This window comes from Anser cygnoides, chromosome 38 (assembly GCF_040182565.1).
Source record: "Anser cygnoides isolate HZ-2024a breed goose chromosome 38, Taihu_goose_T2T_genome, whole genome shotgun sequence".
NCBI classification, from domain to species: Eukaryota; Metazoa; Chordata; class Aves; order Anseriformes; family Anatidae; genus Anser; species Anser cygnoides.
Window position 1 is genome coordinate 699,696 of NC_089910.1, and position 69,265 is coordinate 768,960.

Here is a 69,265-nt window from a genome sequence, read left to right on the forward strand (position 1 = left end):
TTGGCAGTAAGGAACAACAGCCGCACCCTGGGCTGCATTGACAAGAACAGCTGGAAAGTCAAGAGGCATGAGTCTACTCCCGTGTTTGGCACTTGTGAGACCATATTTGATTGGAGGGGGACGCAGACAAGACCATTCTAATTGTCCAGACCATCTGACTCTGTTTCAGTATCCATATCCTCCTGCATTAGCTTTACACAACTATCCCAGTTCCAGCAGTATCTCTTTCATGTCCCAGTACAGCGGCTGAGGGGATCCCCAACCTTAGCAGTTCTTCCATGAGTGCCACTGCCACATGTTCCATTGACACTGGGTACATTGGGCTGTACAGAAGGTGGGAGATATTATCTGTAATTGGACACTGCAAAAAATGTTCAGTATGTTAACTATCCTTTAAAGGAATCTAAACCAAACAAAACAAACACAAACCAAAAAAAGAAAATAGAATCGTAGAACGGTTTGGGTTGAAAGGGACCTTAAAGATCATCTAATTCCAACCCCTTGCCATGGGCAGGGACACCTCCCAGTAGATCAGGTTGCTCAAAGCTCCATCTAACCTGGCCTTGAATGCTTCCAGGGAGAGGGCATCCATGACTTCTCTGGGCAACCTCATCAACTCCTTCAGCCTGTCTTCTTAGGAGAGGTGCTCTAGCCCCATGAACGTCTTTGTGGCCCTCCTCTGGACTTGTTCTAATAGGTCAATGTCTTTCTTCTGCAGGGGGCCCCAAAGCTGAACACAGGGCTCCAGGTGGGGTCTCATGAGGGCAGAGTAGAGGGGGGGAATCACCTCCCTCGCCCTACTGGTGAGACTTCTTTTGATGCAGCCCAGGGTATAGTTGGCTTTTGGGGCTGCAAGCACACTGTGCTGGCTCATGTTGAGCTTCTCGTCAACCGGCACCCCCAGGTCCTTCTCATCAGGGCTGCAAAGCAAATCAAAGCAAAGCAAAACAGACAAACAAACAAACAAAAGTATTACTTTGAATAGCATACTACTGAAGTACTACTTTGAATAGCACACTAATGGTAAAATTAAACAACTCTGCTAGGAAGGACACTGCCTGCGTCTTTTCAGCTCTAACTCATGATCTATTTCTGGACAATTCTGAGCACAGGTGTAATTTTCTAAGATGTTTTCCATATATTCCTATAGCCGTACGTGGACCACTCTTCCTGGGCTGACAGCTCTCCATCCATAGGTAAGTCTTGGCTTTCCAAGGGAAGAAAACTGTTCTTTGACAGTCATCCAGTAACACAAGGAAGGCTCACTACAATGAAAAAATTGTACCCCACAGGGAAGAGGGGATACAGAAACAGAACTGGGTTTTTACAGAGATTATGGTTTTTCCAGTACCTGAATCCTGAAAAGCCTTCTGCACCATGAGCCATCTTTTGCCCTGTCTTAGGGCTCCAGTCTCATTTTGTGCTGTGCCTGTGTGTGGCTCTCCTCCAGCTCACCCTGGGCACTCATATGACCATATTGTGAAGAAATGAACAGATCCCACCTACCTTGGCACCAGAGTTGTCTACCTGAAAAAGTACCACGTTTATGTGAGCAGGATGACCAAGTGAGCAGGATGAGCAAGTCTGTACAGGGCTCCCTTGCTACTGCTGCTCACCAGCATGGCATCTCTCCTTGCCAGCCTGCACAGTGCAGATAGTCAAACCGATCAAGGGAGAAGCAACAGACCATGGCCATCTCACACATATGCCCTGGGGAAAAGTAGCATTGCAGCTTAACCCCTATCAAAATCAAAATATTAATTCACAAAGGCCCAAGATCTGCAGACATGCACCAAATGCAGAACCCTATGTTTGCTTCTTTGTCGTAGAATCATAGAATCATTAAGGTTGGAAGAGACCTTCAAGATCATCTGGTCCAGTCCAACCATCACCCTACTACTAAAGTCACCCACTAAACCATGTCCCTAAGCACCAGGTCCAAAGGTGAGGATTCTCTCCAAATCCAAGTCAACCCTTCCAAGTTTTCAGATCAAGGACTACAGGGAAGGGGGTAATGACAAGAATAGGTTTGTATTTTCAGGAAGTACAAACGAAAGGGCTTTCAAAAATATCTTCTGCAATAGAATTTATGCCTCTCTCTACTAGACAGAGGTATAAACTATCTCTGCATCTCCTGCAGACAAACAGTACTCTGTCTTTGCACAAAAGGGTTTGTAGAGGCAGTGGAAGGCTACATAGCTCTGTAGCTCCCATATGAGACCTCACACAGCAGGTCTCACCTCCATCTTTGTGGTCACCATTAAACTGCTCCTATCTCAGACACACAAGTTTTCTTCAATCTTACATTTTCTCCCCACTGCCCCATCTTGCTGAGGAGGGGCTGTGGGGTGCTTCACTGCCTCCAGGGTTAAACCCGCTGATGACGCTGATGGAGCAGCAGGTGGGAGAGCAGTCAGGTGCCAAACCTGCACTTCTTCCAGCATAGCCAGTCCCTGCCTCCCCTCCCTGCACACGCATTTTGCTTGTGACCAACAGGGCTGGAAGCAGCCTGCAGACCTGGGCCTGGGTCTAGTGCAGCCTTCTGCTCCATCTCTGCTGCTCCAGCAGCCAGAGACCTTCACAAAAGCCATCCCTTCTTCTGCGCTCCTGCAAGCTCACCGGGCAGCCCCAGCCCGGCCCTGGCACTTGTCTCCCACCCACAGCAAAGGGCTGCTGTTCCCCTGGGCCACCCAGCGCAAGCAGGATGATCTCCAGCCACAGCAGAGCCTCCTTGCAGCCGTGGGACCTCCCAGTCTGCACACAGGCCAGCACCTCCAGACCCACCAGGACAGCAACCCTGAGGCAGTGCAGAGCAGCGAGGGGACACAAAGGGGAGGAGTGGGGCAAGGCTGGCTTCAGCCCGCTTGGGCACCATGGACAGTGTGGCGCAGTGAGGGAGCTGCAGGTGGAGGTGCCTGTGCTGGTACAGTGTTTGTGACAGAAGGCGTTTGTGTCCCTGTAACAGCATCCCAGCCCGACTCTGAAAATCTTCTTCCTTTCCAAAGACAGCACACAAATTTCCCCCAAATACTTATAGAATAAAAGAAAAGACTTACACAATAAAAGAGTTAACCTTGGTTGAGGTTCATCGGGTGAGGGACTGCTTGAGCAAACAGGATAGACTTAAGTCCATGATGGGCTCTGGTGGGACCCACAAGTGCTGAGGGCAGCCGGCAGGTTGGGGTGCAGAAGCACATTCCTAGAGAGACACATCAGGGTTATTGGGGAGGCACCCAAGGGCCCACACAATGGACAGTGGCATATGCTAACAACTAGGTTGAGGCGTATCAGGGAGTCTGAGGAGGAGATTGACTGGTGGAATTGTACTCTACCATCCTTGGGACAAAGGCATCGACCAGTCGTAACATATGATTCTAAAGATTCCCTACCCTCTCACTACTGGGCATAAGGGGTTGACTGCGGAATAAGGGGGAACGGAAGAAATTTTCTCGTCAGGGCAGCAAGCAAATCCCCTCCCTCCCTACCTCGCCTGCCCAGGTGCCCTTATACAATAGGTATGAAGACTGGGAACTTGAAGGTCACACAGATTATCAAGGGATGTCTCTAGATCAGCTAACCTGGTCCTTATGGGTGACTTCAACTTCACAGACATTAACTGGGAATACCAACTGTCCATACAAACAGGTCCAGGAAATCCCTAACACACACTGAAGATAACTTCTTGGCACAGGTGCTACGGGGAAAGGTGCCTCCTCGATTTGTTGTTTGTAAACAGAGAGGGTCTCTTGTGTAAAGTGGCGATTGGTGGCTGTCTTGGCCAAAGTGACCATGAAGTAGTTGAGTTTAAAATCTTTGGCAATAGGAGAAAAACTCCCCTCAAAACTTCATCCTTGGATATGAGGAGAACAGACGTCAGGCTATTAACCACTTCATAAGGTCCCCTGGGAACCTCTTTCTGAAGGTGTCAGGGTCCATCAGTGCTGGTTACTTTTTAAGAGCCGTCGCTTGAGAGCACAGGAGCAGGTGATTCCAAAGCGTTGGGTGTTAAACAAGCGGGGCAGAATGCTGGCTTGGCTGAGCAGGGATCTTCTTCTATAGCTTAGGCGGGAAAGGAAAGTCTATGGACACTGGAAGCAAGTTCAGGTGACAAGGGAGGACTACAGAAATGCTGTGTGCCATGGGAAGGAGAAAAGCTGTGCGGCCAAAACTCAGTTAGAGATGAAGCTGGCCAGTACTGTGGGGGGCAACAAAAAGGGCTTTTTAAAGTATGTCAACACCAAAAGGAGGACTAGAGGTAACATTGGTCTATTACTCGATGAGATGAGGCACCTCACAAATAGGGTCACAGACAAGGCAGACATTTAATGTCTTCTTTGCCTCTGTTTTCAACACCGAATACGGGCCTTGGGACACCTGGGGCCCTGTGTTGAAGGACCGTGATGGTGGGAGCAAGAAACTCCCAGCCAACCCTCAACTTGTGAGGGATTTGTTGCTCCAGCTGGATGCACAAAAGTCTATGGGGCCTGAGGGGATTCATCCCAGGGTGCTCTGGTACAGCTGGCCGATGTCATTGCAACCCCTCTCACAATGTGTCCAAAGGAAAGCAACAAAGATGGTGAAGGGTCTAGAGGGGAAGACGTGCGAGGAGCAGCTGAGCTCATTTGGTTTTGTCTACAGCTTCCTCACAAGGCGTAGTGGAGGGGCAGGCGCTCATCTCTTCTCTCTGGTGACAGTGACAGGGCCTGAGGGAGCGGCGTGGAGCTGTCAGGGCAGGTTCAGGTTGGGTGTTAGGGAAAGATTCTTCATGGAGAGGGTGGGCAGGCACTGGAACAGGCTCCCCAGGGGAAGTGGTCACGGCACCAAGCCTGCCAGAGTTCAAGAAGGATTTGGACAATACTCACACACATATGGTTTGATTTTTGGGTGGTCCTGTGTGGAGTCAAGAGTTGCGTTTGATGATCGTCGTGGAGCCCTTTCAACCTGGGATATGCTACAGTTCCTTGATTCTAAGTGGAACATGTGCAGCAGCACAAGCTCATCGTGAGCACCAGATTCATGTTTAGTTGTTTTGACAGGGTTGTGCACAGGGCATAAGAAAAGGCATAAAAGAAGGACCCATGTGCTCTTGCTGAGGACTCAGACTCGCCATCAGCTGCCCGCACACCAGCAGTCCACCCATCAACGGGGAGGCCCCTGATGCCAACTGCCAGGGAAGATGAGATTTGACCTGGTGCAGTTCAAGCACGGTAGGGGCATTTGGTGGAAACCCTTACTGGAGGGATATTTCCAACTTTTTTTTTTTTTTAAATCCCTTCACGTTTTTACTTGATTTATGTTTCAATCAGTGATTGCTTGATTAGACTCAGAATCTGGAAGAAACCCTGGGCACCCCTCTACTGGTGCATCACAGTGCCCAAGGGCAGGGGGAAGGTCCAGCCCCACGTGGGGCTTTGAATGCTCCAGCAGTCCCAAGACTCCGGGGAAAGAAATCATGGGCCTCCCCAGAGCTTGGCAGATGATGGAGGTCTCTGAACCAGTGTCTCTCATGTCCTGTCTTCATCCCAAACTGTGCTCTTTTTGCACGGTGCTCACTAAAGCCCGTGTAATAACCATTTCCTACACCGTCTCTTTCAAATACCCAGTGCCCAAAGGGCTGGCACCACTTGTTCTTCATGTCTCCCAGTCTCACTGGGAGATCATACAATCCTAAGATCACAGAATGGTTTCAGTTGGAAGGAACCTTACAGATTACCCAGTTCCAACTCCCTCGTCATGGACAGGGACACCTCCCGCTAGATCAGGTTGCTCACAGCCCTGGCCTTGAACACTTGAACACCTGTTTGCGGGGTGGAGGGCACGAACCACTTCTCTGGACAACCCGCTCCAGGGCCTCGTCACCCTCAGTGTAAGAACTTCTTCCTAAGAGCTAATCCAAACCTACCCTTTTAACTGAAATCCATTGCTCCTTTTCCTGTCACTACACTCCCTGAGACTCCCTTTCCAGCTTCCTTGTGGCCCCCCCATTAGGTACTAGAAGGCTGCTGTAGGGTCTCCCCAGACCCTTCTCTTTTCCAGGCTCAACAGCCCCAGCTCTCTCAGTCTGTCTTTATCAGAGAGATGCTCCAGCCCTATGATCATCCTCGTGGCCCTCCTCTGGACTTGCTCCAACAGGTCCATGTTGTTAAGCCCCTGCACGTTCTGCTTTCAGGTGATTCTTCATGACGTGCAGTTATGGCTATAAAAACCTCAGAGACAAACCACGCAAGTTTTATTTCCAGAAAAACAATCACAAGAATTCCAAAATTTTGAGGGCTGAGGGTCGTGCGTGTCTTCCCCCCCACTCTCCCCCCGCTCCCCTCTCTTCTTCCCGTCTTGTAAAACATCACAACAAAACCAAGCATCTTCGGGAACTTTGAAGAAAACTGGGAAATTTTCCCATCCATTTCCCATCCATGTTAAACCAAAACTTGGATTCACTGGAGCAAATCCTGACATTTTGCTCAGTCGTCCAGCTGCTCCAGCTCATCCATGTCATCTGGGTCAAGCCTCTTGATCTCGGTCTCTGAAGAAAGAAAATACATGTCAGTGCCTGCCAAGTATGGCTGCCCAGGAGTTGGCAAAGGCAAAGCACTGCTGCTCTGGGGCTGCTGGCAGCGGCAAACCCTGGGAGCAATGCCCAGGGCTCTCGGCTCTGCCTTCCACAGATGAGGTAAAACAAGCTGTGAGCTCTTCAGCACGTGTCCAGAGGTGGCAGGTTAGAAACCTGCCCGGCTGTTTGCATCAAACCCAGCACAGACACACGTGGGCCCCAGAGCAACAGCGACTACACTACCACACTACCACAGGCCTGCTCCTGCCTGTGCCTTTCGCAGCAGGACACGCTGGATTAGAGCTGACACACATTCCAGCCATCTCAGGCCACCTCTGGGATACCGCTTCCTGGCTGAGGGCACGTGCTAACCTCGCTCTGGGCTGAAAAGCTACCCAAACTGCTCAGCATGGCATTTCCACTCTGTGGAGTTCAAGCGATAATCAGACTGAGAGAGAGCACAACAGACACAAACCTGACCGACACATGATAAGGGACGTAGCGATGGGAACCCAAACTGGTCAGTCACACTGACTGACAGAGCTCAGAACGTTTATTCCAGAGAGGTTATCCGACCAAGGACCTCGGCAACCGCGAAACATGGCAAAAGGGGAAAACCAGAAACAAAACACGCGGAGACACAGACCTGACAAAACAAATGAGACAATGACAAGAAACGAACCTCACCACTCACACTAATTGGTGGGCTATCGAGAAACTACAGGTGCCGCTTCCCAGAACAACCTGCACTTTATAACTCGTAACGCTGTGAGCCAGGGGGACCTGGACTGGAAGGGCTGTGGGAACTGGCAGGGCTGTACAAACTCGTGAAGGGGCGTGCGGCAGGAAAGGGAGATGGGAGGAGCAAAGAGGGGGTAAGCAGGAAAGGGTATAGAAGCGGCCAGTTGCACGTGAAATGGGCCAGTCGGTGTGCTTATTTGGTTTGGCCCCGAGACTGATCGCCACGGTCTGTCTTGTAGTCTTACACCTGCTTAAATCTTTTCCCACTTCTGTCTCTCTGTGCTCTCACACTCAGTCCCCGGTGTGCGTGTGTGTGTGTGTGCACTTAAATCTTTTCCCACTTCTGTCTCTCTGTGCTCTCACACTCAAGCCCCGGTGTGCGTGTGTGTGTGTGTGTGTGTGCACGTGCATGCATACAGCAAGGAAGACAGCTGCTGGCGAGACCTGCGTGTGAATGAAAAGTGGTGCCAACTCCTGCAGTCAGACAGGGACAAGGCTGCCGCTGGCCTCTGCTGCCACCTACTGCAGCCAGTGCAGGGGTCTCACTGCACATACTGGAGCAAGCGTGGTTCTTCAACTCCCAGCCACTGGGCCGGGGATGGCGTGCATCCAAAAAATCATCTGCTGGGGGGGAACCGGCGTGACTGTGAGTGTGTGTGCGTGTACATGAACTCCAAGTGACAGCTGCTGGGGCAGAGGGGAGCATCGGTACCTTCTACAGACTGTGCGGGCATGGCGTGTGTGTGTGTATTCAGCTGCAAACTTCAGCCTGGGCCAGCTAGTGACTGTGGGGTCCCTCAGGTCCAGGCCAGGGCACCAGGTGCATGTGTGGGGTCCGTGCGAGTATCAGGCTGGACCAGCCAGCGAGCAGGGGAGCTGTCAGAGGGCAGGGGTCTGGTCAGGGACACTAGGGGAGCAGAGGGGCTCTGATGGTGCTTGCGGACCCACAAACACGTGTGTGCCTTTGGACCCTGGAAGTGCATGTGTGTGCTTGCACTAGTGACCATCCCTCTCTGCCAGCCGACGAGGAGAAGGGGATTTGTGTGCGCTTCTGTGTCTGTGTGTCTGTGTCTGCATCTTTGCGTGTGTCTGTGCGTGTTTGTCTCAGGGACACGCGTTCAGTGACACTGCTGACTGAGCCTGAAGTGGGTAAAGTGGCAGATGCATCCCTCAGCCTGGCCAGAGACCCCAGGTGCCCGGGCACCAGGCGGGGCTCCAGCAGCCCGCAAGGACCGTACTGGTCTGTACTGGCCTGTGCTGTGCTTCAGCAGCCAGGCATGGGGGTCCCGGGCCAGAGCGGCTGCAAGAGGGGGCCACACTCCTGACATCCCTTAACGCTTCCCAGTGCACTTCTCATCCACGTGTCCCTTAGCTCTTTGCAGCACCACAGAGCTGGCACAAGGATACTCACGGAAATGCTCCTCTATACTGTGCACGAGGTACGTGCTCTGCCTTTCCACCATGTTGAAGGCAATGCCCTTCTTCCCAAAGCGGCCCGTTCGCCCAATGCGGTGCAGGTAGGTCTCAAAATCCAGCTCTTTTTGCTGATTAACAGGGAGGCTGAAGTTCACCACTATGGTGACTTGTGCCACATCAATCCCTGAAAGACAGAGAGGTTTCTCGCAACCAGGCTCCTACAGCTCTGAAAGCAATCCCCTGCCCCCAGATCGGGGCCAGTCCATTGCCTGAGCACTTGCAGGATAAAGCAGTCAGCCCTGGCTCTGCAGCGCACACAGCAATGACGTGTCAAGGCAACCAAAGACCTAGAGGCCACGGAGCACGGTTCGTGTCACCAGAAACGAAGCAGCATCGTGTGTCCCCTGCCAGCTGATGGGCCATGGGGCAAAGCAAGGGGATTCCCACGCTGCAGACGCTGCGAGGGTGTTGCTTTTCAGGATACGGTACCTCTAGCACAGACGTTCGTGGTGATGAGGACCTTCTCCTTCCCATCGCGGAACCTCTGAATCACATTGGCCCTCTGCACTATGGTCAACTCTGCCGTCAGCATGGCGACCTTGTGCCCGTCCTTGCTCATCTCCACCAACAGCCAGTCCGCACTCCTGCGAGTCTACATGTGTGGGAGAGGCAGGAGGAGCTTTTGCAGCAGCTCTGCTGCTGCTCCTCTCAGTCGCTGCCAATGGTATGCTTCACTGGTATGCTTCCCCTAAATCCCCTGCTCCTTTCAGTTGAGACCCTGCTGCTTTTTAACAGGCAGAGCCTCAAAAGAAGACCAAAGGGACGCAGACGAGCAGGAAGCCCTTGTCAGGACACAAAGCGCAAACGGCAAGGAAACACAGTATGTTTTCTACGCAACGCTCCCTGTGGAAGCCAGGCAAACGCGATCCCAACCGTCACGAGAGAGGCTGTTAAAACACCTCTTTTAAAGGCTGCACTCGCTGCAAGTCAGAGTGCCCGCGCTTTCACGCTCAGCTCCAGCCAATCTAACGGCAGGCTGTGCCAGAAGGGCCGTCCTTTAAATGCTGTCCACGTGCTTCCCATCCCTCCCTTCCATCTGCTCCCTCCTTTTGATGGTCTCGGCACAAGTACTGAGGCCACGCTGTAAGATGGATCGTTTACATACCACTGACTGCAAGGACACCACCACTCTCCCCCGGCAAGCTAGCTGCTTTACCTGGCAGAATATCATAGCCTGGCCAACGGTGATGCTGCCGTAGATGTTGCACAGGGCCTCGTACTTCTCCTCTCTGTTCCTGCACACAAAGTAGTACTGCCTGATGTTGCTCAGGGTGAGCTCTTCCTGACGGAGCTTTATTATGATGGGGTTGGAGACAATTTGCATTGCAAAATTCCACACCGTTTCCTTGAAGGTTGCGGAGAAAAGCAGCATTTGGCAGCCCCTAGGTAAAGCCCTAGAGCAGAAGAAGGACTTGTTAGCCCTGAGGCATGCTGCAAGGACCCCTGGATCAACAGGCTCTGGAAACAAGGGGATTCCTCCATCCGGAGAGGGCCATTCCTCAGGAGAGGGCCATTCCTCACGCACCACAGCACAGCGCAGCACTCCAACACGAGTCAGCTCTATGGAAGAGGCCTGTCGAAATAAGCTGTTCTGCATTTGCAGTATTATTATTCCAAAAGGCTAGCTACAAACGGAGGAAAAAACACCCAGTTAACGCTTGGCCTCCTTCTTTGGACCTGCAGACACCGCTCACACACAGCACTTGCACGTGCCAAGGACAGTTCCCCGTATCCCCTGATTCTCTAGCTACGTTTCAAGCCCTGTCATTCACTCTGTAAAGACCTTCATGGCCCGCAGAGTTTTTTAGCCACAATTCAAAGCCATCCATCACCTACGAAAGCGGACGGACAAAGACTTTGAAAAACCTTACATTTCAATAATGGATAAAGCGAGTCTTTTGTGAATGTGCTTTTATCCAGGCCAGCTTTGGTTGTATTCAAAGGAACACCAAATAAAACACGGCTGCTAAAGAGCCATCTCCATCTGAGCTTCAGAGACATTAAGCCCCGTTACGGAGCAAGAACCTGAAGAGTTCCAGCCTGAGGTTTGACTTGCAGTGGCTTGTAACAGGATCTGAGTTACCAACTTCCTGTTTCCTCGGACTGCTGACAATACTTTGAATGCATCCAGTTTGAAAGAACAGCAGCAGAAAGCCTTTGAAACTGGTAAACCCACTCCCTACATCATGCCAAAGAGAGCCCAAGGAAGAACCTTTAGCATGCCTTTAGCAGAGCTCAGCTGTATGGGACACTCCTCTAAGGAGAACTTTTTCCACCTGCATTTCAGCCAGAAGGGATAAACCCAGACCATCTAAAAACAGTTTTCCTTTAAAAAGGAGTAGCTAGCTGCTAGCCACAAGGTGCTTTTCTCCAGCACCGCAAACATATCCAGCTCAGCTGAGCACACGGAGGAGCTGGGAAGGGCTGGGTGTGACACTCATCTCTCTCACTGCCTCTGTCACCAGGGAACTGCAGCTCCCGTCAGCCTGGGCAGTGGGACGCTGAGGGTCAACCACTGACCCTGCCTGGCAGAGCAGCCTGCTGCCCAGAAGTCCTCATTAACCTGCACCACGCCCTGAAGAAAGGCTATTTCAAGCTATTTCGTTTGTGCCGCCTTCAACGCAACGCACCGTATCACAGAATATCCTGAGTTCAAAACGACCCACCAGGATCATCGAGTCCAACTCCTAGCTCCACACAGGTCCACCCAAACACCAGACCACGTTCCTGAGAGCGTTGTGTACTACTTCCTTAGGATAGCTTCTAGTCCTGCACCCAAGTCATTTATGAAAGCATTAAAGAGCACTCGGAAACATGAAAGAGAACTGGAATCCCAAACCCAGTGATGTATCAGCTCAAAGGAAGTTAAAGTGACCTGAAAATCTTCCTATTCATCTAACGGCTACAGTTTTGAAGAAAGCCACATCCCAGGACTAAGCAGACCAGAGCCTGCCCACGTGCAAGAAAGAGCTCATTCTCACATCAGCAAAAGCCTTCTGCATCAAAGGGATGCTCTTTCCCTGTTTATTCGGCTGGTTTGGTGGCTCATTTGCTCAAAGCTGAGCAAACACGAAAAAGCGGGTAAGGAGGATTTACTTGTCTACGTTCTGATCAGGAGCAAAGCACGGACTGGCCAAGGACATCCAAGGGATGCTGTAGTCAGAGACAATTCCTTTGGCTCCCTGGTTTCGTAGCTTCTTGCATACAAAGTGGTTTTCTTTCTCTCTCTCTCTCTCCCTCTGTCTCTGTCTTTTCCTGTCTCTCTTGCTCTCTTTCCTTCTCTACCCAATGTATCTAAGGGCATCTAGAAACACGGCATTTGACTATGTCTGCTTGTGTCAGGACACAAGCCAACACTGGTATTCACCTCTGAATGCGAATGCTTTGGTACGAGAAGCCCTGATGGTCGATCATTACGTCCGCTTCATCCAGCACAAACAGGCTGATTCTCTTCACATTCACCACTCTCCGTTTGAAACACCAGTCCAGCATCGTCCCAGGAGTCCCGATGACAATCTGCTCCTCCAGCACGGCGCCTGGCAGAACTGCAGGAGGAGAAATCGTATCAGAATACCTCCGTACAAGGAGCAGTACGTTCCTCGGCCACACGCGCCTGGCTGGGAATGAGCAGGGTACTTTCCAGTGAGATACGGACTCAAACTCTGCTATGTTCTGGCTGCTTGAGCATGGTTCCCACCCTGTTGCTTCAGCTTCTGACTGCCTAGCGATGCCTTTGAGGGGGTCATCGCAAAGCGGACCTCGGGAGCTTAAAACTGCAGGTAGCCATCAAGCAGGGCTGACGCTTCCCTGCGGCCTTGTGGGGTGGAAACCAGCAAAAGGGGTGCCCCACCTCTGAAAGGAGATGGTGCTCACGAGAATGACTCCTTAGAAGGCACGGGAATTCACACACTGTTTCATGTGCCTTCAGAGCTCCGCACAGCTCCTGGGAGTTCACAGCTCTCACAGCATCCCGCTAGTTCCTTACAGGACTGTTACACCGCCCGCAACTCTGCTCAGCACGGCTGGACTCACCTCTGTTTCCCTGGACAGCGTACGTAACCCTGATGTCGGCACAAAACTGCCCCATCTTCTCGATCACATGTCCAATCTGCAGGGCCAGCTCGTAGGTTGGAGCCAAGCAGAGGCACTTAGAGAGGTAAGAGAGCTGTCAGACAAGAGCCACATCTTTTAAAAGTAGACAGCGCCCCTGGCATGCCATGCCCCGTGCAAATGAGAAGGAACGGAACGCTCAGCATGCTAAAATCTCACCGCTAAACTCTTTCAAATCTGCAGAGGGATCAGCAACGGCAGTCACATTTGCAGGTTTGGAAGATGGGAATACAGCTGAAGGCAGCTAGGCAGAAAGGACTCGAGGTAACTACCAGGAGAGGTCCTTTCTCTACGGTGAGGGTGACAGAGCACTAGAACGGGCTGCCCAGAGAGGGTGTGGAGTCTCCTTCTTTGGAGACTTCAAAACCCGCCTGGATGCCGTCCTGCGCAGTGTGCTCTAGGTGACCCTGCTCAGCAGGAGGGTTCGGACTAGATGATCTTCAGAGGGCCCTGCCAACCTCGCCCATTCTGGGATCCCGTGATTTTTGCTAGGGAAATTTGTTTCCTGAGGCACAGTGCCGCTTGTTTCTGTGTCCAGCTTTCAACTGAGAGTTTAAATTACACAGAATGCTTGAGATTCGAGACTTTTAAGTGCAGTAACCAGCTTGCGTAGGTGATTCTGAACCCAGAGAGGGGACTTGCCTTCACGGGAGCTTTTACGACACCAGAAACTAGCGCAAGTCACAGGAAACAGCTGGAGTCTCCGCACGCGCTTGTCAAAGTTGGCTGGATGCTCCTCAAAATATAAATTCAGGCTATCTACGGCCTGGCTAAATCCACTGCTACCAAGAAAAAGTACCTTCCTTTAGCTGGCAGATCCATCCACTCCTGAGCTTTCTCTCCGACCTGCCTGCCGCAGGGACGCTACCTGGCTGTTTACCATCCCACTACAGCGGCCACAGCCGACAGAAAACCGTAGAGACGGGGACAAAACCAGAGCTCTGTCCACAGACAGCAGCTTGAGGGTGCAGGCAAACCCCTGCCGTATGGGCTTTCCCCTTCCTACATTACCTGCGGGTACCTCTCAGCACCATTAACTCTGCTCAACATCGCCAACACAAAAGCTGCCGTTTTCCCTGTCCCTGACTGGCTCTGTGCAATCAGATTTTGGGGCCTGCAAGGCAAAGGCTGCTTAGTTGGGCGCAAAGGTTTGGCACCCCTGCACCGGCACCCCGACGCCGCGATGCCTCAAGGGAGCCAAGACGGTGGTAGCGCTTCGCTCAGCCGTGCGGCCTTGGTACTCACGGATGTGCCAGCATCATCGGCAGAGCCGTCTCCTGGATTTTGGACGGCCTGTTGAAGCCCATGGTGTAAACCCCCTGCAAGAGCTCCTGCTTCCTGTCCAAAAGCATCAAAAGGCACCATTTCACAGAGAACGGGGAACGGCGCCCACAGGCAACTCCAACGCCCGCCTGCGTCGGGGGCTGCCGCCTACTCACAGGCGCAGCTCTTCAAAGGTTTTCACGGAGTAGAGAGGCGAGTTGGGGTCCTGCTGCAGGATCTCCACGTGATGGCTGGACTCCACGAGGGACGTGTGGATCAGCTTGTTCAGCAAGGAGCTTTCTGCCAAGTCCACTGGAAAAGGGGTGAGCTCGTGACAACCCCAGGTGGTTAGGAAAAGCCTCCCCTCGGGCCCCCCTTCCCACAAACACGGGCTCCTCCAGCCAGACGCCCCCTACCGACCCCGGCACCCCGACACCGGCGGCTCTTCGCCTAACTCCCGCGTACTCGCCACAACCCACCTCAGTCCCGAGGAACCCGGCCGGAGTTCACGGCAGCCCGGCACCCTGCCCTGGCCCGGGCCCCCGTCTCCCTCACCTGCTGCCGAGGCTCCGGGAGGCGCCGCTCACCCAGCCCGGCCCCGGGGGCGCTGGCCCTGCGGCCTGCGCACAGGCCCCGGGGGACAAGGACCAGCGCTGCCTCGCGGGGCCGGCGGGACCCACCTCTCTCTTCCTCCTCGCTCTCCTCGTCCTCGCTCGCGCAGGCGGGCTCTGCCACGGGAGAAGGAACACGGATGCTCACCTCCACCCCGCAGCTCCGCTCGGGCTGGCCCCGGCGCCCGGGGCCCGGGGCCCGGGGCCCGGCCCCGCGAGGGGGCCAGGGCCGTCCCTCACCCCGCTGCCGACACGGACGCAGCTCCCGGCGCGGGCCCGCGGACCGCTGCCGGCGGCCAGGCGAGCCGCACGGCCCGCGGCGCCGAGGGCGGAGGTGGCCCCGGCCGGGGGACCGCGGGCGGGGGGGGCTGCCCGGGGACGGGCTGCCCGGGGACGGGCTGCCCGACAGGAGGCTGCCCGGGCCCCGCGCCCGCTCCCGCCGCCGGCCCCCGCCGGCCCCCGCCGAGGCCATCGCGCCCCCGCCGCCGCAGCCCGCGAACCTTCCCGAGGCGCCGCCGAGGGCCGGCTCCCCCCGGGCGCCGAGCCGCCGCCGGCGGGGGCCGCTCTCCCCCGGCGGCCGGCAGGGCGCAAGGCGGCTGCCGGCAGGCCCCGGCCGCGGGGGGCGCGGAGGCGCTCGGGGAACGGCGGCACCGGCACCGACGCGCGGGCGGGGCCGGGCCGGGCCGGGCCCGGGGAGCCGCGCGGGGGGCGGGAGGGGCAGGGCCGCCGCACGCGGCCGCCCGAGCCGGTGGACGGGGCGGGGGGCGGCGGGGAGCCCTCCTAGCCCGCGGCGGAGCGGCTAGCGACCCGCTGAGCCGCTCAGACGCACGCGAGTGCGTGGGGCCGGCTGGGACCCACCCGAGGGTCCTGAGGGCGCTGGCGGAGGTGCTCGCCGAGCCGCTTTCCGTCACTGACCCGCAGTCCTGGCTGTCCGGGAGCAGGCTGCACTGACCCGCAGTCCTGGCTATCCGGGAGCAGGCTGCACTGACCCGCAGTCCTGGCTATCCGGGAGCAGGCTGCACTGACCCGCAGTCCTGGCTATCCGGGAGCAGGCTGCACTGACCCGCAGTCCTGGCTATCCGGGAGCAGGCTGCACTGACCCGCAGTCCTGGCTGTCCGTTTCCCCCAGCATCGTCCTGGAGACGTTCGCTGCTCAAGGCCTGGACAAGTGTCCGCTTCATTGGGTTAAAAGCTGCCTGGGTGGCCAGGCCCAAAGTCACTGATGAATGGAGTTAAATCCAGCTGGATGCCGGTCGCTAGTGGTGTCCCCGGGTGCTCCAGGGTGTGCTCCTCCACTACCACAGCAGGGTGCCCCCGTCTGCGGGCTCTGCTGACTGCCAATGCTGAAGGGAGCCCAGGCTGCTCCGCGTCCCGCTGCAACCTCCCCCTGATCAGGCCCTCTCTGGAAGGACCATGCTGCCTGAATGGGCTCCACGGGCCCTGGGCAAACACAGCTCATCAGAGATGCTTTGGAGTCAAACCTCTCTTCCCTGTCCAGGGGAACTTTGCTCCCGCAGTTAGCTCTGAGCAGCTGCCCGGGGACAAGCACCTGCCTCATCGCGTCCCCTCTGAATGGCCTCATCCTGCTCAGGGACAGGGCTAGCCCATGCTGGGGACGGGGGCGTTGCAGGGACACTGCCTGGGAACAGGGCCTTTGGTGAGACTTGGCTGAGCCCCATCTGGGAATGGAGGGGGAGCTGGAGCCTTGCTGGGGATGGGGCACTGGCACCCGCCACGTGGGGGTCACCTCTGCAGGGAAGGACCCAGGTGTCCAGGAGGGCACGGTGCCCCCAGACAGTGGCAAGGCCAGGACCAGGGCAGGGCTTGTTCCCTTCTGCCGTCTTCTCTGCGGAGGCCATGGCTGGAGACCGGGACCAGTTTGGGGCCTGCAGTAACAGGGAGATGGGCTGGGCTGGAGCTGTGCTCTTCGACCACCCCCAGCAGCTCCCGCAAGCAGAGTCCTCATCCCCTGGTGCCCAACATTCACCAGTGCTCCTCACGGCCAGTGCCTCCCAGTACCCTGATCACCCTCTGGACCTCAGGTTCCCAGTCACCCGGCTGTCCCCATTGCCCATGCCCCCCAGCTGTCCTCCTACCTCCCCAGTGTCCCCTAATGCCAGTGTCCCCAGTGCCTGAAGAAGAGGAGTCAGTCTCAATGTGCCGTTCACTCAAGGGACTGCAGAGGGGTCAGAAACAACTCTGCTTAGAGTCCCTTGATTTGAGGCTGCACCATCTCTGGGAGAGTCCTGGGGAGAAAGCCTGGCCTGCAAGGTGAGGGGCACTGGGAGACGGGGAGATCTGGCTTTAGGGGCTGTTGGAGGATGGTTTCCTGCTGGGGGACTCACTGCAGGGTGTCTGACCGCCCCCTTGCCACCCCCTGATGCCTGGATCTGTCCCCGTGGAGCCGCCCCGTGCAGGAAGCTGGCCTGGTGCCACAGAAGGTGGCCGGGTGAGTGGCGGAGGTGTGGGTCAGTCTCTGCCAGCGGTGGGCTCATTGCCAGGGCTGGTGCCTGCCAAGCCCGGCTTTGCCCCTGGGCTCTCGGGGCGGGGTCAATGGGAAGTCCTGCAAGAGATAAATCTTGCCCCTCACTTTCTCCAGCCCCATCCAGGACTGCGTAGACCACGGAGGAAAATGAAGATCGCCATGCTCAGCACAGCCCTGCTCCTCGCCATGCTACGCCTCCCAGCAGATGCTCTGGTGAGCCCCAGCGCTATGGGGACGGGTTCAAGGCTGCGGGCGGGTCTTGGGGAGGAGACCCCACTGACCGGGGGACATTGCGCCCTCCCTGACACCTAGACTTTGGTGAAACCTCCATGAAGTGTCCAGGTGACCCCTCCGCTCCTGGTCAGGTGTGTGGGACACCAGAAGAGTCTGGAGATCCCTCTCCAGAGACATCTGGGGACTCCTCACAAGCCCAGCCCCCCGACGCCTTTGGTCCCCACCAAGGTGTCCCTTTCCCTGGATCTTCCCCATGTCCTGTCTAGGCTCCCCAGCGCCGTACCTGTCATCTCTCCCAATGCCTTTCTTTCATTCTTTCCCCTCAGTCCTTTGCCTGTCGGCTAATCCTGTCCATTGCTGTGGTGTCCCCTTCCTTTCACCACCGCTTCCAAATACCCCCGCAGCAGTCCTCCCAGTCCCCTCGTTTTGGTCCACCTCAAGCCTCTTCCTTCAGCCCACACCAATCACGTCACTTGAAGTCTCCACATTCGCTCTATTTGAATTCCTTATCCCCTGACTTGCGTCCCACACGGTCCCGTAACTTCAACACCCCCAGCCCAGTAGTCCCTTGGGGTTCCCTCTGTTTGAATCCCCTCAGTGCCCTGTCTTTTGGTCCCCACATCCTTGGGGACCCCCACCCGAGGTCCCTGCATCAACAGCTATTCCAGATGAAGCTGGGGAGCAATGGGTCTGTGGGGAGCAGAAGGTATTTTCCCTCTCGGACCAAGGGGAAGCCATGGGGTAGGGGTGACTGGGGACACCTGTGCCCCCTTCACCCTTCCACATCAAGCTCCAATCCAGACTGACCCCCTCATTCTCCTTTCCTAGTTCCTGAAAGATTCTGAGTTTGCGGCAAGTGGCGGCTTTGATCTGGAAGTGAGTATCCTGGCCTGAGCCTGGCCACCCAGCCAGCTTTTAACCCAATGAAGCAGACACTTGTCCAGGCCTTGAGCAGCGAACGTCTCCAGGACAATGCTGGGGGAAACGGTGTCAAAAGCCTTACTGAAGTCTAGGTAGACCATATCCACGGCCTTTCCCTTGTCCACTGAGCGTGACACCTTGCCGTAGAAGGAGATCAGCTTTGTCAAGCAGGACTTGCCTTTCATAAAGCCGTGCTGACTGGGCCTGATTGGACCATGAGACCTCAGTGGGCACCGGGATGTATTCAGACCCAGCAGGTGACGGCAGGGCACGGGGGAGCCAAATGGCCCTGCGGTTCCTGAGACTGGCTCCAGCCCAAGTCCACCCCGATACTCACTTCCAGATCAAAGCCGCCACTTGCCGCAAACTCAGAATCTTTCAGGAACTAGGAAAGGAGAATGAGGGGGTCAGTCTGGATTGGAGCTTGATGTGGAAGGGTGAAGGGGGCACAGGTGTCCCCAGTCACCCCTACCCCATGGCTTCCCCTTGGTCCGAGAGGGAAAATACCTTCTGCTCCCCACAGACCCATTGCTCCCCAGCTTCATCTGGAATAGCTGTTGATGCAGGGACCTCGGGTGGGGGTCCCCAAGGATGTGGGGACCAAAAGACAGGGCACTGAGGGGATTCAAACAGAGGGAACCCCAAGGGACTACTGGGCTGGGGGTGTTGAAGTTACGGGACCGTGTGGGACGCAAGTCAGGGGATAAGGAATTCAAATAGAGCGAATGTGGAGACTTCAAGTGACGTGATTGGTGTGGGCTGAAGGAAGAGGCTTGAGGTGGACCAAAACGAGGGGACTGGGAGGACTGCTGCGGGGGTATTTGGAAGCGGTGGTGAAAGGAAGGGGACACCACAGCAATGGACAGGATTAGCCGACAGGCAAAGGACTGAGGGGAAAGAATGAAAGAAAGGCATTGGGAGAGATGACAGGTACGGCGCTGGGGAGCCTAGACAGGACATGGGGAAGATCCAGGGAAAGGGACACCTTGGTGGGGACCAAAGGCGTCGGGGGGCTGGGCTTGTGAGGAGTCCCCAGATGTCTCTGGAGAGGGATCTCCAGACTCTTCTGGTGTCCCACACACCTGACCAGGAGCGGAGGGGTCACCTGGACACTTCATGGAGGTTTCACCAAAGTCTAGGTGTCAGGGAGGGCGCAATGTCCCCCGGTCAGTGGGGTCTCCTCCCCAAGACCCGCCCGCAGCCTTGAACCCGTCCCCATAGCGCTGGGGCTCACCAGAGCATCTGCTGGGAGGCGTAGCATGGCGAGGAGCAGGGCTGTGCTGAGCATGGCGATCTTCATTTTCCTCCGTGGTCTACGCAGTCCTGGATGGGGCTGGAGAAAGTGAGGGGCAAGATTTATCTCTTGCAGGACTTCCCATTGACCCCGCCCCGAGAGCCCAGGGGCAAAGCCGGGCTTGGCAGGCACCAGCCCTGGCAATGAGCCCACCGCTGGCAGAGACTGACCCACACCTCCGCCACTCACCCGGCCACCTTCTGTGGCACCAGGCCAGCTTCCTGCACGGGGCGGCTCCACGGGGACAGATCCAGGCATCAGGGGGTGGCAAGGGGGCGGTCAGACACCCTGCAGTGAGTCCCCCAGCAGGAAACCATCCTCCAACAGCCCCTAAAGCCAGATCTCCCCGTCTCCCAGTGCCCCTCACCTTGCAGGCCAGGCTTTCTCCCCAGGACTCTCCCAGAGATGGTGCAGCCTCAAATCAAGGGACTCTAAGCAGAGTTGTTTCTGACCCCTCTGCAGTCCCTTGAGTGAACGGCACATTGAGACTGACTCCTCTTCTTCAGGCACTGGGGACACTGGCATTAGGGGACACTGGGGAGGTAGGAGGACAGCTGGGGGGCATGGGCAATGGGGACAGCCGGGTGACTGGGAACCTGAGGTCCAGAGGGTGATCAGGGTACTGGGAGGCACTGGCCGTGAGGAGCACTGGTGAATGTTGGGCACCAGGGGATGAGGACTCTGCTTGCGGGAGCTGCTGGGGGTGGTCGAAGAGCACAGCTCCAGCCCAGCCCATCTCCCTGTTACTGCAGGCCCCAAACTGGTCCCGGTCTCCAGCCATGGCCTCCGCAGAGAAGACGGCAGAAGGGAACAAGCCCTGCCCTGGTCCTGGCCTTGCCACTGTCTGGGGGCACCGTGCCCTCCTGGACACCTGGGTCCTTCCCTGCAGAGGTGACCCCCACGTGGCGGGTGCCAGTGCCCCATCCCCAGCAAGGCTCCAGCTCCCCCTCCATTCCCAGATGGGGCTCAGCCAAGTCTCACCAAAGGCCCTGTTCCCAGGCAGTGTCCCTGCAACGCCCCCGTCCCCAGCATGGGCTAGCCCTGTCCCTGAGCAGGATGAGGCCATTCAGAGGGGACGCGATGAGGCAGGTGCTTGTCCCCGGGCAGCTGCTCAGAGCTAACTGCGGGAGCAAAGTTCCCCTGGACAGGGAAGAGAGGTTTGACTCCAAAGCATCTCTGATGAGCTGTGTTTGCCCAGGGCCCGTGGAGCCCATTCAGGCAGCATGGTCCTTCCAGAGAGGGCCTGATCAGGGGGAGGTTGCAGCGGGACGCGGAGCAGCCTGGGCTCCCTTCAGCATTGGCAGTCAGCAGAGCCCGCAGACGGGGGCACCCTGCTGTGGTAGTGGAGGAGCACACCCTGGAGCACCCGGGGACACCACTAGCGACCGGCATCCAGCTGGATTTAACTCCATTCATCAGTGACTTTGGGCCTGGCCACCCAGGCAGCTTTTAACCCAATGAAGCGGACACTTGTCCAGGCCTTGAGCAGCGAACGTCTCCAGGACGATGCTGGGGGAAACGGACAGCCAGGACTGCGGGTCAGTGCAGCCTGCTCCCGGATAGCCAGGACTGCGGGTCAGTGCAGCCTGCTCCCGGATAGCCAGGACTGCGGGTCAGTGACGGAAAGCGGCTCGGCGAGCACCTCCGCCAGCGCCCTCAGGACCCTCGGGTGGGTCCCAGCCGGCCCCACGCACTCGCGTGCGTCTGAGCGGCTCAGCGGGTCGCTAGCCGCTCCGCCGCGGGCTAGGAGGGCTCCCCGCCGCCCCCCGCCCCGTCCACCGGCTCGGGCGGCCGCGTGCGGCGGCCCTGCCCCTCCCGCCCCCCGCGCGGCTCCCCGGGCCCGGCCCGGCCCGGCCCCGCCCGCGCGTCGGTGCCGGTGCCGCCGTTCCCCGAGCGCCTCCGCGCCCCCCGCGGCCGGGGCCTGCCGGCAGCCGCCTTGCGCCCTGCCGGCCGCCGGGGGAGAGCGGCCCCCGCCGGCGGCGGCTCGGCGCCCGGGGGGAGCCGGCCCTCGGCGGCGCCTCGGGAAGGTTCGCGGGCTGCGGCGGCGGGGGCGCGATGGCCTCGGCGGGGGCCGGCGGGGGCCGGCGGCGGGAGCGGGCGCGGGGCCCGGGCAGCCTCCTGTCGGGCAGCCCGTCCCCGGGCAGCCCGTCCCCGGGCAGCCCCCCCCGCCCGCGGTCCCCCGGCCGGGGCCACCTCCGCCCTCGGCGCCGCGGGCCGTGCGGCTCGCCTGGCCGCCGGCAGCGGTCCGCGGGCCCGCGCCGGGAGCTGCGTCCGTGTCGGCAGCGGGGTGAGGGACGGCCCTGGCCCCCTCGCGGGGCCGGGCCCCGGGCCCCGGGCCCCGGGCGCCGGGGCCAGCCCGAGCGGAGCTGCGGGGTGGAGGTGAGCATCCGTGTTCCTTCTCCCGTGGCAGAGCCCGCCTGCGCGAGCGAGGACGAGGAGAGCGAGGAGGAAGAGAGAGGTGGGTCCCGCCGGCCCCGCGAGGCAGCGCTGGTCCTTGTCCCCCGGGGCCTGTGCGCAGGCCGCAGGGCCAGCGCCCCCGGGGCCGGGCTGGGTGAGCGGCGCCTCCCGGAGCCTCGGCAGCAGGTGAGGGAGACGGGGGCCCGGGCCAGGGCAGGGTGCCGGGCTGCCGTGAACTCCGGCCGGGTTCCTCGGGACTGAGGTGGGTTGTGGCGAGTACGCGGGAGTTAGGCGAAGAGCCGCCGGTGTCGGGGTGCCGGGGTCGGTAGGGGGGCGTCTGGCTGGAGGAGCCCGTGTTTGTGGGAAGGGGGGCCCGAGGGGAGGCTTTTCCTAACCACCTGGGGTTGTCACGAGCTCACCCCTTTTCCAGTGGACTTGGCAGAAAGCTCCTTGCTGAACAAGCTGATCCACACGTCCCTCGTGGAGTCCAGCCATCACGTGGAGATCCTGCAGCAGGACCCCAACTCGCCTCTCTACTCCGTGAAAACCTTTGAAGAGCTGCGCCTGTGAGTAGGCGGCAGCCCCCGACGCAGGCGGGCGTTGGAGTTGCCTGTGGGCGCCGTTCCCCGTTCTCTGTGAAATGGTGCCTTTTGATGCTTTTGGACAGGAAGCAGGAGCTCTTGCAGGGGGTTTACACCATGGGCTTCAACAGGCCGTCCAAAATCCAGGAGACGGCTCTGCCGATGATGCTGGCACATCCGTGAGTACCAAGGCCGCACGGCTGAGCGAAGCGCTACCACCGTCTTGGCTCCCTTGAGGCATCGCGGCGTCGGGGTGCCGGTGCAGGGGTGCCAAACCTTTGCGCCCAACTAAGCAGCCTTTGCCTTGCAGGCCCCAAAATCTGATTGCACAGAGCCAGTCAGGGACAGGGAAAACGGCAGCTTTTGTGTTGGCGATGTTGAGCAGAGTTAATGGTGCTGAGAGGTACCCGCAGGTAATGTAGGAAGGGGAAAGCCCATACGGCAGGGGTTTGCCTGCACCCTCAAGCTGCTGTCTGTGGACAGAGCTCTGGTTTTGTCCCCGTCTCTACGGTTTTCTGTCGGCTGTGGCCGCTGTAGTGGGATGGTAAACAGCCAGGTAGCGTCCCTGCGGCAGGCAGGTCGGAGAGAAAGCTCAGGAGTGGATGGATCTGCCAGCTAAAGGAAGGTACTTTTTCTTGGTAGCAGTGGATTTAGCCAGGCCGTAGATAGCCTGAATTTATATTTTGAGGAGCATCCAGCCAACTTTGACAAGCGCGTGCGGAGACTCCAGCTGTTTCCTGTGACTTGCGCTAGTTTCTGGTGTCGTAAAAGCTCCCGTGAAGGCAAGTCCCCTCTCTGGGTTCAGAATCACCTACGCAAGCTGGTTACTGCACTTAAAAGTCTCGAATCTCAAGCATTCTGTGTAATTTAAACTCTCAGTTGAAAGCTGGACACAGAAACAAGCGGCACTGTGCCTCAGGAAACAAATTTCCCTAGCAAAAATCACGGGATCCCAGAATGGGCGAGGTTGGCAGGGCCCTCTGAAGATCATCTAGTCCGAACCCTCCTGCTGAGCAGGGTCACCTAGAGCACACTGCGCAGGACGGCATCCAGGCGGGTTTTGAAGTCTCCAAAGAAGGAGACTCCACACCCTCTCTGGGCAGCCCGTTCTAGTGCTCTGTCACCCTCACCGTAGAGAAAGGACCTCTCCTGGTAGTTACCTCGAGTCCTTTCTGCCTAGCTGCCTTCAGCTGTATTCCCATCTTCCAAACCTGCAAATGTGACTGCCGTTGCTGATCCCTCTGCAGATTTGAAAGAGTTTAGCGGTGAGATTTTAGCATGCTGAGCGTTCCGTTCCTTCTCATTTGCACGGGGCATGGCATGCCAGGGGCGCTGTCTACTTTTAAAAGATGTGGCTCTTGTCTGACAGCTCTCTTACCTCTCTAAGTGCCTCTGCTTGGCTCCAACCTACGAGCTGGCCCTGCAGATTGGACATGTGATCGAGAAGATGGGGCAGTTTTGTGCCGACATCAGGGTTACGTACGCTGTCCAGGGAAACAGAGGTGAGTCCAGCCGTGCTGAGCAGAGTTGCGGGCGGTGTAACAGTCCTGTAAGGAACTAGCGGGATGCTGTGAGAGCTGTGAACTCCCAGGAGCTGTGCGGAGCTCTGAAGGCACATGAAACAGTGTGTGAATTCCCGTGCCTTCTAAGGAGTCATTCTCGTGAGCACCATCTCCTTTCAGAGGTGGGGCACCCCTTTTGCTGGTTTCCACCCCACAAGGCCGCAGGGAAGCGTCAGCCCTGCTTGATGGCTACCTGCAGTTTTAAGCTCCCGAGGTCCGCTTTGCGATGACCCCCTCAAAGGCATCGCTAGGCAGTCAGAAGCTGAAGCAACAGGGTGGGAACCATGCTCAAGCAGCCAGAACATAGCAGAGTTTGAGTCCGTATCTCACTGGAAAGTACCCTGCTCATTCCCAGCCAGGCGCGTGTGGCCGAGGAACGTACTGCTCCTTGTACGGAGGTATTCTGATACGATTTCTCCTCCTGCAGTTCTGCCAGGCGCCGTGCTGGAGGAGCAGATTGTCATCGGGACTCCTGGGACGATGCTGGACTGGTGTTTCAAACGGAGAGTGGTGAATGTGAAGAGAATCAGCCTGTTTGTGCTGGATGAAGCGGACGTAATGATCGACCATCAGGGCTTCTCGTACCAAAGCATTCGCATTCAGAGGTGAATACCAGTGTTGGCTTGTGTCCTGACACAAGCAGACATAGTCAAATGCCGTGTTTCTAGATGCCCTTAGATACATTGGGTAGAGAAGGAAAGAGAGCAAGAGAGACAGGAAAAGACAGAGACAGAGGGAGAGAGAGAGAGAGAAAGAAAACCACTTTGTATGCAAGAAGCTACGAAACCAGGGAGCCAAAGGAATTGTCTCTGACTACAGCATCCCTTGGATGTCCTTGGCCAGTCCGTGCTTTGCTCCTGATCAGAACGTAGACAAGTAAATCCTCCTTACCCGCTTTTTCGTGTTTGCTCAGCTTTGAGCAAATGAGCCACCAAACCAGCCGAATAAACAGGGAAAGAGCATCCCTTTGATGCAGAAGGCTTTTGCTGATGTGAGAATGAGCTCTTTCTTGCACGTGGGCAGGCTCTGGTCTGCTTAGTCCTGGGATGTGGCTTTCTTCAAAACTGTAGCCGTTAGATGAATAGGAAGATTTTCAGGTCACTTTAACTTCCTTTGAGCTGATACATCACTGGGTTTGGGATTCCAGTTCTCTTTCATGTTTCCGAGTGCTCTTTAATGCTTTCATAAATGACTTGGGTGCAGGACTAGAAGCTATCCTAAGGAAGTAGTACACAACGCTCTCAGGAACGTGGTCTGGTGTTTGGGTGGACCTGTGTGGAGCTAGGAGTTGGACTCGATGATCCTGGTGGGTCGTTTTGAACTCAGGATATTCTGTGATACGGTGCGTTGCGTTGAAGGCGGCACAAACGAAATAGCTTGAAATAGCCTTTCTTCAGGGCGTGGTGCAGGTTAATGAGGACTTCTGGGCAGCAGGCTGCTCTGCCAGGCAGGGTCAGTGGTTGACCCTCAGCGTCCCACTGCCCAGGCTGACGGGAGCTGCAGTTCCCTGGTGACAGAGGCAGTGAGAGAGATGAGTGTCACACCCAGCCCTTCCCAGCTCCTCCGTGTGCTCAGCTGAGCTGGATATGTTTGCGGTGCTGGAGAAAAGCACCTTGTGGCTAGCAGCTAGCTACTCCTTTTTAAAGGAAAACTGTTTTTAGATGGTCTGGGTTTATCCCTTCTGGCTGAAATGCAGGTGGAAAAAGTTCTCCTTAGAGGAGTGTCCCATACAGCTGAGCTCTGCTAAAGGCATGCTAAAGGTTCTTCCTTGGGCTCTCTTTGGCATGATGTAGGGAGTGGGTTTACCAGTTTCAAAGGCTTTCTGCTGCTGTTCTTTCAAACTGGATGCATTCAAAGTATTGTCAGCAGTCCGAGGAAACAGGAAGTTGGTAACTCAGATCCTGTTACAAGCCACTGCAAGTCAAACCTCAGGCTGGAACTCTTCAGGTTCTTGCTCCGTAACGGGGCTTAATGTCTCTGAAGCTCAGATGGAGATGGCTCTTTAGCAGCCGTGTTTTATTTGGTGTTCCTTTGAATACAACCAAAGCTGGCCTGGATAAAAGCACATTCACAAAAGACTCGCTTTATCCATTATTGAAATGTAAGGTTTTTCAAAGTCTTTGTCCGTCCGCTTTCGTAGGTGATGGATGGCTTTGAATTGTGGCTAAAAAACTCTGCGGGCCATGAAGGTCTTTACAGAGTGAATGACAGGGCTTGAAACGTAGCTAGAGAATCAGGGGATACGGGGAACTGTCCTTGGCACGTGCAAGTGCTGTGTGTGAGCGGTGTCTGCAGGTCCAAAGAAGGAGGCCAAGCGTTAACTGGGTGTTTTTTCCTCCGTTTGTAGCTAGCCTTTTGGAATAATAATACTGCAAATGCAGAACAGCTTATTTCGACAGGCCTCTTCCATAGAGCTGACTCGTGTTGGAGTGCTGCGCTGTGCTGTGGTGCGTGAGGAATGGCCCTCTCCTGAGGAATGGCCCTCTCCGGATGGAGGAATCCCCTTGTTTCCAGAGCCTGTTGATCCAGGGGTCCTTGCAGCATGCCTCAGGGCTAACAAGTCCTTCTTCTGCTCTAGGGCTTTACCTAGGGGCTGCCAAATGCTGCTTTTCTCCGCAACCTTCAAGGAAACGGTGTGGAATTTTGCAATGCAAATTGTCTCCAACCCCATCATAATAAAGCTCCGTCAGGAAGAGCTCACCCTGAGCAACATCAGGCAGTACTACTTTGTGTGCAGGAACAGAGAGGAGAAGTACGAGGCCCTGTGCAACATCTACGGCAGCATCACCGTTGGCCAGGCTATGATATTCTGCCAGGTAAAGCAGCTAGCTTGCCGGGGGAGAGTGGTGGTGTCCTTGCAGTCAGTGGTATGTAAACGATCCATCTTACAGCGTGGCCTCAGTACTTGTGCCGAGACCATCAAAAGGAGGGAGCAGATGGAAGGGAGGGATGGGAAGCACGTGGACAGCATTTAAAGGACGGCCCTTCTGGCACAGCCTGCCGTTAGATTGGCTGGAGCTGAGCGTGAAAGCGCGGGCACTCTGACTTGCAGCGAGTGCAGCCTTTAAAAGAGGTGTTTTAACAGCCTCTCTCGTGACGGTTGGGATCGCGTTTGCCTGGCTTCCACAGGGAGCGTTGCGTAGAAAACATACTGTGTTTCCTTGCCGTTTGCGCTTTGTGTCCTGACAAGGGCTTCCTGCTCGTCTGCGTCCCTTTGGTCTTCTTTTGAGGCTCTGCCTGTTAAAAAGCAGCAGGGTCTCAACTGAAAGGAGCAGGGGATTTAGGGGAAGCATACCAGTGAAGCATACCATTGGCAGCGACTGAGAGGAGCAGCAGCAGAGCTGCTGCAAAAGCTCCTCCTGCCTCTCCCACACATGTAGACTCGCAGGAGTGCGGACTGGCTGTTGGTGGAGATGAGCAAGGACGGGCACAAGGTCGCCATGCTGACGGCAGAGTTGACCATAGTGCAGAGGGCCAATGTGATTCAGAGGTTCCGCGATGGGAAGGAGAAGGTCCTCATCACCACGAACGTCTGTGCTAGAGGTACCGTATCCTGAAAAGCAACACCCTCGCAGCGTCTGCAGCGTGGGAATCCCCTTGCTTTGCCCCATGGCCCATCAGCTGGCAGGGGACACACGATGCTGCTTCGTTTCTGGTGACACGAACCGTGCTCCGTGGCCTCTAGGTCTTTGGTTGCCTTGACACGTCATTGCTGTGTGCGCTGCAGAGCCAGGGCTGACTGCTTTATCCTGCAAGTGCTCAGGCAATGGACTGGCCCCGATCTGGGGGCAGGGGATTGCTTTCAGAGCTGTAGGAGCCTGGTTGCGAGAAACCTCTCTGTCTTTCAGGGATTGATGTGGCACAAGTCACCATAGTGGTGAACTTCAGCCTCCCTGTTAATCAGCAAAAAGAGCTGGATTTTGAGACCTACCTGCACCGCATTGGGCGAACGGGCCGCTTTGGGAAGAAGGGCATTGCCTTCAACATGGTGGAAAGGCAGAGCACGTACCTCGTGCACAGTATAGAGGAGCATTTCCGTGAGTATCCTTGTGCCAGCTCTGTGGTGCTGCAAAGAGCTAAGGGACACGTGGATGAGAAGTGCACTGGGAAGCGTTAAGGGATGTCAGGAGTGTGGCCCCCTCTTGCAGCCGCTCTGGCCCGGGACCCCCATGCCTGGCTGCTGAAGCACAGCACAGGCCAGTACAGACCAGTACGGTCCTTGCGGGCTGCTGGAGCCCCGCCTGGTGCCCGGGCACCTGGGGTCTCTGGCCAGGCTGAGGGATGCATCTGCCACTTTACCCACTTCAGGCTCAGTCAGCAGTGTCACTGAACGCGTGTCCCTGAGACAAACACGCACAGACACACGCAAAGATGCAGACACAGACACACAGACACAGAAGCGCACACAAATCCCCTTCTCCTCGTCGGCTGGCAGAGAGGGATGGTCACTAGTGCAAGCACACACATGCACTTCCAGGGTCCAAAGGCACACACGTGTTTGTGGGTCCGCAAGCACCATCAGAGCCCCTCTGCTCCCCTAGTGTCCCTGACCAGACCCCTGCCCTCTGACAGCTCCCCTGCTCGCTGGCTGGTCCAGCCTGATACTCGCACGGACCCCACACATGCACCTGGTGCCCTGGCCTGGACCTGAGGGACCCCACAGTCACTAGCTGGCCCAGGCTGAAGTTTGCAGCTGAATACACACACACACACCCCCCATGCCCGCACAGTCTGTAGAAGGTACCGATGCTCCCCTCTGCCCCAGCAGCTGTCACTTGGAGTTCATGTACACGCACACACACTCACAGTCACGCCGGTTCCCCCCCAGCAGATGATTTTTTGGATGCACGCCATCCCTGGCCCAGTGGCCGGGAGTTGAAGAACCGCGCTTGCTCCAGTATGTGCAGTGAGACCCCTGCACTGGCTGCAGTAGGTGGCAGCAGAGGCCAGCGGCAGCCTTGTCCCTGTCTGACTGCAGGAGTTGGCACCACTTTTCATTCACACGCAGGTCTCGCCAGCAGCTGTCTTCCTTGCTGTATGCATGCACGTGCACACACACACACACACACACGCACACCGGGGACTGAGTGTGAGAGCACAGAGAGACAGAAGTGGGAAAAGATTTAAGCAGGTGTAAGACTACAAGACAGACCGTGGCGATCAGTCTCGGGGCCAAACCAAATAAGCACACCGACTGGCCCATTTCACGTGCAACTGGCCGCTTCTATACCCTTTCCTGCTTACCCCCTCTTTGCTCCTCCCATCTCCCTTTCCTGCCGCACGCCCCTTCACGAGTTTGTACAGCCCTGCCAGTTCCCACAGCCCTTCCAGTCCAGGTCCCCCTGGCTCACAGCGTTACGAGTTATAAAGTGCAGGTTGTTCTGGGAAGCGGCACCTGTAGTTTCTCGATAGCCCACCAATTAGTGTGAGTGGTGAGGTTCGTTTCTTGTCATTGTCTCATTTGTTTTGTCAGGTCTGTGTCTCCGCGTGTTTTGTTTCTGGTTTTCCCCTTTTGCCATGTTTCGCGGTTGCCGAGGTCCTTGGTCGGATAACCTCTCTGGAATAAACGTTCTGAGCTCTGTCAGTCAGTGTGACTGACCAGTTTGGGTTCCCATCGCTACGTCCCTTATCATGTGTCGGTCAGGTTTGTGTCTGTTGTGCTCTCTCAAAGTCTGATTATCGCTTGAACTCCACAGAGTGGAAATGCCATGCTGAGCAGTTTGGGTAGCTTTTCAGCCCAGAGCGAGGTTAGCACGTGCCCTCAGCCAGGAAGCGGTATCCCAGAGGTGGCCTGAGATGGCTGGAATGTGTGTCAGCTCTAATCCAGCGTGTCCTGCTGTGAAAGGCACAGGCAGGAGCAGGCCTGTGGTAGTGTGGTAGTGTAGTCGCTGTTGCTCTGGGGCCCACGTGTGTCTGTGCTGGGTTTGATGCAAACAGCCGGGCAGGTTTCCAACCTGCCACCTCTGGACACGTGCTGAAGAGCTCACAGCTTGTTTTACCTCATCTGTGGAAGGCAGAGCCGAGAGCCCTGGGCATTGCTCCCAGGGTTTGCCGCTGCCAGCAGCCCCAGAGCAGCAGTGCTTTGCCTTTGCCAACTCCTGGGCAGCCGTACTTGGCAGGCACTGACATGTATTTTCTTTCTTCAGAGACCGAGATCAAGAGGCTTGACCCAGATGACATGGATGAGCTGGAGCAGCTGGACGACTGAGCAAAATGTCAGGATTTGCTCCAGTGAATCCAAGTTTTGGTTTAACATGGATGGGAAATGGATGGGAAAATTTCCCAGTTTTCTTCAAAGTTCCCGAAGATGCTTGGTTTTGTTGTGATGTTTTACAAGACGGGAAGAAGAGAGGGGAGCGGGGGGAGAGTGGGGGGGAAGACACGCACGACCCTCAGCCCTCAAAATTTTGGAATTCTTGTGATTGTTTTTCTGGAAATAAAACTTGCGTGGTTTGTCTCTGAGGTTTTTATAGCCATAACTCTGCACGTCATGAAGAATCACCTGAAAGCAGAACATGCAGGGGCTTAACAACATGGACCTGTTGGAGCAAGTCCAGAGGAGGGCCACGAGGATGATCATAGGGCTGGAGCATCTCTCTGATAAAGACAGACTGAGAGAGCTGGGGCTGTTGAGCCTGGAAAAGAGAAGGGTCTGGGGAGACCCTACAGCAGCCTTCTAGTACCTAATGGGGGGGCCACAAGGAAGCTGGAAAGGGAGTCTCAGGGAGTGTAGTGACAGGAAAAGGAGCAATGGATTTCAGTTAAAAGGGTAGGTTTGGATTAGCTCTTAGGAAGAAGTTCTTACACTGAGGGTGACGAGGCCCTGGAGCGGGTTGTCCAGAGAAGTGGTTCGTGCCCTCCACCCCGCAAACAGGTGTTCAAGTGTTCAAGGCCAGGGCTGTGAGCAACCTGATCTAGCGGGAGGTGTCCCTGTCCATGACGAGGGAGTTGGAACTGGGTAATCTGTAAGGTTCCTTCCAACTGAAACCATTCTGTGATCTTAGGATTGTATGATCTCCCAGTGAGACTGGGAGACATGAAGAACAAGTGGTGCCAGCCCTTTGGGCACTGGGTATTTGAAAGAGACGGTGTAGGAAATGGTTATTACACGGGCTTTAGTGAGCACCGTGCAAAAAGAGCACAGTTTGGGATGAAGACAGGACATGAGAGACACTGGTTCAGAGACCTCCATCATCTGCCAAGCTCTGGGGAGGCCCATGATTTCTTTCCCCGGAGTCTTGGGACTGCTGGAGCATTCAAAGCCCCACGTGGGGCTGGACCTTCCCCCTGCCCTTGGGCACTGTGATGCACCAGTAGAGGGGTGCCCAGGGTTTCTTCCAGATTCTGAGTCTAATCAAGCAATCACTGATTGAAACATAAATCAAGTAAAAACGTGAAGGGATTTAAAAAAAAAAAAAAGTTGGAAATATCCCTCCAGTAAGGGTTTCCACCAAATGCCCCTACCGTGCTTGAACTGCACCAGGTCAAATCTCATCTTCCCTGGCAGTTGGCATCAGGGGCCTCCCCGTTGATGGGTGGACTGCTGGTGTGCGGGCAGCTGATGGCGAGTCTGAGTCCTCAGCAAGAGCACATGGGTCCTTCTTTTATGCCTTTTCTTATGCCCTGTGCACAACCCTGTCAAAACAACTAAACATGAATCTGGTGCTCACGATGAGCTTGTGCTGCTGCACATGTTCCACTTAGAATCAAGGAACTGTAGCATATCCCAGGTTGAAAGGGCTCCACGACGATCATCAAACGCAACTCTTGACTCCACACAGGACCACCCAAAAATCAAACCATATGTGTGTGAGTATTGTCCAAATCCTTCTTGAACTCTGGCAGGCTTGGTGCCGTGACCACTTCCCCTGGGGAGCCTGTTCCAGTGCCTGCCCACCCTCTCCATGAAGAATCTTTCCCTAACACCCAACCTGAACCTGCCCTGACAGCTCCACGCCGCTCCCTCAGGCCCTGTCACTGTCACCAGAGAGAAGAGATGAGCGCCTGCCCCTCCACTACGCCTTGTGAGGAAGCTGTAGACAAAACCAAATGAGCTCAGCTGCTCCTCGCATGTCTTCCCCTCTAGACCCTTCACCATCTTTGTTGCTTTCCTTTGGACACATTGTGAGAGGGGTTGCAATGACATCGGCCAGCTGTACCAGAGCACCCTGGGATGAATCCCCTCAGGCCCCATAGACTTTTGTGCATCCAGCTGGAGCAACAAATCCCTCACAAGTTGAGGGTTGGCTGGGAGTTTCTTGCTCCCACCATCACGGTCCTTCAACACAGGGCCCCAGGTGTCCCAAGGCCCGTATTCGGTGTTGAAAACAGAGGCAAAGAAGACATTAAATGTCTGCCTTGTCTGTGACCCTATTTGTGAGGTGCCTCATCTCATCGAGTAATAGACCAGTGTTACCTCTAGTCCTCCTTTTGGTGTTGACATACTTTAAAAAGCCCTTTTTGTTGCCCCCCACAGTACTGGCCAGCTTCAACTCTAAGTGAGTTTTGGCCGCACAGCTTTTCTCCTTCCCATGGCACACAGCATTTCTGTAGTCCTCCCTTGTCACCTGAACTTGCTTCCAGTGTCCATAGACTTTCCTTTCCCGCCTAAGCTATAGAAGAAGATCCCTGCTCAGCCAAGCCAGCATTCTGCCCCGCTTGTTTAACACCCAACGCTTTGGAATCACCTGCTCCTGTGCTCTCAAGCGACGGCTCTTAAAAAGTAACCAGCACTGATGGACCCTGACACCTTCAGAAAGAGGTTCCCAGGGGACCTTATGAAGTGGTTAATAGCCTGACGTCTGTTCTCCTCATATCCAAGGATGAAGTTTTGAGGGGAGTTTTTCTCCTATTGCCAAAGATTTTAAACTCAACTACTTCATGGTCACTTTGGCCAAGACAGCCACCAATCGCCACTTTACACAAGAGACCCTCTCTGTTTACAAACAACAAATCGAGGAGGCACCTTTCCCCGTAGCACCTGTGCCAAGAAGTTATCTTCAGTGTGTGTTAGGGATTTCCTGGACCTGTTTGTATGGACAGTTGGTATTCCCAGTTAATGTCTGTGAAGTTGAAGTCACCCATAAGGACCAGGTTAGCTGATCTAGAGACATCCCTTGATAATCTGTGTGACCTTCAAGTTCCCAGTCTTCATACCTATTGTATAAGGGCACCTGGGCAGGCGAGGTAGGGAGGGAGGGGATTTGCTTGCTGCCCTGACGAGAAAATTTCTTCCGTTCCCCCTTATTCCGCAGTCAACCCCTTATGCCCAGTAGTGAGAGGGTAGGGAATCTTTAGAATCATATGTTACGACTGGTCGATGCCTTTGTCCCAAGGATGGTAGAGTACAATTCCACCAGTCAATCTCCTCCTCAGACTCCCTGATACGCCTCAACCTAGTTGTTAGCATATGCCACTGTCCATTGTGTGGGCCCTTGGGTGCCTCCCCAATAACCCTGATGTGTCTCTCTAGGAATGTGCTTCTGCACCCCAACCTGCCGGCTGCCCTCAGCACTTGTGGGTCCCACCAGAGCCCATCATGGACTTAAGTCTATCCTGTTTGCTCAAGCAGTCCCTCACCCGATGAACCTCAACCAAGGTTAACTCTTTTATTGTGTAAGTCTTTTCTTTTATTCTATAAGTATTTGGGGGAAATTTGTGTGCTGTCTTTGGAAAGGAAGAAGATTTTCAGAGTCGGGCTGGGATGCTGTTACAGGGACACAAATGCCTTCTGTCACAAACACTGTACCAGCACAGGCACCTCCACCTGCAGCTCCCTCACTGCGCCACACTGTCCATGGTGCCCAAGCGGGCTGAAGCCAGCCTTGCCCCACTCCTCCCCTTTGTGTCCCCTCGCTGCTCTGCACTGCCTCAGGGTTGCTGTCCTGGTGGGTCTGGAGGTGCTGGCCTGTGTGGAGACTGGGAGGTCCCACGGCTGCAAGGAGGCTCTGCTGTGGCTGGAGATCATCCTGCTTGCGCTGGGTGGCCCAGGGGAACAGCAGCCCTTTGCTGTGGGTGGGAGACAAGTGCCAGGGCCGGGCTGGGGCTGCCCGGTGAGCTTGCAGGAGCGCAGAAGAAGGGATGGCTTTTGTGAAGGTCTCTGGCTGCTGGAGCAGCAGAGATGGAGCAGAAGGCTGCACTAGACCCAGGCCCAGGTCTTCAGGCTGCTTCCAGCCCTGTTGGTCACAAGCAAAATGGGTGTGCAGGGAGGGGAGGCAGGGACTGGCTATGCTGGAAGAAGTGCAGGTTTGGCACCTGACTGCTCTCCCCTAGAACAGACCTGAATTCACCTGAAGTCTGAATTCACTTGAAGTCTGAATTCACCTAAGTCTATTCTCCCCCAGACCCGCATCCAGGTCTAGGGCCCTAGCACAAGAAGGATGTGGATCTGTTAGAATGGGCCACAAAGTTGATCAGAGGGCTGGAGCACCTTTCCTGCGAAGACAGGCTGAGGGAGCTGGAGCTGTTCAGTCTACAGAACAGAAGGCTTCGGGGTGCCCTTATTGCAGCTTCTCAATACTTAAAGGGTCTTATAAAAAAGATGAGAGAAACTTTTTGCCTGGCCAGATAGTGACGAGACAAGCGGAATGGTTTTAAACTAAAAGAGGGGAGATTTAGATCAGAGGTTAGGAGAAAATTTTTCACTCAGAAGGTGGTGAGACACTGGCACATGCTGCACAGAAAAGCTGTGGATGCTCCATACCTGGAGATGTTCAAGACCTGGTTGGATGAGGCCCTGAGCAACCTGATCTAGTGTGTTGCATCCCTGACCATGGCAGGGGGTTTGGAACTAGATGATCTTTAAGGTCCTTTCCAACCCTTGCCATTCTATAATTCTGTGACATACCTCATGGAAGGGTGCAAAGAGGATGGAAACAGGCTTTTATCACTGGTGATCAGTGATAGGAGAAGAGGCAGTGAGCACAAACTGAAATAGAGGAGGCTCCCACTGATGATCAGAAAACACGTTTTTACTATGGTGGTGACCAAGCACTGGCAGAGGATGCCCAGAGATGTTGTGAATATCTGTCCTTGGAGATATTCAAACGCTGCCTGAACATGATCCTGGGCAACTGGATCTATGCTTGAGCAGGGGGCTTGGACCATATGCTGTCCAGAGGTCCCGTCAAACCTCTACCATTCTGTGATTCTGTGAGTTTCTTCAATTGTACCTTTCCAATTCTCTCCCTTGTCCCACTGGCAGTGACTTATCAGCTGTTATGGTGTTTTTTGCTGTCTGGTGTTAACCCAGAACAGGATCTCTTTAAGAATTCACCGTAAAAGAGATATGCTGACGGTAGCACAAGTTTGGCCATGTAAAAACAAACAAAAAAAACCCTACAACAACAAAAAAAGAGTTAGGAGTAACATGGGCAGTCCTAGGCAGGGAGGATTCTTTTGGGAGCACCAGGATCTGTTTGATAAACTAAAATTACTTTTTCTGTTGGTGCACCCATGACTATAACAGAAATTTTCAGAAAATGTTAAAAAACAAAAAAGAAAGTACAAGTAATTTAAAGAAACAATTTAAAGCAAAGAAATTGCACTATTTCACTTTCTATCTTTTACAAATCCTTGCATTCATATCCTTCTTGTTTTGCTTTGGTTCAATGTGGCTGGTCTTTCTGAGGATTTTGTGTTGTGTTTTGTTGGTGTCATGTTTTCATTTGTCATGTTTCTAATGACTGGGTGTTGTGGTTTAACCCTGGCAGGCAGACATTGTTCCCATTTTTAAGAAGGGCAAGAAGGAGGATCTGGGGATCTAGAGACTGGACAGCTTCCCCTCAGTCCCTGGAAAGGTGATGGAGCAAAGCCTCCTGAAGAACTTTTCCCAAGCTTATGAAAGAAAGATTTGAAAGAACCACCAAGAGGAAATGGAAACCATGCCTGAACAGCCTGATTGCCTGCTTTGATGAAATGAGTGGCTCTGTGCACAAGGAGAAGAGAGTGCTCTTCTGAACTATCACCTGATCAAGGTCTTGCCACTTGGTTCTAAGGGTCTGCACTAGATCAGTGGGCCGTAGGCAGGTGGAAAATCCATTTGACTATCAGGCCAAAATAATATCATCAATAGTGCAAAGTGCAACTGGCAGCCAGTTCCTAGCAGCATCTCTCCACGAACAACTTTTGGGGCAACATGGTTGTTTTGGTTTTGTTTAATACACTGGTGTCCAGGGGGATTCTCAGTGATGTTTTTGTTTGAAAATGAAAGTAGGAAAGTGGTTTCCAGAGCTGGGGTGGGATGCTGCTACAGGGACACAGATGTCTTCAGTTACAGGCAAACAAACACCTGGTGCCAGTGTAGATGCCCTGCAACCCTCTGCCCAGTTTCCATCTACAGTTCCTGAAGGGCCATGGCAGACAACTGTGGCATGGAGCTACTGAGGTCTGCCTGAAAAGTTGAAGAACATCTTTCAGCATTTTATAGAAATATAAAGAGTTATTTACTAGCTGAAATGATTGAACCATCTTAATAAAATTACAATGTTTATCCATCATGCCAAAATGAGAATTTCCAGGAAGAGTATCAAGAAATCTTGATCTCCTCCTGTAACTTCCTTACCATTATTTTCTGCCTATCATAATATGTATTTAATTTCTCTAATTTTTCATATATTTTCACTTATCCAGACAAAATGACCATTTCTAAAGTAATCTTTTCAGCAGCCAATGTGTACATAAGCACTTTCCATTGTTCTTCATTTTTCCCCCTGCCCTTATTCTCTATTCATTCTGATAACTCTCCAGTTGCCACTTTAAACTTCAGGAAGTTAAAAGATTGCCCTGTCTTTATGTAGTCCATTTGTCTCTTTAGCCAATTCGTTAACTGTGTTTATATTTAACATTTCATATCTACCTATTTAAAACATTTCTTATAAGATTACCTCTTGTGGAAGCTTCACTGGATACAGCTTGGACCTAGCATAGAGTTGTGGAGTATATTTTATTGTTTATTAAACTTTACCGTATTTCATTTTGGTTTTTATTTTTTTTCTTCATCTTGGAAACCATCCTTCAAACCAGTGTCCCAACTCACCACTCTTATTGTCCTGTCACCTGACCAGACAGAGGTAACCTCACCATGATCTTCAAAGCCTACTGCTGTCCACTCATGTACTCAGGCAGAATGGACAAGACAACCCATGTCCAAGTCTTCTTTCCTGCATGGGCCTACCAGGTACTTGGGTGGGAGGGTGGAGGAGGTGGGGTGTCTCACAATCAATGTACCAACCAGGTTTCTGTCTCTGGCCCATTAGAGACCAGGTAGATGTGAGCCTGTCGTGTTAAGGTGTGTAGCCAATTAACCGTTATGGGTCCGGTCGGATTCAGGGTACTGAACTATCATGGTCACAGATTCACCAATAACATATTTACTGATGTGGGTCTGGTCAGACTGAACTATCGCAGTCACGGACTCACCAACAGTGTAACACACCCTTACGTATGTCATCATGCGGCACTTGCAGGGCAAGCAGGCGATCAGGCCCAGTCAGCATGGGTTTATGAAAGGTAGGTCCTGCTTGACGAACCTGATCTCCTTCTATGACCAAGTGACGCACTTGGTGGATGAGGGGAAGGCTGTGGATGTGATCTACCTTGACTTCAGTAAGGCTTTTGACACTGTTTCCCACAACATTCTCCTCAAGAAACTGGCTGCTCGTGGCTTGGACTGGCGTACGCTTTGTTGGGTTAAAAGCTGGCTGGATGGCCAGGCCCAGAGTTGTGGTGAATGGAGCCAAATCCAGTTGGAGGCCGGTTACTAGTGGAGTCCCCCAGGGCTCAGTGCTGGGGCCGGTCCTCTTTAATATCTTTATCGATGACCTGGATGAGGGGATCGAGTGCACCCTCAGTAAGTTTGCAGACAACACCAAGTTAGGTGCGTGTGTCGATCTGCTCGAGGGAAGGAAGGCTCTGCAGGAGGATCTGGATAGGCTGGACCGATGGGCTGAGGTCAACTGCATGAAGTTCAACAAGGCCAAGTGCCGGGTCCTGCACCTGGGGCGCAACAACCCCAAGCAGCGCTACAGGCTGGGAGATGAGTGGTTGGAAAGCTGCCTGGCAGAGAAGGACCTGGGAGTGCTGGTTGATAGGCAGCTGAATATGAGCCAGCAGTGTGCTCAGGTGGCCAAGAAGGCCAACAGCATCCTGGCTTGTATAAGAAGCAGTGTGGCCAGCACGTCTGAGGTGACTGTCCCCCTGTACTCGGCTCTGGTGAGGCCTCACCTCGAGTACTGTGTTCAGTTTTGGGCCCCTTGCTACAAGAGGGACATGGAGGTGCTTGAGGGAGTCCAGAGAAGGGCAACGAAGCTGGTGAGGGGTCTGGAGAACAAGTCTTGTGAGGAGCGGCTGAGGGAGCTGGGATTGTTTAGCCTGGAGAAGAGGAGGCTCAGGGGAGACCTCATCGCTCTCTATAGGTACCTTAAAGGAGGCTGTAGAGAGGTGGGGGTTGGTCTATTCTCCCACGTGCCTGGTGACAGGATGAGGGGGAATGGGCTAAAGTTGCGCCAGGGGAGGTTTAGGTTGGATGTTAGGAAGAACTTCTTTACTGAAAGGGTTGTTAGGCACTGGAATGGACTGCCCAGGGAGGTGGTTGAGTCACCATCCCTGGAGGTCTTTAAAAGACGTTTAGATGTAGCCCTTAGTGATATGGTTTAGTGTAGGACTTGTTAGTGTTAGGGCTGAGGTTGGACTAGGTGATCTTGGAGGTCTCTTCCAACCTAGACAATTCTGTGATTCTGTGAAAAGTTCACTGGAGTACAGCATTTTTCAAAAACATGACAGGTCATTGGCTCAGGGTAGCAAAAGTGCAGCTTATCGGTCTCGGTGTGCACAAGAACAATCGAGTCCCCACCCGGTCTCAGCCTAGCCGTGGTGTCTCCACTCCACTCTACACTTCATACTGTTCCTTAGAGCCAGCACACCAGGTTCCCCCAGTGCGATAGCATCTAAGGTTGGAAGCCTAGGGAACGCTCAAGTAATGCAGCTACGCCCTACCCTGAAAGCCTCTTCAATGCTGTACATTTTCTTTAAAATATGAATATTAGTTTAATTTTCCTAGTCACTTTAGGCAGTTACTCCACAGAGCCTGTATAAATATTTCACAGCACAGAGGATGAGCTACCAGCTGCTTCAGAAAGAAGTAGTCTCATAGCCCCTTTCCCAGCCACATTCCTGCTGATGATCTGTCAACTCCAGAGGCAGAAATGAACTCACAGTCGCATTCACAGCTGTACCAGATTATGAGTTTCTGAGGCACAACTGACTTCATAATAACATACCCACCTGGCTCCCTCCTTGTGGCCCAGCAGCTGAATAGATAAAAGCAAGCTGATTGTAACACCAGAAGCATTGTTGGCCTGTCAGCTTCTCTGATGGACAGGAGAAAGCTATGCCTGTCGTGTAAGGTACAAGGGCAGGAGTGGCTATCACTATTCAAACCAAATGGATATTGGTGGTCTATCAATTCCTTACACACAGCTGAGATCACATATACATACACCAGCCATGTGCCTGAAGGTGGCCTATCATGTATTTAGGCAGAAGTGACCTCACAGCCACCTTCACCACCACGTGGCTCCTGCTGGCCCATGAGGTCCTGAGGCACTACTGTCCTGTTGTCAAGTCAGGTTAGGGTCTAGTGATTAGAGCTCACCTTTGGGGGTTAGGGACTAGGCAAAGGTTTAGGGACTGGTTTGGTGTTCTGCTTAGAGTGCCTGGTCACTATTTAGGGTATGAACTAGCTTTGTGGGTTGGGGTTTTGTGTAGGGCTGGGGCGAGGGCTAGGGATAAGGCTGACCTTTCATTGCTAGGAATAAAGGCTAGGATTAAGGGTGAGCCATGGGGTAAAACTAAGAGGTTATGGGTTTGGGCTTCAAGAAATGCTCTGAGGTTAAGGATTAGATCAGTGGATTCCTGTCAAGGTGAGGGGTAGCATTTAGGGAAAGAGGTAGGGCTCGATGTTATTGATTAGGGATGGTGTAAGGGTGTATTATGAATGGTTTCACAGTCAGTGTTGCAGCTGCCTCATACCTGAACCCCTCCTACCTCTTCAAAATCTTTTATTTCTGTTGGTCAAGCTCTTCTTCACTCCCCCGTACCTCCCATCTCTCTTTTCCCAGCTTCCATTGGCCTCCCCAAATGTGTCACCCTGTTGGGGGCAGCTTTCTGATGGCTTTTATGACCTCAGAGGCTCTGCCTCCCTGCTGTTGGCCAGCCAGGTGCTGGGACAGAAGTGACCTCACAGCCAGCATCCACAGGGCTACAAGGAGCTGTTGTGCTCAGGAGGCCTCTTCCCAGCCCCCCCAGGAGCAGTGGGTGCAGGGGATGCCCTGCACAATCGCTCAGGTACTCTGCCTGCCAACCAGCTCATGTTGCAGAAGGCCTCCCCCACGTCCCACCCACATTCCACCTACTCGCACCTCACTCAGGCAGTATCTCTGTAAACCTCCATTGGCAGCGACAGGCTCATGCACTCCTGGCAGACAGAGACCTGAAACGCTGCATCTTTGGGGAGGCACTCGGTCTGGGTTCCCAGAGACTTTTTGGCAAGTGCTTTAGAGAGTGCGTGCCAACTGGTGGTGTGACCATGGCTGGGATTGCTTTCTGGGAGGTACCTGGTAGGTGAGATGGTCTGTGGAGTAGATGTCAGTTGCTGCTCCCCTATCCATCCAGGTTCTGTAACTCCCTCGTAGAAGGCCACCAGGCACAATCTGCCCTTCGTGAAGCCATGTTGGCTATTGCCAGTCACCTCCTTATTTTCCACCTGCCTCAGCATAGTTTCCAGGAGGATCTGCTCTGTGATCTTGCCAGGCACAGAGATAAGACTGACTGGCCGTTAGTGTAGATGCACTTCAGGCCTGTCTGGACGATAGCAGAGATGCACTACAGGCCTGACTGCACATTAGTGTAAATGCACTTCAGTTGGGCTAGCGACCCCCCCCCCCCCACACACACACCTTTTTAGGGAATTAGGGAGAAGCCCTAATTCCTGCATGACCGTTCCTGGCCACTTCTGTGATTTCTAACCTGTCAACGTCCCTTGTGCCTTTGCTGCTGCATGGCTCTCCATCCCCTACCTCAACCAGGATGGCAGACCAATGGACCTTGTTAGCCCACGATATTCAGGCAGCTGTCGACCAATCCCCCCAGGACCCTTTCCGCCAGGCAGCTTTCCAGACTCTCTCTTCCCCCTGCCTGTAGCACTGCATGGGGTTGCCGTGCCCCAAGTGCAGGACCCGGCACTTAGCCTTGCTGAACCTCAGACAGTTGGCCTCGGACCATCAGTCCAGCCTATCTAGACCCCTCTGCAGAGCCCTCCTACCCTCGAGCAGATCAACACTCGCGCCTAACTTGGTGTTGTCTGCAAACTTACTGACAGTGTGCTTGATCCCCTCACGCAGACCATTGAGAAAGATATGGAAGAGAATTGGCCCCAGTACTGAGCCCTGGGGGACGCTACTAGTGACCGGCATCCAGCTGGATTTAACTCCATTCATCAGTGACTTTGGGCCTGGCCACCCAGCCAGCTTTTAACCCAATGAAGCAGACACTTGTCCAGGCCTTGAGCAGCGAACGTCTCCAGGACAATGCTGGGGGAAACGGTGTCAAAAGCCTTACTGAAGTCTAGGTAGACCATATCCACGGCCTTTCCCTTGTCCACTGAGCGTGACACCTTGCCGTAGAAGGAGATCAGCTTTGTCAAGCAGGACTTGCCTTTCATAAAGCCGTGCTGACTGGGCCTGATTGCTAGGTTGCCCTCTAAATGCCGCATGACGGCACTCAGGATAATCTGCTCCATGAGCTTCCCCGACACAAAGGTCAGACCGACAGGCCTGTATTTCCCTTGATCCTCCTTCCAGCCCTTCTTGTAGGTGAGCGTCACATTTGCAATCCACCAGTCAACCTGGACCTCCCCGGGTAGCCAGGACTGCTTATCAGTGATGGAAAGCGTCCACCTCTGGCACCTCCGCCAGCTCCCTCAGTACCCTCGGGTGGATCCTGTCCTCCTCCACAGACTTGCATGTGTCTAAGTGTTTTAGCAGGTCGCTAACCACGTCCTCGTTGATTATGAGGGCGTCATTCTGCTCCCTGTCCCTATCTACGAGCTCAGGGGTCTGGGTTCTCAGAGAATGACTGGTTTTGCTGCTAAAGACTGAGGCAAAGAAGGCATTAAGTACCTCAGCATTTTCCTCATCTCTTGTCACTATGTTTCCCTGCCGCATCCTATAAAGGATGGAGATTCTCCTTGGTCCTCCTTTTCTTGTTTATGTATGTAAAAACAGTTTTTATCATCTTTAACAGCAATAGCCTGAGTGGCTATGACCACATGGCCAGTTTGGGCCAACAGCTCAGTTTGGGCTTTGGCCCTTCTAATTTTCTCCCTGCACAGCCTGCACAGCCTCATGACATCTTTATAGTTCTCCTGAGTGGCCAGCCTTTTCTTCCAAAGCTCAAAACCCCTCTTTTCCTTCCTGAGCTCTAGCACAGCTCTCTGTTCAGCCGCTCCAGTCTTCTTCCACACCGGTTCATCTTTCGGCTCCTTGCACGTTTAAGACTTTCTTCTTGAAGAGTGCCCTGACAACTTGGACTCCCTTGCCCTTCAGGACTGCCTCTGAAGGGACTCCCCCAGCCAGTCTCCCAAGCGCATCAAAGTCTGCCAAAGTTATGCTACCGCCCGTCCTCACTTTTCCAAGAATCAAAAACTCTATTAATTCGTGATCACCATGCCCAGGACAGCCTCCAGCCTTCACATCACCCCCAAGTCCTTCTCTGTTCACAAGCTAGAGGTCCAGTGGGGAACCATGCCTACTTGGCTTGCTCACCAGCTGTGTCAGGAAGTTATCTTCCACACTCTCCAGAAGCCTCCTAGGCTGTTTCCTCTCTGCTGCATTGCATTTCAAGCAGACATCTGGTTAGTTGAAGTCCCCCACAAGAGCAAGGGCTAGCGATTGAGAGACTTCTCCCAGCTGCTTATAGAATATTTTGTCTGCCTCGTCAACGTGGTGGGCAGTGTATAACAGACTCCCACCATGATATCTGCCTTGCTGGCCTTCCCCCTGATTCTTACCCATAAGCGCTTTAGCCTGTCATCACCATTGTTATGCTCTAGACAATCAAAACACTCCCTACCATACAGGGCTACTCCACTGCCTCTCCTTCCTAGCCTATCCCTTCTGAAGAGTTCGTAGCCATCCATTGCAACACTCCAGTCATGCGAGCCTTCCCATTGTGGTTCTCTGACGGCATCTACGTCATAGTTTTCCTGCCGCACAATGGCTTCCAGCTCCTCCTGTTTGTTGCCCATACTGTGTGCATTGGCGTAGAGTCATAGAATCATAGAATGGTTTGGCTTGGTGGGGGCCTTAAAGATCATCTGTTTCCAACCCCCCTGCCATGGGCAGGGACACCTCCCACTAGACCAGGTTGCCCAAAGCCCCATCCAACCTGGCCTTGAACACTTCCAGGGATGGGGCATCCACGACTTCTCTGGGCAGCCTGCTCCAGTGCCTCACCATCCTCAGAGTAAAGAACTTCTTCCTAATGTCTAATCTAAATCCACCCTTTTTTTTAGTTTAGAACCATTCCCCCTTATCCTATCACTACACTTCCTGACAAAGTGTCCCTCCCTAGCTTTCCTGTAGGCCCCCTTTAGCTATTGGAAAGATGTTATAAGGTCTCCCCAGAGCCTTCTCTTCTCCACTCTGGACAACCCCAACTCCTTCAGCCTGTCTTCATAGGAGAGGTGCTCCAGCCCTTTGATCAGCTTCGTGGCCCTCTTCTGCACTCGTTCTAATACTTCTGTGTCCTTCTTGCGCAGGGGTCCCCAGGGCTGAAGGCGGCACTCCAGCTGGGGTCTCTTTAGAGCAGAGCAGAAGGGGAGAATCGCCTCCCTTGACCTGCTGGCTATGCTGCTTTCGATGCAGCCCAAGATACCGTTTGCTTTCTGGGGCTGTAGGTGCACGTTGCCAGCTCATGTTGAGCTTCTCATCCAGCAACACCCGTTCTGAACTGTCCTTCTCCTCAGGGCAGTTCTCAATCCATTCTCCACTCAGCCTGTATTTGTGCTTACGATTGCCCCAGCCCAAGTGCAGCACCTTGCACCGGGCCTTGTTGAACTTCATGAGGTTTGCACAGGCCCACCTCTGAAGCCTTTCAAGGTCCCTTTGGATGGCATCCCTACCCTCTGGAGTGTCAACCACAGCACACAGCTTGGTGTCATCGGCAAACGTGCTGAGGGTGCACTTGATCCCACTGTCCGTGTCACCAACAAAGATGTTAGAGAGCACCGGTCCCAGTACCTACCCCTGAGGAGCAGCAGTCGTTCCTGATCTCCACTTGGAGGTTGAACCATTGACCCCAACTCTTTGAGTGTGACCATCCAGCCAATTATTTATCCTCTGAGTGGTCCATCCGCCATATCCACGTCTCTCCAGTTTAGAGACTAGGATATCATGGGGGACAGGGTCAAATGCTTTGAACAAGTGCAGACAGAGGACGTCAGTTGCTCTTCCCCTATCCACCAGTGCTGTAACTCCCTCGTAGAAGGCCACCAGGCACAATCTGCCCTTCGTGAAGCCATGTTGGCTGTTGCCAGTCACCTCCTTATTTTCCACCTGCCTCAGCATAGTTTCCAGGAGGATCTGCTCTGTGATCTTGCCAGGCACAGAGATAAGACTGACTGGCCGTTAGTGTAGATGCACTTCAGGCCTGTCTGGACGATAGCGGAGATGCACTACAGGCCTGACTGCACATTAGTGTAAATGCACTTCAGTTGGGCTAGCGACCCCCCCCCCCCCCACACACACCTTTTTAGGGAATTAGGGAGAAGCTCTAAGTCCTGCATGACCGTTCCTGGCCACTTCTGTGATTTCTAACCTGTCAATGTCCCTTGGGCCTTTGCTGCTGCATGGTTCTGCATCCCCTACCTCAACCGGGATGGCAGACCAATGGACCTTGTTAGCCCACCGTCCCATAACCATTGTCATACCACCCCCAGCCTTGTCTCTGTCAAGTCTGGTTTTACTCCTTTCCCCCTTCAAATCTAGTTTAAAGCCCTGTCACTGCGTCCTGCCAACTCTTGAAAGAAACCAAAGACCCCCCTTAGAGACAAGTGAACCCCTCCATTGCCAGCAGGCCTGGTGTCTTGTAAAATGACCTGTGATCAAAAAAAACCAAAGTTCTGCCACTGACACCAGGCTCTGAGCCAGCTATTGTTTTGCTGGCTCTTCCTGTTATTGCGTACAGACGGAGGGATAGAGGAGAACACTGTATGTGCTCCACAGTCTTTTAACCAGGTGTCCCAAGGCCCTGAAGTCAATTTTATTTGCCCTTAGGTAAGGAAGTAGGCCCCAGAAAAGTGCTGTCCCCCCTCTTCAGGATCCTCTTTTCTGACCGTATCTTCTCTCGTTGGTGTGATAACACTCGTTTTCTGCCAGGTGTTTGAGACATCATTCTTTTGTAGCTTTTCAGTCTCTTACACCCATGGAGAGGACCAGGGTGAAGCAGGCAGTGCCCCTGCAGACCACTGGGTACCGTGTTGGGGTACATCTCCACTCTGCAGCCCCTGGAGGAGCTCATACCGAAGCAGGTGGATCTGGCCTGAAGGAGGCTGCAGCCCATGGTTATCCACACAGGAGCAGGCCCCTGGCTGGACCTGACTTCCACGAAGAGGAGTCCGTGGTGGAGCAGGTGATCTGGTGGGAGCTGCCACACGTGGAGGAGGCGTGCTGGAGCCACCTGCTCCTGAAGGACTTCACCCTGTATTACAGACACATATTGGAGCAGTTCTTGAAGAACAGCAGTCTGTGGGAGGTCCACCTAGGGTCGGTTCATGAAAGCCTGCATCCCTTGAGAGGCACACTGCACTGGAGGATGGGAAGCAGGTGAGTTGGCGATCTCCCTGTCCTTTTCTTAACTCATGAGGTGTTGTTTTTTGATGCCGTTGTTATTAGCTTTGTTGTTGGTGGTGGTTGGTTGGTTAGGTTTGTTTTCTGTTGTTGTTGTTCTGTTTCTTTTTTACTGTATTTTCTCTGTCTGTCCTGAGGAGCAGAGTGAGAGAGAAGCATGGTGGTGCTTAGTTACCTACCAGTGCTAAACGGCCACCACTCCATACAACAGCCTGTGCGATGAGGGTACTCAGTGCGGGGCTGCAAAAACACCTGTGAAGCCAGGAGTGCTGGGCCCCTGCGGAAGAAAGCAGTGCCCATCACAGAGTGGGGAAGAGGACCTAGGGATACGGGCTGTCTGTCCGCACTCCTCTCCTGCCCCCTCTCCAAATGGGGGCTGGTTTTCACACAGTGCTCCACAGGCCTCTGCAGCAGCCTGCTTCCATCGGTCCCTCCCAAACAGAGGTGCACCAAGGTCTGGCACCAGCTGCTCCTCATCTCTATCTCTTCCAGGTGGATGCTCAAGGAAATCCTCCACTGGGGAGAGGTCCCAGGCTACCAGGCCTCCAGTCCTTCCCTCAAGCTTAGCACTGGTGCTGCCAGAGAAGACCCAGGTGTCTGGGTGCTAGCAGATGAAGGTGGACCTGGACCACACACACACACAAGACACACAGAGCAGAGTTTTGCTGGAGGGCTTTATTGATCATTAGAGGAAAATGGTCCAGGGCTCCCACGGCATCAGGTCGGTGCATCCAGGGCTGATCATCTCCTCATGCCACTGGAGGGGGTGAGGACAGGGGGGTCCACATCATGTCTTCTGAAAGACACAGCCCAAAATATGACCCCCCAAAGTCCACTGGGACAAGGGAGAAGCTTTGTCCCTATGGGATTTCTCTCAAAGGACCGAGGGAATGAGAAGTGTTGGGAGCAGGCAGCCCCTACACAGCAGGACCTGGGTCCCCCGGCTATGCTTACAGCACCTGCAGACCCTCTCCCATATCTGCGGTGTCCCTGGGCTGCCTGTATGGCACCCAGAGTCCTGCCTGTCCCTTACAGAGACCCTCCTGGTCTGTATAGATCTGTGGAGCACAAGGGAAAGTTTGGGGATGGCATTTCCCAGGTCCCTCCCGAGCAGGTCGTGGGCAGTCCCTTTAACCCACACCCAGACCCGGACCCTGACACCCAATTCCCCAAGGACTCCGGGTTCTGACAGGGTCACCTGGCAGCCCCTGTGGGGCTCCTACTCACCTAGGCATGGAGCTCTGCAGCCAGGCGTCTCTTGCGCAAGGCCTTTTCGATCGTGTTCAAGGCAGGCTGGGGAGAAAGGGAGTGTTAGGGCCAAACTGGGTTGTACTGGTAGGCAGGGGAAGGCAAGGGGGGCTCTAGGGAAAGGGACCTCCAGGGAAAATTCTGGCGGTGCTTGAGCGAGTATTGCGGGGCCGTGGCGTATACTGGGACACATTGGGGCGCACTGGAGCGCCTCGGGCAAGGCAAGGGAAGGCCTGCGGCCTGCAGAACTCGGGGTGCCTCCCAGAGCCCCCTTCTCCTGCACATTGTCCACCTGCAGCAGGAGGGAGCCCACGAGAGACCTGGTAGGTCACAGGGATGTCCCCACATGCCATGAGGAATGAGAAGGGACAGCACAACGCTCCGCTTGCCCAGCCTGGCCAACCCCAGGGTCACCCCGCTACTCACTGACACGGCAACATCTTCATTTGCTGTCAGATCAACATCTGCCGCGTCCTAGGGAAGAAAAGCCATGAGGCGGTCGTGAATGGAGCTCGGTGGGGGTGGGGTGGGGTTGGGTTGTGGGGTTGGGTAGTCCCAGGTTTTTGCTGTCCACCCCTCCCCTTGGCTTGGTTCGGGTGCTCCCCATAGCCTCACTGCTCCTAAGGCTTCTCTGGGATGTCTGTCCATGCAGGGACACCAGTGTTGGGGATGGGGGACAAGGAGAGTGTGGGGAATTTGGGTACCCAAAGGGAGGGGGTTAGAGACTTTGCCAGCCCCTTGCTTGGCAAAGGGAGAAGCAAAGCAAGGAGGTTTGAGGCTCACCACTGCGGGTTTCTTTTGCAAGAGAGTTGACAGCTGTCAGCTGGGGGAGGTATCCCAGCCCAGTCTGGCCAGAGAGCTCTGGAAGGTCACCTCTTTGGGGTCCTATTGCCCAGAGTGAGACCTGAGGGGCCACGTGAGCACTTACCACCTGGTCCAAGGCCACCACAGATGATTCAGGGGGCCGAAGAGCCACCCGTACCTGGAGGGAGAGGAGCAAGAGAAGGTATGAAAGAGACCCGGGCACCCAGGCACGGACCCACATTGCGCTGAGGCCCCAGTGTGCAAAGAGGGCAAAGTACGCCTGGCCAGAGGGGCCTGCTGCAGCCCACCCCCACCTCCAGCCTTCAGCCTGTGCCCGTGATGGGGGGCTCACCTGCGCATCTGCCGGGTGGCACAGGACGGCGATGAGCAGGGCCACACTGAGCACAGCGACCTTCATCTTCCTCTGTGGTCTGGTGAGTCTTGAGTGAAGCAGGAGAAGGTGAGGGGCAAGATTTATTCCTGCCAGGGCTCCTCCTGTCTCCCCGAAGAGCCTCCGGGGCAAAGCTGGGTTTGGCAGGGACACCAGCCCTGGCAACGAGCCCAGCCCTGGCACAGACTGACCCCCGTCCCGGCACTCAGCCAGCCACCTTCCCTGGCACCAGGCCAGCTTCCTGCGTGGGGCAGCTCCATGGGGCAGCTCCATCCAGGCATCAGGGGGTGAGGGGCAGTGCCTCACCTCCTACTGGTCGGTCTGCCTGTGCCCCCCACCTGCCTCTGCCTCATTTCTGCCTGTCCAGTCAAACCCCCAGGGCTCCCCATGCGCCAGTATCTTGCCTCAGAGCGGGGCTCTCCAAGCACTGTTGTCCCTGGCACTTTTCCAGGCCCTTGGAGAAAGAGGAGACTGGACTCAGTGCAGTTCTTGGGCTGGCAGGAACTGTGGGAACTGGGGACACTGGAAGGTGGTGGTGGGGTTTAGAGGCATGATCAACGGCACTCTTGGGGAACTGGGAAACAGAGGGCGCTGGCAGTAGGGGCACTGAGCAGCACTGAAAATGAGGCGTTCTGGTGGTGGGTGGGCAGCAGGAGACGGCAGTCCAGCCTTGCAAAGTTTTCTGCAGGCCCTAAACTGATCCCACTCTCCGGGCACTCTTGCCCTCCGCAGCGTGGAGACCAGAGAGGAATAACCCCTGCCCTGGCCCACAGGCTGCTGCTGCCTGGGGCCACGGTTCCCACGCGGACACCTGGGTCCTTCCCTGCAGAGCTGCCCCTGGACAGTGGGCGACAGTGCCTCCAGCCCCAGCAAGGCCCCAGCCCCAGCCCCGTCTGGGAATCAGCCAATGGTCCCCAAAGTCCCTTGGCCCCAGGCAGTGTCCCTTCAGTGCCCTCACCCCAGGCACAGGTCACTGCTGTCCCCAGGCAGGATGTGGCCGTTCAGAGGGGACCCGATGAAGCAGGCTCTTGTTCCTGGGCAGCCGCTCAAAGCTAATTTCAGGGGAACAAAGCTCCCCTGGCCTCAGGAGACATGTTTGCCCCTGAAGCATCTCTGATAAGCCCTGTTTGCCCAGGGCTGATGGGACAAGGAGCCCATTCAGGGATCCTGGCACCTGGTGCGAGGGCCCAATCAGGTGGGGGAGCTGGGTGGGTCAAGTGGCCTGGATGCCTGCGTGCCTTCGCTGCCCGTTGGGATTTGTCTGCTCATCGGGCATGGCCTCCTTTCTCCTTCCCCCGCCTGCCTTGGGAAAGCAGCCAAACCAAAGGTTGATGTCAATTCAAGTCTATTTGCATGTATTGCAATCTTCCCACAAAAAGAATCTACCTACACAGCATTAGAACCTTTCAATGTGTTTTTCAAACATTGGTAGTGCTGATTTTTAACTGCAACAATCCAGACAGTCTCTTTAGGGCAACAAGCCAGGGCAAAACTCCGCAGTCTTCCACACAGCCTGTGGCAACCTGGGTTTGGGGAGAGCTGCTGTCCACATCCCCTAATAGAAGGAGATGAGAAGGAAACTGAGAGCACCCTTGTAGGCTTAGGAAATCTAGGACCATTTTCAGTTCAGGACAATGATCTCTTCTCCCTCTAGTTCATCTTGAAAAGTGACCACTGAGGCACGCCAGATTTCCTGCTCCAATCCCACTCACCTCTTCTCCCCCTGACAGCTAGGCCACGGTGTCCCAGCAGGTGAGAGGGCAAAGGCTGCTGCTCCCAAAGAATTTCCCGCCCAGGGCACAGCCCTCTCAATGCTCCCTTCCCCACAGCTTGCAGGGTTACAGCCACCACCAAGGTTTTCTTCCTAGTTGTCTTCTCTGGCTGATTCGCTCTGTGTACCGTGCGCGTGTCTGGTACAGCTGGCAAAAAGCTGCTGCACAGCCACAGCTACTGGGTTACTCACATCCCAGCACTCCATGGGCATCACTGACCCATGGCAAGTGGGTCCTTCAAGTTTTGCAAGTGCTGCTCTCCGCATGCCCTACTAGAAGGAGATGACAAGGACAATGAGAATACCCTCGCAGGCTTAGGAAATCTAGGACCATTTCCAGTTGTTATGGTTTAACCCAGCCGGCAGCTAAGCACCACACAGCCATTCGCTCACCGTCACCACTCCCTCTCTGGGATGGGGGGAGGGATTTAGAAAGAAATGAAAACCTGTGGGTTGTGATAAAGACAGTTTACTAGGACAGAAGTTAAAGGAAAATAATAATAATAATAATAATAATGTGTACAAACAAGTGATGCACAATGCAATTGCTCACCACCCGCTGACAGATGCCCGAAGCCGGTCCCTATACCCCAGCCAACCCCCGGCTCCCTCCCCCCCCCCCGCCCCGGCCCTTAGTTGTTCAGCATGACGTCAGATGGCCTGGAATACTCCTTTGGCCAATTTGGGTCAGCTGTCCTGGGTCTATCCCCTCCCAGCTCCTGCTGCACCCCCAGCCTGCCTGCTTGCAGGACAGTGGGGGAAGCTGAAAAGTCCTTGGCTTAACGTAAGCACTGCTCTGCAACAATTAAAACATCAGTGTGTTATCAACATTATTCTCATCCTAAATCCCAAACACAGCACCACACCAGCTACTAGGAGGAAAATTAACTCTATCCTAAGCGAAACCGGGACAATATCCGCCCCTTATTCCATACCATTTATGTTGTGCTTAGGTCCCACACTTCCCAATACATTGCAGTTAGTCACCACCTTCATATATGTATACGAAATGTCCACTAAGTTTGTTTAGTCTGTGACTGACTTTGAGCTCCATCTGTCTCAGCAGTCTTTCAGGGCAGAAGAGATGGTGTGTGATGTTGGATCGTTGCACATTGAAGCTTGTTCTGGTTCCATTACACCGCTGCGCTTGTCCAATTCTATTAGCATTCATTCGTTGTTATCTCTGGGACTTACTGTGATACCATTACTTGGACATTGACATATAGCAATCACAATGGTGATGACATACAGTGTTAGAGAATAAACACAATACAATTCAACTCATGGGCTATTCTTACCCAATATTAAATCCCCTTGAGGCACACATCGGACATCCCCATTCTTTTGCATTACCCACCAAGTGCACCCAGGTCCCTGCGTGAAAGCAATCCCACGAATGGGTTTGCCTTTGCCTGAGGCGGTAATAGCCCAGACTGTCTTCCCCAGCATGTTTCTTATATACACTACAGGGACTTTGTATCCTTCTACAGTACGTAACAGGTTTGATTGGGCAGGTCCAGCTGGGTTAGCAGATCCCCTAGTGTTGACTAACCAGGTGGCTTTTGGCAAATGCGTATCCCAATTTTTGAATGTCCCAGCACCCATTGCCTTCAGTGTAGTCTTTAACAATCCATTGTATCACTTGATTTTTCTGGAGGCTGGTGCATGACAGGGGATGTGATACATCCACTCAATACCATGCTCTTTGGCCCAAGTCTCTATAAGACTGTTTCGGAAACGAGTCCCATTGTCTGACTCAATTCTTTCTGGGGTGCCATGTCACCATAGGGCTTGCTGTTCAAGGCCCAGGATAGTGTTCCGGGCAGTGGCTGGGGGCACAGGATATGTTTCCAGCCATCCGGTGGTTGCTTCCACCATTGTAAGTACGTGGCGCTTGCTGTTGCGGGTTTGAGGGAGTGTGATGTAATCAATCTGCCAGGCCTCTCCATATTTATATTTCAGCCATCGCCCTCCATACCAAAGAGGATTCAACCCCTTGGCTTGCTTGATTGCAGCACATTTCACAATCATGAATAACCTGTGCTATAGTGTCCATGGTCAGGTCCACCCCTTGATCACGAGCCCATCTGTGTGTTGCATCCCTGCCTTGATGACCTGAGGTGTCATGGGCCCATCAAGCTATAAATAATTCACCCTTATGTTGCCAGTCCAGGTCCACCTGAGCCACTTCAATCTTAGCAGCCTGATCCACTTGCTAGTTGTTTTGATGTTCTTCAGTACCCTGATTCTTGGGTTCACGAGCATCTGCATGGTGTACCTTTACAACCAGGTTCTCCACCCAGACATCAATATCTTTCCACAATGCGGCAGCCCAGATGGGTTTGCCTCTGTGCTGCCAGTTGCTCTGCTTCCATTGCTGTAACCACCCCCACAGGGCATTTGCTACCATCCATGAATCAGTATAAAGATAGAGAACTGGCCACTATTCTCGTTCAGCAATATCTAAAGCCAGCTGGATGGCTTTCACTTCTGCAAACTGACTCGATTCACCTTCTCCCTCAGCAGCTTCTGCAACTCGTTGTGTAGGACTCCATACAGCAGCCTTCCACCGCCGATGCTTTCCCACAATACGACAGGACCCATCAGTGAACAGGGCATATTGCTTCTCATTTTCTGGTAGCTTCACAGAATCACAGAATCACCTAGGTTGGAAGAGACCTCCAAGATCACCTAGTCCAACCTCAGCCCTAACACTAACAAGTCCTCCACTAAACCATATCACCAAGGGCTACATCTAAACGTCTTTTAAAGACCTCCAGGGATGGTGACTTGACTGCTTCCCTGGACAGACCATTGCAATGCCTAACAACCCTTTTGGTAAAAAAGTGTTTCCTAATATCCAAACTAAACCTCCCCAGGTGCAACGTAAGGCCATTCCCCCTCATCCTATCGCCAGGCACGTGGGAGAAGAGACCAGTTCCCACCTCGCTACAGCCTCCTTTAAGGTACCTATAGGGAGCGATAAGGTTGCCCCTGAGACTCCTCTTCTCCAGGCTGAACAACCCCAGCTCCCTCAGCCGCTCCTTGTAAGACTTATTCTTGGGACCCTTCACCAGCCTCACTGCCCTTCTCTGGACATGTTCCAGCACCTCAATGTCCTTCTTGTAGTGAGGGGCCCAAAACTGAGCACAGTATTTGAGGTGCGGCCTCACCAGAGCCGAGTACAGAGAGACAATCACTTTCCTAGTCCTGCTGGCCACACTATTTCTGATACAAGCCAGGATGCTGTTGGCCTTCTTGGCCACCTGACCACACCGCTGGCTCATATTCAGGCAGCTGTCGACCAATCCCCCCAGGACCCTTTCCGCCAGGCAGCTTTCCAGACTCTCTCTTCCCCCTGCCTGCAGCGCTGCATGGGGTTGCTGTGCCCCAAGTGCAGGACCCGGCACTTAGCCTTGCTGAACCTCAGACAGTTGGCCTCGGACCATCAGTCCAGCCTATCTAGACCCCTCTGCAGAGCCCTCCTACCCTCGAGCAGATCAACACTCGCGCCTAACTTGGTGTTGTCTGCAAACTTACTGACAGTGTGCTTGATCCCCTCACGCAGACCATTGAGAAAGATATGGAAGAGAATTGGCCCCAGTACTGAGCCCTGGGGGACGCTACTAGTGACTGGCATCCAGCTGGATTTAACTCCATTCATCAGTGACTTTGAGCGTGGCTTCCCTGCCAGCTTTTAACTCAATGAAGCGGACACTTGTCCAGCCCTTGAGCAGCAAACGTCTCCAGGACAATGCTGGGGGAAACGGTGTCAAAAGCCTTACTGAAGTCTAGGTAGACCATATCCACGGCCTTTCCCTTGTCCACTGAGCGTGACACCTTGCCGTAGAAGGAGATCAGCTTTGTCAAGCAGGACTTGCCTTTCATAAAGCCGTGCTGACTGGGCCTGATTGCTAGGTTGCCCTCTAAATGCCGCATGACGGCACTCAGGATAATCTGCTCCATGAGCTTCCCCGACACAAAGGTCAGACCGACAGGCCTGTATTTCCCTTGATCCTCCTTCCAGCCCTTCTTGTAGGTGAGCGTCACATTTGCAATCCACCAGTCAACCTGGACCTCCCCGGGTAGCCAGGACTGCTTATCAGTGATGGAAAGCGTCCACCTCTGGCACCTCCGCCAGCTCCCTCAGTACCCTCGGGTGGATCCTGTCCTCCTCCACAGACTTGCATGTGTCTAAGTGTTTTAGCAGGTCGCTAACCACGTCCTCGTTGATTATGAGGGCGTCATTCTGCTCCCTGTCCCTATCTACGAGCTCAGGGGTCTGGGTTCTCAGAGAATGACTGGTTTTGCTGCTAAAGACTGAGGCAAAGAAGGCATTAAGTACCTCAGCATTTTCCTCATCTCTTGTCACTATGTTTCCCTGCCGCATCCTATAAAGGATGGAGATTCTCCTTGGTCCTCCTTTTCTTGTTTATGTATGTAAAAACAGTTTTTATCATCTTTAACAGCAATAGCCTGAGTGGCTATGACCACATGGCCAGTTTGGGCCAACAGCTCAGTTTGGGCTTTGGCCCTTCTAATTTTCTCCCTGCACAGCCTGCACAGCCTCATGACATCTTTATAGTTCTCCTGAGTGGCCAGCCTTTTCTTCCAAAGCTCAAAACCCCTCTTTTCCTTCCTGAGCTCTAGCACAGCTCTCTGTTCAGCCGCTCCAGTCTTCTTCCACACCGGTTCATCTTTCGGCTCCTTGCACGTTTAAGACTTTCTTCTTGAAGAGTGCCCTGACAACTTGGACTCCCTTGCCCTTCAGGACTGCCTCTGAAGGGACTCCCCCAGCCAGTCTCCCAAGCGCATCAAAGTCTGCCAAAGTTATGCTACCGCCCGTCCTCACTTTTCCAAGAATCAAAAACTCTATTAATTCGTGATCACCATGCCCAGGACAGCCTCCAGCCTTCACATCACCCCCAAGTCCTTCTCTGTTCACAAGCTAGAGGTCCAGTGGGGAACCATGCCTACTTGGCTTGCTCACCAGCTGTGTCAGGAAGTTATCTTCCACACTCTCCAGAAGCCTCCTAGGCTGTTTCCTCTCTGCTGCATTGCATTTCAAGCAGACATCTGGTTAGTTGAAGTCCCCCACAAGAGCAAGGGCTAGCGATTGAGAGACTTCTCCCAGCTGCTTATAGAATATTTTGTCTGCCTCGTCAACGTGGTGGGCAGTGTATAACAGACTCCCACCATGATATCTGCCTTGCTGGCCTTCCCCCTGATTCTTACCCATAAGCGCTTTAGCCTGTCATCACCATTGTTATGCTCTAGACAATCAAAACACTCCCTACCATACAGGGCTACTCCACTGCCTCTCCTTCCTAGCCTATCCCTTCTGAAGAGTTCGTAGCCATCCATTGCAACACTCCAGTCATGCGAGCCTTCCCATTGTGGTTCTCTGACGGCATCTACGTCATAGTTTTCCTGCCGCACAATGGCTTCCAGCTCCTCCTGTTTGTTGCCCATACTGTGTGCATTGGCGTAGAGTCATAGAATCATAGAATGGTTTGGCTTGGTGGGGGCCTTAAAGATCATCTGTTTCCAACCCCCCTGCCATGGGCAGGGACACCTCCCACTAGACCAGGTTGCCCAAAGCCCCATCCAACCTGGCCTTGAACACTTCCAGGGATGGGGCATCCACGACTTCTCTGGGCAGCCTGCTCCAGTGCCTCACCATCCTCAGAGTAAAGAACTTCTTCCTAATGTCTAATCTAAATCCACCCTTTTTTTTAGTTTAGAACCATTCCCCCTTATCCTATCACTACACTTCCTGACAAAGTGTCCCTCCCTAGCTTTCCTGTAGGCCCCCTTTAGCTATTGGAAAGATGTTATAAGGTCTCCCCAGAGCCTTCTCTTCTCCACTCTGGACAACCCCAACTCCTTCAGCCTGTCTTCATAGGAGAGGTGCTCCAGCCCTTTGATCAGCTTCGTGGCCCTCTTCTGCACTCGTTCTAATACTTCTGTGTCCTTCTTGCGCAGGGGTCCCCAGGGCTGAAGGCGGCACTCCAGCTGGGGTCTCTTTAGAGCAGAGCAGAAGGGGAGAATCGCCTCCCTTGACCTGCTGGCTATGCTGCTTTCGATGCAGCCCAAGATACCGTTTGCTTTCTGGGGCTGTAGGTGCACGTTGCCAGCTCATGTTGAGCTTCTCATCCAGCAACACCCGTTCTGAACTGTCCTTCTCCTCAGGGCAGTTCTCAATCCATTCTCCACTCAGCCTGTATTTGTGCTTACGATTGCCCCAGCCCAAGTGCAGCACCTTGCACCGGGCCTTGTTGAACTCCATGAGGTTTGCACAGGCCCACCTCTGAAGCCTTTCAAGGTCCCTTTGGATGGCATCCCTACCCTCTGGAGTGTCAACCACAGCACACAGCTTGGTGTCATCGGCAAACGTGCTGAGGGTGCACTTGATCCCACTGTCCGTGTCACCAACAAAGATGTTAGAGAGCACCGGTCCCAGTACCTACCCCTGAGGAGCAGCAGTCGTTCCTGATCTCCACTTGGAGGTTGAACCATTGACCCCAACTCTTTGAGTGTGACCATCCAGCCAATTATTTATCCTCTGAGTGGTCCATCCGCCATATCCACGTCTCTCCAGTTTAGAGACTAGGATATCATGGGGGACAGGGTCAAATGCTTTGAACAAGTGCAGACAGAGGACGTCAGTTGCTCTTCCCCTATCCACCAGTGCTGTAACTCCCTCGTAGAAGGCCACCAGGCACAATCTGCCCTTCGTGAAGCCATGTTGGCTGTTGCCAGTCACCTCCTTATTTTCCACCTGCCTCAGCATAGTTTCCAGGAGGATCTGCTCTGTGATCTTGCCAGGCACAGAGATAAGGCTGACTGGCCGTTAGTGTAGATGCACTTCAGGCCTGTCTGGACGATAGCGGAGATGCACTACAGGCCTGACTGCACATTAGTGTAAATGCACTTCAGTTGGGCTAGCGACCCCCCCCCCCCACACACACCTTTTTAGGGAATTAGGGAGAAGCTCTAAGTCCTGCATGACCGTTCCTGGCCACTTCTGTGATTTCTAACCTGTCAATGTCCCTTGGGCCTTTGCTGCTGCATGGTTCTGCATCCCCTACCTCAACCGGGATGGCAGACCAATGGACCTTGTTAGCCCACCGTCCCATAACCATTGTCATACCACCCCCAGCCTTGTCTCTGTCAAGTCTGGTTTTACTCCTTTCCCCCTTCAAATCTAGTTTAAAGCCCTGTCACTGCGTCCTGCCAACTCTTGAAAGAAACCAAAGACCCCCCTTAGAGACAAGTGAACCCCTCCATTGCCAGCAGGCCTGGTGTCTTGTAAAATGACCTGTGATCAAAAAAAACCAAAGTTCTGCCACTGACACCAGGCTCTGAGCCAGCTATTGTTTTGCTGGCTCTTCCTGTTATTGCGTACAGACGGAGGGATAGAGGAGAACACTGTATGTGCTCCACAGTCTTTTAACCAGGTGTCCCAAGGCCCTGAAGTCAATTTTATTTGCCCTTAGGTAAGGAAGTAGGCCCCAGAAAAGTGCTGTCCCCCCTCTTCAGGATCCTCTTTTCTGACCGTATCTTCTCTCGTTGGTGTGATAACACTCGTTTTCTGCCAGGTGTTTGAGACATCATTCTTTTGTAGCTTTTCAGTCTCTTACACCCATGGAGAGGACCAGGGTGAAGCAGGCAGTGCCCCTGCAGACCACTGGGTACCGTGTTGGGGTACATCTCCACTCTGCAGCCCCTGGAGGAGCTCATACCGAAGCAGGTGGATCTGGCCTGAAGGAGGCTGCAGCCCATGGTTATCCACACAGGAGCAGGCCCCTGGCTGGACCTGACTTCCACGAAGAGGAGTCCGTGGTGGAGCAGGTGATCTGGTGGGAGCTGCCACACGTGGAGGAGGCGTGCTGGAGCCACCTGCTCCTGAAGGACTTCACCCTGTATTACAGACACATATTGGAGCAGTTCTTGAAGAACAGCAGTCTGTGGGAGGTCCACCTAGGGTCGGTTCATGAAAGCCTGCATCCCTTGAGAGGCACACTGCACTGGAGGATGGGAAGCAGGTGAGTTGGCGATCTCCCTGTCCTTTTCTTAACTCATGAGGTGTTGTTTTTTGATGCCGTTGTTATTAGCTTTGTTGTTGGTGGTGGTTGGTTGGTTAGGTTTGTTTTCTGTTGTTGTTGTTCTGTTTCTTTTTTACTGTATTTTCTCTGTCTGTCCTGAGGAGCAGAGTGAGAGAGAAGCATGGTGGTGCTTAGTTACCTACCAGTGCTAAACGGCCACCACTCCATACAACAGCCTGTGCAATGGGGGTACTCAGTGCGGGGCTGCAAAAACACCTGTGAAGCCAGGAGTGCTGGGCCCCTGCGGAAGAAAGCAGTGCCCATCACAGAGTGGGGAAGAGGACCTAGGGATACGGGCTGTCTGTCCGCACTCCTCTCCTGCCCCCTCTCCAAATGGGGGCTGGTTTTCACACAGTGCTCCACAGGCCTCTGCAGCAGCCTGCTTCCATCGGTCCCTCCCAAACAGAGGTGCACCAAGGTCTGGCACCAGCTGCTCCTCATCTCTATCTCTTCCAGGTGGATGCTCAAGGAAATCCTCCACTGGGGAGAGGTCCCAGGCTACCAGGCCTCCAGTCCTTCCCTCAAGCTTAGCACTGGTGCTGCCAGAGAAGACCCAGGTGTCTGGGTGCTAGCAGATGAAGGTGGACCTGGACCACACAAACACACAAGACACACAGAGCAGAGTTTTGCTGGAGGGCTTTATTGATCATTAGAGGAAAATGGTCCAGGGCTCCCACGGCATCAGGTCGGTGCATCCAGGGCTGATCATCTCCTCATGCCACTGGAGGGGGTGAGGACAGGGGGGTCCACATCATGTCTTCTCCTGAAAGACACAGCCCAAAATATGACCCCCCAAAGTCCACTGGGACAAGGGAGAAGCTTTGTCCCTATGGGATTTCTCTCAAAGGACCGAGGGAATGAGAAGTGTTGGGAGCAGGCAGCCCCTACACAGCAGGACCTGGGTCCCCCGGCTATGCTTACAGCACCTGCAGACCCTCTCCCATATCTGCGGTGTCCCTGGGCTGCCTGTATGGCACCCAGAGTCCTGCCTGTCCCTTACAGAGACCCTCCTGGTCTGTATAGATCTGTGGAGCACAAGGGAAAGTTTGGGGATGGCATTTCCCAGGTCCCTCCCGAGCAGGTCGTGGGCAGTCCCTTTAACCCACACCCAGACCCGGACCCTGACACCCAATTCCCCAAGGACTCCGGGTTCTGACAGGGTCACCTGGCAGCCCCTGTGGGGCTCCTACTCACCTAGGCATGGAGCTCTGCAGCCAGGCGTCTCTTGCGCAAGGCCTTTTCGATCGTGTTCAAGGCAGGCTGGGGAGAAAGGGAGTGTTAGGGCCAAACTGGGTTGTACTGGTAGGCAGGGGAAGGCAAGGGGGGCTCTAGGGAAAGGGACCTCCAGGGAAAATTCTGGCGGTGCTTGAGCGAGTATTGCGGGGCCGTGGCGTATACTGGGACACATTGGGGCGCACTGGAGCGCCTCGGGCAAGGCAAGGGAAGGCCTGCGGCCTGCAGAACTCGGGGTGCCTCCCAGAGCCCCCTTCTCCTGCACATTGTCCACCTGCAGCAGGAGGGAGCCCACGAGAGACCTGGTAGGTCACAGGGATGTCCCCACATGCCATGAGGAATGAGAAGGGACAGCACAACGCTCCGCTTGCCCAGCCTGGCCAACCCCAGGGTCACCCCGCTACTCACTGACACGGCAACATCTTCATTTGCTGTCAGATCAACATCTGCCGCGTCCTAGGGAAGAAAAGCCATGAGGCGGTCGTGAATGGAGCTCGGTGGGGGTGGGGTGGGGTTGGGTTGTGGGGTTGGGTAGTCCCAGGTTTTTGCTGTCCACCCCTCCCCTTGGCTTGGTGCGGGTGCTCCCCATAGCCTCACTGCTCCTAAGGCTTCTCTGGGATGTCTGTCCATGCAGGGACACCAGTGTTGGGGATGGGGGACAAGGAGAGTGTGGGGAATTTGGGTACCCAAAGGGAGGGGGTTAGAGACTTTGCCAGCCCCTTGCTTGGCAAAGGGAGAAGCAAAGCAAGGAGGTTTGAGGCTCACCACTGCGGGTTTCTTTTGCAAGAGAGTTGACAGCTGTCAGCTGGGGGAGGTATCCCAGCCCAGTCTGGCCAGAGAGCTCTGGAAGGTCACCTCTTTGGGGTCCTATTGCCCAGAGTGAGACCTGAGGGGCCACGTGAGCACTTACCACCTGGTCCAAGGCCACCACAGATGATTCAGGGGGCTGAAGAGCCACCCGTACCTGGAGGGAGAGGAGCAAGAGAAGGTATGAAAGAGACCCGGGCACCCAGGCACGGACCCACATTGCGCTGAGGCCCCAGTGTGCAAAGAGGGCAAAGTACGCCTGGCCAGAGGGGCCTGCTGCAGCCCACCCCCACCTCCAGCCTTCAGCCTGTGCCCGTGATGGGGGGCTCACCTGCGCATCTGCCGGGTGGCACAGGACGGCGATGAGCAGGGCCACACTGAGCACAGCGACCTTCATCTTCCTCTGTGGTCTGGTGAGTCTTGAGTGAAGCAGGAGAAGGTGAGGGGCAAGATTTATTCCTGCCAGGGCTCCTCCTGTCTCCCCGAAGAGCCTCCGGGGCAAAGCTGGGTTTGGCAGGGACACCAGCCCTGGCAACGAGCCCAGCCCTGGCACAGACTGACCCCCGTCCCGGCACTCAGCCAGCCACCTTCCCTGGCACCAGGCCAGCTTCCTGCGTGGGGCAGCTCCATGGGGCAGCTCCATCCAGGCATCAGGGGGTGAGGGGCAGTGCCTCACCTCCTACTGGTCGGTCTGCCTGTGCCCCCCACCTGCCTCTGCCTCATTTCTGCCTGTCCAGTCAAACCCCCAGGGCTCCCCATGTGCCAGTATCTTGCCTCAGAGCGGGGCTCTCCAAGCACTGTTGTCCCTGGCACTTTTCCAGGCCCTTGGAGAAAGAGGAGACTGGACTCAGTGCAGTTCTTGGGCTGGCAGGAACTGTGGGAACTGGGGACACTGGAAGGTGGTGGTGGGGTTTAGAGGCATGATCAACGGCACTCTTGGGGAACTGGGAAACAGAGGGCGCTGGCAGTAGGGGCACTGAGCAGCACTGAAAATGAGGCGTTCTGGTGGTGGGTGGGCAGCAGGAGACGGCAGTCCAGCCTTGCAAAGTTTTCTGCAGGCCCTAAACTGATCCCACTCTCCGGGCACTCTTGCCCTCCGCAGCGTGGAGACCAGAGAGGAATAACCCCTGCCCTGGCCCACAGGCTGCTGCTGCCTGGGGCCACGGTTCCCACGCGGACACCTGGGTCCTTCCCTGCAGAGCTGCCCCTGGACAGTGGGCGACAGTGCCTCCAGCCCCAGCAAGGCCCCAGCCCCAGCCCCGTCTGGGAATCAGCCAATGGTCCCCAAAGTCCCTTGGCCCCAGGCAGTGTCCCTTCAGTGCCCTCACCCCAGGCACAGGTCACTGCTGTCCCCAGGCAGGATGTGGCCGTTCAGAGGGGACCCGATGAAGCAGGCTCTTGTTCCTGGGCAGCCGCTCAAAGCTAATTTCAGGGGAACAAAGCTCCCCTGGCCTCAGGAGACATGTTTGCCCCTGAAGCATCTCTGATAAGCCCTGTTTGCCCAGGGCTGATGGGACAAGGAGCCCATTCAGGGATCCTGGCACCTGGTGCGAGGGCCCAATCAGGTGGGGGAGCTGGGTGGGTCAAGTGGCCTGGATGCCTGCGTGCCTTCGCTGCCCGTTGGGATTTGTCTGCTCATCGGGCATGGCCTCCTTTCTCCTTCCCCCGCCTGCCTTGGGAAAGCAGCCAAACCAAAGGTTGATGTCAATTCAAGTCTATTTGCATGTATTGCAATCTTCCCACAAAAAGAATCTACCTACACAGCATTAGAACCTTTCAATGTGTTTTTCAAACATTGGTAGTGCTGATTTTTAACTGCAACAATCCAGACAGTCTCTTTAGGGCAACAAGCCAGGGCAAAACTCCGCAGTCTTCCACACAGCCTGTGGCAACCTGGGTTTGGGGAGAGCTGCTGTCCACATCCCCTAATAGAAGGAGATGAGAAGGAAACTGAGAGCACCCTTGTAGGCTTAGGAAATCTAGGACCATTTTCAGTTCAGGACAATGATCTCTTCTCCCTCTAGTTCATCTTGAAAAGTGACCACTGAGGCACGCCAGATTTCCTGCTCCAATCCCACTCACCTCTTCTCCCCCTGACAGCTAGGCCACGGTGTCCCAGCAGGTGAGAGGGCAAAGGCTGCTGCTCCCAAAGAATTTCCCGCCCAGGGCACAGCCCTCTCAATGCTCCCTTCCCCACAGCTTGCAGGGTTACAGCCACCACCAAGGTTTTCTTCCTAGTTGTCTTCTCTGGCTGATTCGCTCTGTGTACCGTGCGCGTGTCTGGTACAGCTGGCAAAAAGCTGCTGCACAGCCACAGCTACTGGGTTACTCACATCCCAGCACTCCATGGGCATCACTGACCCATGGCAGAGTGCCTCTGTGCTCTGCTGGAAGGTGCCAACCTGTTTGCCACTAGTTAGGTTAACTGAAAAAAGAAGTAACTTCATGTAACATCTAGGAAATCCAATATCTGCTTGGAGCAACATGAACATTGAATGCAGTGAACTGACGGCCTGTACCAGGGTCCTCTGAGTCTCCCTAGGACTGTCCTCTTGTGTAGGCTCTGCCTTCTGTCAGTGCTGGAGGAAGCCCAGGCATTGGTGGATGAGCACCTGGCATGCTCAGTTGGCAAATATATTGGCACCTAAGAGATAAAATATGGACTTTGAGGAATGAGCAGGATGACCCAGGTTTTGGAGACGTCTAAAGGATTATTAACTGAGGAAATGCTAATCTGGAAGACCATTATGTTGAGATTCCTGGGGGCTTGGGGGTGGGGCACGGGGAATTAATTATTTAAGCAATCGGCTAGGGGATTGTACAAGCATGTAAATATATTGATAAGGGTTTGCATACAGAGTGGAATGGAAAAATCCTTTGTTGTATCAGCTCTGGGAAAAGACCTGGTACTCAGACTTGCGCCATTCTAAAATAAATATCTCGTCCTACTGAGCATATTGGCTCATTGAACACAGGGTAATGAATACGAACTTTTTATTGGACAACAGAATGACAGGACCTTTAAATTACTTCCTAAAGGAAACCTCTTTTCCAGAGCATGAGTGATAAGTATTCTGCATACACTCACATTGGTGAAGTCATCTGTGGGTTCTGTACACTGACAGTCCTGAGTTTTGAATCTCTTGGAGGGGTACCACCCGCATGTACACAGCTCTTGGATTAGGGTTCTGAGTTCCAAAAAAAGCCATGTCTCCATGGGGTCCCCAGGGCCATGGGTACAACTAATAATAATTTTGGTGCAATTGAATAGGGGACTATCTGGTGAAGTCAGTCATGTATACTTTAACGGATATATTTTCTATTTTATCCAGAGCTGTTTAAGTGACCAAGCCCATTCATGAGACCTGTTTCCCCTTCAGACTTTGTGGCCAGCATGTGCATCAGGAATTTGAATACACCACTTGATATCCCATTTATAACTATACTCATATTGAAAGGGGTCTCGAGTCTTCAGTAAAGTCACCATTTAAACTCCAAGGATACTCCAAACAGATGTGTGCCTCAACTCCGCTTTTCACAGTTACAATGCTGCCATTATATATTCCATATTCATTCAGAACTGTTGCATTTCAGGTCAGATTCCATAATTTGGGGACTGGTATTAAGACCATCTTAATTCCCTCACCAGCTGATGTGGGAAGAGCTGTGCATGCCCCTTGGTTGCAATAGTTCCATACTCACTTAAGTCCTTGTATTAAGTCCCATGCAAGGTTTGGAGATTTATTTCCTTTTCCCCTGCCAAGGAGGGCAAGGAGACAGGCCTCCGAAAACATCCTTCACTGTTACAGTATACAAAATTATACATATAATATAATCATAAAGGCTTCTGCAACTGCCTACAAGATACACAAGGTAAGAACAAAGCAGGTTTACCAACTTATGTTAGCCAAACTCAATTAAACGAGACAGGATTTTACATCCACAGTCTGTGAATATAAACATCTCTTGCACCATTTTTTCCCATGTAAAGATCAAGAACAGGTAACAATGCAAACAATAATCCATGCAACAAAGAAAAGCCTTTCACCAAACTTTCCAGGTTGGAAGTGGGTAACCCATCCATGACTTCTCAGGGCGATGCTTTTGGCTCATAGTATATATCTTTTACTACTGGGAGGTCATGTCATCCTCCACAGGGAGCAGAGTCATAGTGTATTAGCTTCCCATTTCTCTCGATCCTTCTAATATCCAACTTGGATTTTGTTTCCCCAAACCAGTGAATCCCATGTGACTTCCATAATTAATTAATTCTAGCACTAGTTCCCCCAAAGTGGTATGGAGGGTCCTTCGAAACAGGGAAGAAACCTAATTCTGAGACCCTATGTAAAAGTCAGATTTGGTGATTGCTGGAGGGGAGGGGAGATGAGATGAGATGAGATGAGATGAGATTGAGGTGAGGTGAGGTGAGGTGAGGTGAGGTGAGGTGAGGTGAGGTGAGGTGAGGTGAGGTGAGGTGAGGTGAGGCGAGCTGAGGTGAAGTGAGGTGAGTTGAAGTGTGTTCAGCTTAGGTGAGATAAGGTGAGGTGATGTTTGTTAAGGTAAGGTGAGGTGATGTTAAGGTGAGATGAGGTGATGTTAGGTGACTTGAGATGAGGTTAGGTGAGGTAAGGTGAGGTAATTTGAGGTGACATGAGGTGAGGTAAAATAAGGTAAGGTGAGGTGAAGAGGGTTGAGGTGATTCCAGGCTATGTAAGATGAGGTGCGCTGAGGTGAGATGAGACGATATGTGGTGAGGTGAGCACCTTAGCTCATCTGTCCTCACCTCACCAGAATTCTCACCTCACCATCTTTACTCACCTCACCTCGGCTCAGCTCACCACATCACACCACACCTCACTTCACATCAGCTCACCACAAATTATCTCATCTCATCTGACCTCAACTCACATCTCCTCATCTCATCTCAATACACCTAACCTCACCTCATCTCACTTCTCCTCACCTCACCACAACCTATCTCATTTCATTTTCTCTCTTCTCACCTCCATTCACCTCATCTAATTTCACATCAGCTTATCTTACTTCACCTCCTCTCGGCTCATGTCATCTCATCTCTTTTCATCTCACCTCATATCACCTTAGCTCGCCTCAGGTTACCTCAACTCATCTCACCTTACCTAACATCACCTCACCTGTAATCACGTCACCTCATGTAAGTTTAGCTCATCTCAACTCACCTCACTCTAACTCACCCCACCTTACCTAACTTCTACTCATCTCACCTTACCTAATATGACCTCACCTCTAATCACCTCACCTCACATAACCTCACCTCAGCTCAACTCACCTCACCTTACCTAACATCACCTCATCTCATCTCAACCTAACCTAACTGCAGTTTAACCCAACTCACCTCACCTCAACGCCCTTCACCTTAAGTAAACTCATGTCACCTCCCTCTTCTAATCTCATTTCACATCACCTTCCTTACCTCACTTCTCCTCACCTAACCTCACCTCATCTCATAGAATAATAGGATCATAGAATATCCCAAGTTGGAAGGGACCCATAAGGATCATCAAGTCAAAATCCTGGCACCACACAGGTCTGTCCAAAAGTTTAGACCATGTGACTAAGTGCACAGTCCAATCGCTTCTTAAATTCAGATGGGCTTGGTGCAGTGACTACGTCCCTGGGAAGCCTGTTCCAGTGTGCAACCACACTCTTGGTGAAGAACGTCTTCCTGATGTCCAGGCTAAACTTCCCCTGTCTCAGCTTATCACTGTTCCCACAGGTCCTGTTATTGGTGGCCTGCAGGGGGTCACCGGGGCGGGTCCACTGGGGCACCCGGGGGCCCACTGGGAGTCACCGTGGTGGGTCTTCTGTGGTGTCCGTGGACCCGCTGGCAGTCACCGGCGTGGGTCCTCCGGGGTGCCCGTGGTCCCGCCGGGAGTCAGTGGGGTGGGTCCTCGGGGGTGCCCGGGGTCCCGCCGGGAGTCACCGGCATGGGTCCTCCGGGGTGGCCGTGGACCCACTGGGAGTCACGGGGACAGGTCCTCGGGGGTGTCCGGGGTCCCGCTGGGAGTCACCAGTGTGGGTCCTCGGGGGTGCCCTGTGTCCCGTCGGAAGTCAACTGGGTGCATCCCCAGGTGCCCGTGGACCCGCTGGGAGTCACCGGGGTGGGTGCTCCGTGTGGTGTATGAAGCATGTTTGTTCATTATTTCCCATGGCTATATTAAGAAGGAACAAAGGGAGTCGCCAGGTGGCTGTAAGGACCTTGAGGCTCCCTGCCTGTTGCTGTCTCGGATGGAGAGTTGAGAGAACTTTGTGTAAATACTGTAACTGCAAAATTGATAACCCACTGTCCTATCTGAAGACAAAACAGCATGACCGGTTAAGGAGGGAAAAACACCACATACCAAGCGGAGGAAGACTACGGCCTTCATCCGTGCGACCACCAGAGGGACCGGAGACGACCCCCTAGCAACAGTCGACGCAGCCGCAGGTGCAGGAAGGGGGGCTACGTAACCCCGGAAGAACTCGGTGATATAAGGGACTGTGAAAAGGGGGGGGGGGGGGGGGGGGGGGGGGGGGGGGGGGGGGGGCGCCGTTTAGAGGAGCATGGACTCCCCAGCCACCCAGTGCTGTTTTGCTTGTTGATTGCTTACTCAATAAACTAATTCTTTCTGGCTAAAGGAGTAATTTATAACAAATTTGGTGCCGTGACTCGGATAGAGGTACGTCGATCGGGAAGCCTATCGAGGGGGGCGCCCCGCTGATTTCGGCGGCCTTCGCCAGGACTATTCCCGTTCGGGCCCTCTACCGATGAACCCTAAATTTCGGGCAGCAAGCAAATAAAGCCGGCAAACCCCTAGGTAATCTTTGTGCACGAAGGCCGAACGAAGACCCACGGGGTGGGTAAGTATAGGCCGGTGTTCCGTTCGGTTGTGGTTGGTGTTCCCGGAGCGCGTCTGTGTGAGACGTCCAATTGTGGACGAAGTGAGTGCGGACCCCTCAGTAGTGCGGTTCCCACATCCCGCGAGGGACTGGGCCACGACCAGGGGGAAGCGGCTGTGGGTGTGTGTGAAGGCGCTCCAGAAGATGGGACAGAAGAAGAGTAAGCCTTCTGGTCCCGTGGGTGGGGTAAGGTTGCTCCCTATACCCCCAGATAGTCCACTGGGGTTAATGGTTACGAATTGGAGTGATTCCCCTTCTAGGCGGGGAAAGGACAAAGTAAAAATGATTCATTATTGTACTGAAGTTTGGGGAGGTCAGCAAATTCAAGGCGACTGTCTCTATTGGCCCGTGTTTGGGTCGTCTGACGACGGGGTGTGTCAAGCCTTAAATGTTTATGTGAATGCCAAAGAACCTTTTTGTTTAGAAGAGAGCGAATATGCAAGTTTCTGGCTGGGCTCGGGGGATCGAGTTAATTTGTATTCGTTAAGAGGAAAAGGAGGCGAGGAGAAAGGGGAGGAGAAACGTAAGAAAAAGAATCAGGAATTGGAGGTCCCGGTATCACCACCTCCCTATATCCTGCCCACGGCCCCCCCAGGGCCTTCTAACCCACAGTCTTCAGGGGAGTCGGACAGTGACGTTGATCAGGGGCCGGTAACTAGGAGCCGAATTAGAAAACGGAGACAGAAATCTCAGAAACCTGAGAGCGTGGGGGGGCTGTATCTGTTGAGAGAAATATCTATGGGAGGCCCGCAACCCGAAATGGGGTATGTAGTGGTCGCCATTAATTCTGGGGATGTCTGCGATTTTAAGAAAGAGATGGGAAGTTTATTGGAAGACCCCCTCGGAGCAGCAGAGCGAGTGGATCAGTTTCTGGGACCCAATGTGTACACGTGGGAGGAGATACAATCTATATTGGGGATTTTATTTACCTCGGAAGAGAGAGGAATGATTAGGAGAGCGGGGATGCGAATCTGGGATCAGCAGCATCTGCAAGGTCCAGCTGCAGATATTAAATGGCCACTGCAGAGACCTAATTGGAATAATCAGGACCCCGTACACCGTGGTCATATGCAGGATCTAAGAACCATTATTATACAAGGGATTAGGGAATCAGTCCTGAGAGGTCACAGCATTAATAAGGCCTTTAGCGAGCAACAAAAAAAAGATGAAACCCCAACAGAATGGCTAGAGAGGCTGCGTAAAAGCCTGCAGCTATATTCAGGGGTGGATCCGGGGATTCCTGTGGGGGAGGCCCTGCTGAAAACTCAATTCGTGGCAAAATCTTGGCTGGATATCAGGAAGAAATTAGAGAAGATAGAAGATTGGCAGGCTCGGGGTTTGGACGAGTTGCTAAGGGAAGCGCAGAAAGTGTTTGTCAGGAGAGAGAATGAGAAGGAGAAAAAGCAGGTGCGAATGATGGTGGCAGTGGTCAGGGAAGGACAGAGGAGGATTGAGTATAAACAGGAGTCTGGAGTGGGTTATCGGAGGCAGGTGGGGGGGGACGACAGGCCAATCGATCGCAGACCGAGGGATGTGACTTGCTTTTACTGTAATAAAAAGGGTCACATGAAAAGGGAATGTCAACAGAGGATGGAGGATGAGAGAATGTTTAAGGAAGATTAGGGGTGTCAGGGGCTCTATTTGCTGGGGATCCGGAATAACACTGAGCCCTTGATAAAATTAAAAGTAGGTCCCCAGCGAAAGGAGGTGGAGTTTCTCATAGATACAGGGGCTGAAAGATCTATGGTCCAAGTTCTGCCTCCGGGGTGCAAAATATCGACGGAGAAGGTACAGGTGATTGGGGCCAAAGGGGAACCGTTTGGGGTCCCCGTTATAAAAGAAGTGCTGATTGAAT

At 54.0% G+C, this 69,265-nt stretch overlaps 2 protein-coding genes and 1 long non-coding RNA gene across 12 annotated transcripts; 2 read left to right on the forward strand and 1 right to left on the reverse strand.

Moving 5' to 3' along the window:
- Positions 1-6,212: 6,212 nt before the first annotated feature.
- Positions 6,213-15,193, reverse strand: LOC106029581 (ATP-dependent RNA helicase DDX25-like). Of its 9 annotated transcripts, none has more exons than XM_066987081.1 (12): positions 14,992-15,193; positions 14,821-14,868; positions 14,317-14,452; positions 14,123-14,215; positions 13,889-13,991; positions 12,800-12,932; positions 12,135-12,312; positions 9,924-10,002; positions 9,197-9,359; positions 8,703-8,891; positions 7,026-7,196; positions 6,213-6,523 (listed from the first exon to the last, which is right to left on the reverse strand). In XM_066987081.1, the coding sequence occupies exons 4-11, from the start codon at positions 14,182-14,184 to the stop codon at positions 7,072-7,074; spliced, it is 1,032 nt and encodes a 343-aa protein (XP_066843182.1). In that variant the 5' UTR covers positions 14,185-14,215; positions 14,317-14,452; positions 14,821-14,868; positions 14,992-15,193; the 3' UTR covers positions 6,213-6,523; positions 7,026-7,071. The 9 variants fall into 9 exon arrangements, with proteins under 9 accessions (XP_066843182.1, XP_047912674.1, XP_066843179.1 ...); XM_048056717.2 differs by having other exon boundaries at positions 9,924-10,161; positions 14,992-15,182; XM_066987078.1 differs by having other exon boundaries at positions 9,924-10,161; positions 12,800-12,914; positions 14,992-15,179.
- Positions 15,194-21,726: 6,533 nt separating this feature from the next.
- Positions 21,727-30,682, forward strand: LOC136786300 (ATP-dependent RNA helicase DDX25-like). 2 transcript variants are annotated; one of them, XM_066987076.1, is made up of 11 exons: positions 21,727-21,972; positions 22,096-22,143; positions 22,513-22,648; positions 22,750-22,842; positions 22,974-23,076; positions 24,033-24,165; positions 24,653-24,830; positions 26,804-27,041; positions 27,606-27,768; positions 28,074-28,262; positions 30,372-30,682. In XM_066987076.1, the coding sequence occupies exons 1-11, from the start codon at positions 21,741-21,743 to the stop codon at positions 30,431-30,433; spliced, it is 1,575 nt and encodes a 524-aa protein (XP_066843177.1). In that variant the 5' UTR covers positions 21,727-21,740; the 3' UTR covers positions 30,434-30,682. The 2 variants fall into 2 exon arrangements, with proteins under 2 accessions (XP_066843177.1, XP_066843178.1); XM_066987077.1 differs by having other exon boundaries at positions 24,051-24,165.
- An 8,763-nt stretch (positions 30,683-39,445) lies between these two features.
- Positions 39,446-46,094, forward strand: LOC106029472 (uncharacterized). Its single transcript, XR_010827249.1, has 3 exons — positions 39,446-40,569; positions 45,686-45,912; positions 45,993-46,094. It is a non-coding gene; the product is annotated as an uncharacterized lncRNA (long non-coding RNA).
- Positions 46,095-69,265: the final 23,171 nt, after the last annotated feature.

Coding starts and splice junctions, on each gene's coding strand:
- LOC106029581 (XM_066987082.1), bottom strand. CDS start 14,229: ATGCTTTTGGACAGGAAGCAGGAGCTCTTGCAGGGGGTTTACACCATG. Junction 9,360..9,923: donor AGGCTATGATATTCTGCCAG/GTAAAGCAGCTA, acceptor CCACACATGTAG/ACTCGCAGGAGTGCGGACTG. Junction 8,892..9,196: donor CACGAACGTCTGTGCTAGAG/GTACCGTATCCT, acceptor TCTGTCTTTCAG/GGATTGATGTGGCACAAGTC.
- LOC136786300 (XM_066987076.1), top strand. CDS start 21,741: ATGGCCTCGGCGGGGGCCGGCGGGGGCCGGCGGCGGGAGCGGGCGCGG. Junction 22,144..22,512: donor GAGCGAGGAGGAAGAGAGAG/GTGGGTCCCGCC, acceptor CCCCTTTTCCAG/TGGACTTGGCAGAAAGCTCC. Junction 24,166..24,652: donor CGCTGTCCAGGGAAACAGAG/GTGAGTCCAGCC, acceptor CTCCTCCTGCAG/TTCTGCCAGGCGCCGTGCTG.